This window comes from Rhinolophus sinicus, chromosome 16, assembly GCF_057876585.1.
Source record: "Rhinolophus sinicus isolate RSI-liver-muscle chromosome 16, RSI-T2T, whole genome shotgun sequence".
Lineage (NCBI taxonomy): Eukaryota > Metazoa > Chordata > Mammalia > Chiroptera > Rhinolophidae > Rhinolophus > Rhinolophus sinicus.
Genome location: NC_142516.1, coordinates 24235597 through 24307685, shown reverse-complemented (window position 1 = coordinate 24307685; position 72089 = coordinate 24235597). Strand labels below are relative to the sequence as shown.

At 36.7% G+C, this 72089-nt stretch overlaps 2 protein-coding genes and 1 long non-coding RNA gene across 10 annotated transcripts in view; 2 read left to right on the top strand and 1 right to left on the bottom strand.

The window, feature by feature from the left end:
• LOC141571164 (uncharacterized) overlaps positions 1–1028 on the bottom strand; it is a 1712-nt gene extending 684 nt beyond the window's left edge. Inside the window, exon 1 of the long non-coding RNA XR_012495874.2 lies at positions 1–1028. This exon is cut by the window's left edge and continues 213 nt beyond it. This is a non-coding gene — a long non-coding RNA (uncharacterized LOC141571164).
• Positions 1–5343, top strand: part of TAL2 (TAL bHLH transcription factor 2) — a 10158-nt gene extending 4815 nt beyond the window's left edge. For 3 of the 6 annotated variants that reach the window (XM_019734146.3, XM_019734150.3, XM_019734147.3), the window contains one exon: positions 2520–5343. In XM_019734146.3, the coding sequence (XP_019589705.1) occupies positions 2553–2870 (318 nt within the window). In that variant the 5' untranslated portion in view covers positions 2520–2552 and the 3' untranslated portion in view covers positions 2871–5343. The remainder of the gene's footprint in view (positions 1–2519) is intronic. The other 3 variants (XM_019734149.3, XM_019734148.3, XR_016019218.1) reach the window with 2 other exon arrangements.
• Positions 5344–23951: 18608 nt separating this feature from the next.
• Positions 23952–69893, top strand: TMEM38B (transmembrane protein 38B). Of its 3 annotated transcripts, XM_019734144.2 has the most exons (7): positions 23993–24173; positions 32330–32477; positions 36982–37138; positions 47933–48117; positions 48924–49011; positions 53172–53289; positions 68919–69893. In XM_019734144.2, the coding sequence occupies exons 3-7, from the start codon at positions 37032–37034 to the stop codon at positions 69129–69131; spliced, it is 711 nt and encodes a 236-aa protein (XP_019589703.1). In that variant the 5' UTR covers positions 23993–24173; positions 32330–32477; positions 36982–37031; the 3' UTR covers positions 69132–69893. The 3 variants fall into 3 exon arrangements, with proteins under 3 accessions (XP_019589702.1, XP_019589703.1, XP_074186891.1); XM_019734143.3 differs by lacking the exon at positions 32330–32477 and having other exon boundaries at positions 23952–24173; XM_074330790.2 differs by lacking the exons at positions 23993–24173; positions 32330–32477 and adding an exon at positions 36586–36697.
• The last annotated feature ends 2196 nt before the right edge of the window (positions 69894–72089 follow it).

The following is a 72089-nucleotide window of genomic DNA, read 5'->3' as shown; positions in this document are numbered from 1 at the left end:
AGAAAGAACTTGCAGTTCATTTGCAAGGAGAGCAGGCAGCTGACAGCCCTCAGCTGCAGTGCCTTCAGGATGGCACTTCCTTGGCAGTACCCAGCCAGTGACTGAGCATGGCGGGGCTACCAGGATCTGGCTATTTCTGCCCAGTGGGGTCTCCTCTAACAGGCAGTCTTTGCCCCAGAGCTCCTTGCTGGTGGACAGCCGCTTTTTCAAATCTGCATTGCAGGCTGAGGCCCTTCTGACCCATCCTGCTTCTTCCCTGCTTTCCTGTCATTGGTGTCAGAAGTACGTGGCAGTCTGGAGGCGTTCTTTGCCCAGTTCTGCTTTCTTCCCTTTTTATCTCTCACAGGCGTTTAACCCCCAGTAAACTGCTTGTGCACCCAACTCCAACTCAGCATCTGCTTCCTGGAGGACCCAGCTGATCTACCTAAAGCAGTTTTAAAAATTACCGATGTCCTCAGAGATTTTTCTTTAATTGGTCTGGGGTGCTACTTGGGTGCTTCCACTCAAACAGAACAGGAGAAGAGCTGATAGGCAGACTTTCCAAGTGTTTTAAGTTAGAAAAGGACCCGCTTTCTCACAATTCCCTGGGGCCTGAAGAAGTCATTTTTTTTTAGGTTCTTTTCACATAAAGTGGACCCACCTTTTCTTACCATACTTGCCAATTTTTAACCCTCCAACTCCTTCCTGCAATGTGGGCTGTTAGCATAAACAACAGGTGTAGAAGGAAGCTGGCATTTTGAGAGACCCCACTGAGTTCCTGACATTCTACACAATGCTTTATGTAACCTAGATATGCGAGGTATTTACCCACACACCATATTCTTGTGAAAATCCAAATAAAAATTAAAGGAAGGTAAATTTTCAGGACAAGTTCAGTGGCACCAAGCTGATCATTTTGGTCTTTTTTTTGTTTTGTTTTTTGATCATTTTGGTCTTGGTGTGATTCTTTTACACCTTTCTCTAGTCAGCAAGTGTTGTTCTGGCCCTTAGTGTGTGGGATTTTGTGCTGTGATTTTAAAGTGCTTCTGTCGGTGCCACCTCCTTCACCAGACCATCCAAGAAGCTCCTTGAGAACAAGTGCCCCGAGCAGCCATGTCCACAAACCCAGCTCATAGCACAGGGCCTGGCACAGAGTACGTCTACTGAAGGGTTAAAATAAAAGGACAAAATCACCAAGAACTGAGAGATTTTAGCAGGCGTGGTTATAGAAAAACAAGAAATCACCCTCTAGGTATTTTCCATGCCCTGAAAATTATTTTTATTTATAAATATACTTATTATCTTGTATTTATTCATCGATGCTTTTATAGCAATTACTATGTGTCAGGCAATGTTATAAGTGATTTAAAAATATTACCTTATTTATTTAATTATCCTAACAGCCTCCGTCTACCACCAAGGGCTGCAGAAGTTCAGTGAGGGGAGGTCATGCAGTTGGGGGGGTGGGGCCTCTGGGATGGCCTGGACAGCTTCACAGAAAAGGAGGCATTTGAGCTGCCTCCTAAAGAACGTGAAGAAATAGGCAAGTTGAGTGAGCAAGGAGCTCAAGGAACAGAGAATGGCGTGTGGAAAGGAATATATACTACGCTTTGGGGGAACAAGAAGGGGCCCACTGCCAGGGAGCTGAGACTGGAGCAGGAGGCAAGCTGACAGCAGTGAGTGAAAAGCACCAAATTGTTGGGTACTGTGTTTTGGCTCATTTGCTGATGCATCAAAAAATGTTCCCGTTGACACATGTCAATCCAAGCCACATGAGAAAAGGGGCTCATGCCTCTAAGAGTTAAATAAAATTTGAGCATATATTAGGATAATCACCTCTCCTAGGGTTGGAGAGGTCATCTAAATGGAGTCTTGGGGAGGCCTGGGTATCTTCCACAGTATCCAGGCCCAATTACCACCCCCATCTGTCCCTTGTCTTTCTTCTTGTGTCACACTAAATAGCCCCACTTCTGTTTTTCATACAGTAGTTTCAAGACTCTTCAGCATGCTGTTCATCCTCCTCTAAATGCGGTCCAGTGTGGGGGATTGTAGCTCTTCCACCCGGGCCCAATCCTCTAAGTGAGGTCTCCCAGCTAAGAGGAGCATTGTGCTATCATTTTCATTCCAAATATGGTCTCATTAATGCAACCTAGGATCACAGCTTTTCTCTTAAGAATCCATATTCAACTCTATTGGCTGAATATATATTTTGTTACTCGATCCTACATTTGTATTCAATCCTATCCTGTGCCTGAGTCTGAACAATTAGGAAAAGTTGATTATAAAAGAAGTAATGAGAGTTTTGGGATTAAATAACCCTATAACTGGAGGCTTCAAAACAGTCAGGGAGAAAAGGGCTGAAGGGTGTTGTTCTTACCTTGCCCTTTCTTCTGTCTCATCTTCTTCCCTTCCCAAAAGAAATATTCAAAAAACCTGAAAAATGAGGAAATGAATTTCCTAAAATCTGGGTCAAGGAGATCTCAAGTTTTGGGCAGGACACGTGCTACCCACCAGGCCTCTCACAAGGTGTTGGCCCTTAGGGCCTTTCTCTTTCCCATCCCAGGAACTCAGACATGACCAGGAAGATCGTCACAAATACCCGGGAACGGTGGAGGCAGCAAACTGTCAACAGTGCCTTTGCCAAGCTGAGGAAGCTCCTCCCCACTCACCCTCCAGACAAAAAACTGAGCAAAAATGAAACGCTTCGCCTGGCAATGAGGTACATCAACTTCTTGGTCAAGGTCTTGGGGGAGCAAAGCCTGCAGCAAACGGGAGTGGCTGCTCCAGGAAACATTCTGGGACTCTTCCCCCCAGGGCCCCACCTGCCAGACAGGACTCTCCTTGGTGACTACCAGGTTCCTTCCCCTGGCCCAAGCCACCACATTCCTTAGTGTGGCTCCAATTCTCGTCACCCAGGGCAGCACTTGTTCAGACGTCGCTGGCTATCAACCACCTTTTGCATGTTGCGGAGTCAACTTGATGAATAATTTGTGAGGCATGAGTTTAAGCTTCATTAGGCTGTGGCTCGGGGACAGCTGCAGGGAGCCGAAAGGAGGTCACGAGGAATGTGGCTTTGGAGTCCACCACCCTCTGGGCTTCAGCCAGAGCAGACTGTCTCTATTTTATATATCCAGGACCTCCATAAGATGTTGTTTGAAGAAAAAAACATGATAGGTTAAAAACAGGTTTGAAAATCACTGTTTCACTCAATATGTTTTCAGTTACAAGGAAGGAGTTTTCTAATGATGCATGTCGGATGAGTAGAAGGTGCTTCCCTCAGAACATATTTTAAAGTTTGTTTTGAAAAATGAGGCATATTTGGCCAAGGGTGAACAAAATAAGTTTGCAGGTCGACAAATGTAAAGATAGCCCTTACAGCAACCAACCGGGAGCCTTATGGGAAAATCTGTGGAGAAAAGACGCTCCCGACATGTGAACATTACAGGAACACAGCAGATACATGTGGAGGAACTCTGCATCCTTTATGGAAACGCAAGGTGTTAGTTGCGTCGAGCCATTTCTATATATGTTATCGCTAAAGCCAAATGGTGGATTATATCTGAAGAGGAAAGGACTTGATAATTTATAAATTAGAGTTCATAGTTTTCTTATGCAAAATGGTTAGCTAAAATAGGTTATCTAACCCCTCAGTGTCACATGTCAGGTATGAAAATTTCAAATTCAGCCTGAGTTCCTGCTGATTTAAGACCCGTAAAATTCAAATATGATTATGAAAATCCAAACATTACCATTTAACAACTCATTTAACAGAGAGCTTAGTTTCAACAAAAGGTTGAGAGCAGACAATAGGAATGTAATACCAGACTCTAATGAATTAATGAATTTGTAATTTGCTCAATCTTATGCTGGGAGGGGTGGTACCCCCACGTCAGTGGAACAGGGTGGACCTGGAGAAACCCTTCACCACATGCTCCCCTGATGATGCTTGTGTTCAAACCTGAATCCCATAGTTGAGCCCGAGATACAAATGTCATTTGAATGTCTTTGGGACATTTTATTTCCCCAAAGTTGTGGACTTAAGTTTGTTCCCAAATTACCAAAGCTTTGATGATAATTGTCAATTGAACAGCATTACTTACTCTCTCATCTGGCTCTCAGTCAAACCAACACTTTTCACAGTATTTGTACATTAGCTTCATTTTAACATGTTGCCAAGGAAGGCACAAAGGACCTCTTTGCCTGATACAGGATTTTATTGCTCTTCTCAGAATGAGTGCATTTTTCTGCTATTGGGGGTCATGTCTGTGTGCACAGAGGACCTTTCCACTGAAATGTAACAGAGAACTCCTGAAAAGTTGTGGGGAGATTGAGTTATCATTAAACTATATGGGGGGGGGTAATTATTTAAAGGAAACCTGCGGGAAATCCCTTTGATAATGAATAAACATTTAAAATATTACTTTATGTAATTCACCTCTTAAATGACTTCTGTTGCAAGCTTGGATTTTGGTATATCAAGTTGTGTTAAGTTAAAGTGGCTGTCAAAAGGAATTGTAGGTACATGTGGACCAAAGTCTTCGCAAGGTATCCTTGAGCCTAAGATATAGGGAAGGTGAGTGAGCAGGGAATGCAAGGAACAGAGAATGCCATGTGTAAAGGAATATATACCACTCTGGGTGGGGGGACAGGAAGGGGCCCACTGCCAGGGGGCCGAGACTGGAGACTTGAGCAGGTGGCAAGCTAACTGAAAAATCACTCTGTAGTCTTCCTTGATGTTCTATACTTAAGGCTTTGTGATTCTACTAGTAATCATTTGTGGTTCAAACGTATTAGGTAGTTTACTGATGGTATATCTCTTTATGGATCATTTGAACCCAACAGAAGAGTTTAGACAGATTATATCATCTGTGCTACTCTGTTACTTGAAACAAGTGTTTGGTCTGCTATGGACACCACTGGAAACTTCTGGAAACCAGGTATAAACAAGTTCATTTATTTATATAGATCACTAGATTGGCTAATTCTACTCCTCATATGACAGAGGAAAAAATAGGTCCAGAGGGTTTGGAAGTGACTTTCCGGAGGTCACATGGACAGTTAGTGGAAACCCAGGTCGGCGCCAGGTCTCCTGACCCAGAGCCCAGGCTCGGACAGCCCAATTCAGGCAGTAAGTATTTTAGGATTGAAAACGGACAAGCACATTATTATTAAGTTCATCTCTTTTCAATAGCACTCTGTCATTTTCTTCATCTGCCTTTTTATTGAAATTGAATGATTGTGCTTTGTAGAATGTAATTAGAGGTATCAACCAAAGATTTTATCTGTCATTTTGTGAGTTTTAACCATTGATTCTAATTTATTTCACTATTAACTTATTGAAAATAAATAAAGAAAAGAAACTGTTCTTTTGTTCTTTTTAAAAAGAATTTCGTGAATTAACTAAGCACATCCATCCATTCTCTCCATCCTCACAGCCACTCTTCTGGCTTTGAACCCTGTGACCTCCCGCCCACCACCACTGTCTTTAGCCTAGAAAATCAATGCCATATCCCAGCAAATCAGGCCCTCTGCAGCCTGACCCCCTCTACCCTTCCCCTTACCTTCCACAATCACCTAAATATATTATACATGCTAAGGAAACCAGTTCACTTGGTGGTCTCCACATGCCCCACTCTTTGATACCTCTGGCTTTACTCTTGTGATTCCATCTGCTTGCATGAATGTTCCCATTCTCACTTGTTCTACTCACCCCTCCTTCTGCACCAAATTCCATGTACTGAAATCTTTCAAGACTGATCTTAAATATCACTCCTTCAGGAAACTTGATTCATCTGAAACATCATCTCTTACATGAAGTCTAGATTCTCACCACTCAATCTAATCTCTCCTTTCTTAGAATCCCCTATGTACTTCACGACACTTATTTCTCTACCCTGTGTTACAAATACTGTGTGTATTCTGTCCCTATCCCCACCCCAAGCTAAGATCTCCTTGAGGACAGTGACAGTTTCTAACAATTCATACAACAGCCCTGCAAGTGACCTCACTTTCAAGTTGAGAAAACTGTATCAAGACTGGCTCTGTTGAGAATATTGCTCCTCTAGCCTTCCCTAACAGACGGCATCGAAGTGAAACTTAAACAGGCTGAATTTTCCTGAGAAACCCAAAGTCTAAAGCTCTTCTTAAAAGTTTGTTTCTCATAATATATATTCAGCACGGCCCCTGCAGCACCTGCCTTATGAGGTTGCATCACCTAAGAATGGCTTGAGATGACCAAAATCTGTGTAAGTTATGCAAAACAGGCTTTGTCCTTAAAAAGGCAAAAGATGAAAGGGGCCTGGGAGAAAGGATAGCTTAACTGCTGACCCACAGGCCAAAGGTTAGTTAAAAGTCACATCTTTAAATTAAAAGGTCAAAGATAAGGAGGGAATCTAGAGGTTCAATGGCAATGCAAAGTGAGGGATTAAAAGTGGCAGGTGTTACCAGATGCCCAGGAATGAATGTGAAGGATTATGGGAAGCCAGGGACACTCCTACACTGAACTTGCACGACTGGGACTCTTAAGAGTTTGCTATAAACAGGGAAGCTTTCCATTTTGTGTTCTCTTTCTTGCTAATGACCTCTCACAAACAGATTTAAAAGATCACTAGATTTGTGCATAAGCCTTAGTTAGGTTTGTAATTTACCAAATAGTTTACACTCTAAGAATTTAATTTCCAGAGCTCCAGAATTCTCTGATAGTCGAATGAAGCAAGCTGTTGAATAGCCGTTTCTGGATCACTTTAAAAAGCAGGATTACTCAATATGTGCATACGCTTGAGCCTAAGTAATTATCCTTCCAGGAACCTATCATAAAGAAATAATCAGAACTATGGTCAAGGAATTATGTATATGGATGCCTACTTCAGAATTATTTATAATGTAAGTACAATTAAAGTAAAATTGTAAGAATAAGAGTAACAGCCAAGGTTTGCTGAGAGCTTATCCGATGCCAGGCTCTGTGCCAAGATCTTCCGGTGTATCAGCTCACTTAGCGTTCGTAACAGTGTTCTGGTGTTAATATTATATAGATTATACGTATTGTTCTCACTTCCCAGATGAGGAAACTGAGTTGTAAGCGGTTATTTAACTTGCCCAAGTTTCCACTGCAGAGCCAGAATTTGTCCCTTAGTCATTTTTCACACAAAATCACTACTCTTCACAGACAGGTTTTTTGTTTTTTTCCCCCCACATCAGAGTTCTTAATTCTTTTTGATCCTAGCCACCTTAATGGAACCTCATGAACCCGGCATATTACCCAGTAACACTGTTGGGTAAACAAACACAACACTGAAAAGCCAAAGCCTCCTGTTCAGAAGCACCAAGCTGGGGGTAAGACGCTGATAAGACACCATGAGTGAGCTGTCCTGCAGCAGCAGGCCTGAAGGTGCACCTGCACGGGGTGGCTGGTTTGTTCTGTCATCTGGACTTGGACATGAGATTGCTGTATTTTTTTCCTGTCACTGCCTCATCTTCCTTTCCCAACCTACAATGGCATGTCAGGCAGAGCTCAGGCCTTTCCAGTCTCTGGGGAATAAAAAGACCAGTTTGGGCCCATTCAAAAGCCCATTTCATCTCCTTCCCACCTCCACCCCCTCCCTGGCTAAAGCATGATCTATGGCTCAGGACGCTGGCACTTGTATGTGCGTGTATGCGGGTGTGCATGTATGTGTGTGTGTGTGTTTACACACGAGGAGAGGAAATTTGCTCCTCCACGTTTCCCACCTTCTGGTTTTACCTCCCCTGGAGTCGAGGAGGAAGGCAGGTCTAAGGAAATGGACAAAGTGTTTTTCTTCACTGGGTGTGGGATTGCATTTTCTTCCTATATTCAGTTTAGACTGTTTATATTGATTCCTTTAACCTGGTGACACAAGTCTTAGGCTTAAGAACACTGAACAGCAGAGAATTAAGACTCTACTTTGAACATCGTCTTATGGCCACTGTGAGCCTCTTCCAACTTTGTGAGAAGTGGAACACTGGGCTGAGTATTTTGCATCTGCTCCAGACCACTTCAGTGTATTGTTTGTATCTCTCACTAAGTAAGTCAAGATTTAATTTTGCCATATGTGTGTGTGCAAATAAGTGTAGGGATGTGCACATAGTCCATTTCTACCAACTTATAATACACTTGAGAGTGTACACGTGTCAAAATTGGAGATGCATAGACCCCCTCACATCCTTATTTAGGCGCTGCACAAAGAATGGATTTAGAAAGATTTCAAAACTGAGACAATGTTGGTTAGAAAATACCTGGGAGGGGACGGGATAGGCTGTTTCATGAAATTGTTGGGTCTCTAAGAGAAGTACGGATGAGGGATGTCATATCCGTGAAATCTATCAGCATTCCCCTCACTCCTTTCAGTTTGGACCAGTGAGTAACTAGACAAGGTTAAAGCTGAGCAACAGCTGGCCTGAGATCCAGTTTCTTGGTTTCTCTTTAAGATTCTAGCCAAGGAGGTGAAAGTCATAGATCACAAGATAAATCCACAGAGAGTAGTCTGGGATGCGGGCTGTACCCAGATGTCCTGGGATGTCCCCAATCTTATCATGTGGTATGGTAATATTCTGGACGGCACAGTCCCTGGAAATGTCCCCTCTGCAGCCACTGTTAGACTGAGGATCAGTGACTTTCTGGGCAAAAATTGGATACATGTTCAGCTTTTAAGCAGTATGTGAGACTAGAGCCCCAAATGCTCTAACTCTGACTCCACTGTCCCTGGATGAGTAGATTTAAAAGGAGGAGGGGAGAGGGCTGCTGAGGACAAAACAATCAAGTAAACAAACAAACAAGTGTAATATTTGCCAAATTGGGATCTGTAGCCTCTAAAACACAGTTTATACCTTGGAGCCCCAATTTGGACAAATATATTGTAAAATACTTGGGTATAAAAATTAGTTTTCAGGAGACACATATATATATATATATTTGAAAAGAGGACTTTCGAAACAATACTACAAAAATATAAAATTTCCACAGTGTAAACATCTCTTTTTTTTCCCCCCTAAGTACTTCTGTTTAAAGAATAAATGTGTAAGTGTTACCTGGTCAGGTAAAACGTTTAAGTGGATGGCCTCAATGCATAAAATGTTAAAAAGCTATACATTTTATCATTTGTGGTTACAAGTATACTAAACTAAAATGGTCTCAATTCAATTTATAAGTTGATACTGTGTTTTAAAATCTATAGCTTTTCTATTTCAGAAATAATATTTTTAAATATATGCTTGAAATAAGGGGGTATGGTAATATGCCCAGAAAATGATTATCAAAAAGTTCTTTTCTAAGGCTATCTTTAAAGAAAAAAGTGGAGAGGGGTGTGGGGTTAGTAACAGTAATACTTTTTATTTTAAACATATTTTTGAGCTCTGTGAAAATGTCAACAGAATGAGGACAAGCCACAGACTAGGAGAAAATATTTGCAAAACACATATGTGATAAAGGACTGTTATCCAAAATAGAGAAAGAACTCTTAAAACTCAACAAGAAGAAAGCAAAAACCTGATTAAAAAATGGGCCAAAGATCTTAACAGCACGTTAAAGAAGATATACAGATGGTAAGTTAAGCATATGGAAAGATGCTCCATATCATATGCCATCAGGGAAACACAAATTAAAACATCAAGATGCCACTACACACCTATTAGAATGGCTGAAATCTGGAACACCGACAATATCAAATGCTGACGAGGACGTGGAGCAACAGGAACTCCCATTCATTACTAGCGGGAATGCACAGTGGCACAGCCACTTTGGAAGACAGTTTGGTGGTTTTTTACAAAACTAAACATATTCTACCATATGACACAGCAGTTGCACTCCTTGGTATTTCCCCAAAGGAGTTGAAAACTTATGTCCACAAAAACCTGAACATGGATGTTTATAGCAACTTTATTCATAATTGCCAAAACATGGAAGCAACCAAGATGTCCTTCAGTAGGTGAATGGATAAACTGTGGTACATCTAGACAATGGAATATTATTCAGCACTAAAAAGAAATGAGCTATTCATTCATGAAAAGGCATAGAGGAAACTGAAATGCATATTACTAAGTGAAAGAAGCCAAACTGAAAAGGCTACGTACTGTTTGATTCCAACTACTGGAAAAGGCAAAACTATGGAGACAGTAAAAAGAACAGTGTTGCCAGAGGTGGGAATGGGAGGCATGAATAGGCAGAGCACTGAGGCTTTGGGGGCAGTGAAAAATATCTGTGTGATATTATAATGATGGACACATGTCATTATACACTTATTGAAACCCTTAGAATGTATAGCACTGTTGGTACATGCAGACCCAGGGAAAACTCCCAGACTGAAAATTTACCTCCATAAACAGAGGGTAAGGAAAGACCGAAGAAAGAGGTAGGCCACTCCAGTCTGGCAATAAACCCTTATTAAAGAAAACTGGTGTATGAGTGGCACTTTGGGTTGCCGCAAGACAAAGTGAATATTCTCCGTGCCCCTTGGCAGGTGCCAAAGAATTACATAGAACAGGGCAGAATAGACAGGGGTACTAGTACATGACTGGTCCCAGGTATGAGAAAATGCCTTGACTGGGTCAGGACAACAGCCTGTTCCAAGAACCAGCCTGCCATGAGACACAGGGGAAAAGTATTGATTTATGTCAGAAGTACAGTGTCCATTTACGATCAGACAGTCTCTGAGGGGGTTTACAGGAAGCAGCTCCATTCTGGCCCTGGTCTAGCTTGTAGGCCCAGTAGCAGTCACATTATGGAAAAATCTCTCTTCCACAAACACACACTCCTGACCTGGAAGAAAAACAAACATCCAAAAGGCAGGAAGGAAAACACAAAAACAAGAAATAAAAATTCAGAACAACTTTCTCAAAAACTGGAGCACCAGAAAGGGATAGCTGGGTAAAAATGGGTTCAAATTCTCCTGCTACCCTCTGGTATCCCCGGTGTTAAAGGAACCCAGAAAAATGTGGCCGTGAAGAGGGGCTGCCTGACAAGAGCTGTGGTTGCAGAGGTAGGGGATGGGAGGATAAATACCTTGACCTCTTTTTTCTCCTTCCATCCTCTGTTCTGCCACTGCCTTCCCCTGGTGAACCCAACTAGAAGTCTGATTGCTGGGAGGCCAGAGTGATGGAGGCTGAGCTTTGTAGCCGTCTGCCACCTGGGGCAATGAGCAGGGCGGAGTTTTGACTGCCCTGTATCCAAAATAAGGACCAGGTAATAAATTTTAATGAAAGTTTTTTTTTGATATCTATTGAAATTGATATGGGATATGTAATATTAATATATTTTCTTGCATTGTTTGGATAAATCTTTACTTGGTCATGGTGTAATTGTAATTCATAAACTGTCAAATTATGTTCCCCATACATATCTTGACCATGATGTAAAATATCTCTGAAAAAGTCAGACTTTCTCAAAAGGAGCCTTTCTTAAAATGCAGAACGTCTTGTCTAAAGATACCTTGCAGTAACTTCCTTTTACGCCACTCAATCACTCTATGTAAGAGGACGGTTAAAACACAACTGTTTCAGTCCACAACCCTAGGGCGATATGGGCTGTCAGAGCTAATGAGCTTCTCAGGCCTTCCTCTGATGTGAGTTTTACCCTTTTCTCTGTAATCAGGCCTCCAGATCTTCTCATACTTAAAATATTCTACATACTGATTTTGTCTTCTAGCAGGTAGGAATTATTTTCCTAACTTCCTTCCCAGACTAAATTTCTCCCCTAAGCTCCCTAGCTTCTTTAAACAACCTTGCAGTGTTTCCTGTGTTCTTTCCTCTCTGAGAAGCTGAATGGCTCTAGGCTCCAGGAGGAAAGACGCTCCATCACAGAAACGGAGGATAGATATTCTGGTGAAAAGACAGAGGAGACAAAGAATAGGAAAGACAGCTCTTGTAACCAGTAAACTCTTTGCTCTGTGTTTGAGTATCATGACATACCTACTTGGACATACAATATGAATAGATTTGAATATGAGTTTACTGAAAGCCTATCATGTGCCAGGCATTTTATTGTTGCTATCTTTGATACATCTAACAACCATTTAATGGAGGTTGCTCCAGTGGAAGTTGGTGAAACAGTGGCTTAAAATAATTCGAAGGTAACTTTGAGATCAGGCAGTGAGCAAGTGACAAGGCTGGGCTCTGAACCCATGTCTACCTTTCAACATAGGCTAAATTTCTTCTACTATGTTCTTCTGCCTCATAGTAGAAACCTCCGGTGAAAGAAATGCTTACTATAGGTAGGCAATGATTAAAATATAGAACAACAACAACAACAAAAAAGAAAGCACAGAGTAATTTGGTTGGTGATCTGGGTTTTCTAACCAGAAGAATTCTTTGATGAAGGAAAAGTTACCTAAAGGAAGTAATGGGGGTTCCATTCCTCTCAGATATGAATGATGTTGAACGACTTTGCATATGACGTATCAACAAAAATGAGCCTTCTCTACCCAGCCTTAGATGTCAATCACGCCGTACGTCAGGTTTCCTTTTAGTTCCATAGAGTGCTACACATGTAGATGTTCTCTGAGAATCACGGAAGGTGGCACAGATGGTGCTCAGTCCTTAGCAAGTACAGGGACTTGGTCTCAGGACTCCTTCATCTTTGGGGGAAAAAATTTTTCTTCCACATAAGTGTAAAAGAAATCACTTGCCAGAAACTCAACATTTACTGCACACATAGGCTCCCTTGTTTAGTTTTCAAAATAATGAAAACTTCAGCTATACCCATAAACTGTCCATAGCAGAGAAAGGTACACTCTATCAGAAAATTCCCTGGCTTCGTCTATTACAAGTTGATTGTTGAGTTTTTCTTTTGATTTCTAAGCACACATTACCCAACGGCCTAAAACAACTGCCACCAACCACCTCACTTTGTATTTTTCTTTTCCAGAAATAAAGGAAAGAGACAGAAGTCCAATTCAGAAAGTACTGAGATCAAACATCCAATGAACTTTGTTCCCTACAAGTAAACCCCTTATCAGTCTCTGGCAGAGATTCTAAAACGCTTATCTCGATAGATCAGATTTTGGGGCTGACCCACTCTCAATGCTGAGTAGGAATCAAATGGGCATTCTCTCTGTCAGCAACCCCCGATTTGCCAATCCAGATAAATCAATTAATGGGATGCAGAGCTGCTGTCTTGCCTTTCTCTGCCCCATTCTTACCTCCCTGAGCTCCCCCCAACTCCTCAGCCCCCTGTTTAATACCATCTAAGAGTGCTTATTTACAAGAGGACTTGTGCAGGTGCAAGCTTTCAGGCCTGCAGCACCGGAGCAATTGTCGCCCCTCCTCTTCCAAGCTCCAGGCTCCTCTCTTTGTGAGACACTTTTCTTTTCTCTGCTTTTCAGACCAAAGACGCCCCTCAGCAGCTAATCTAATCGGATTATGCTAATTTGTACTTCATGAACCTAAACTGCAGAACTAGATCTGCAGAGGGCTAAGGCCAGGAGGAGGGGCACAACGACCGTTGGTAAACCTACCCCCCAAAAAGTGCAAGAAGACAGTCCATCCTGTGTTTAGCCACACAAAGCTGCTACTCTGGGAAGCACACAGAGCTCTGGACGATTTAGAGTGACCAGAGGCCGTCTGTGTTCAGAAGAGAAAAGACAGCGCTGCGAAAGCACAATAAGGACCACACTGGCAAGGCTGCTTTACCCTCTTATAAAGTAAGGTTCCTCTTCTTCCTTCTTCCCAACGGACTCATAGTCCCTCTCTTGGCTCATCAGCCTATGAATTTGGAAGCGGAAGCCAGGTGGTACAATTCCACAAATATTTATTGGCACCTACTACCCCTTCAGGATGATGCTTGTGCTATTGGGCTGCACAAAGGGGGCTAAGACTTTGTACTTGCCCTTCGGAATTGATATTCTAGGTACAAAAATGAGAAAACCGCGTGAGGCGGTTGCAGTTTCTCTGCTTAGTTGTCTCACGTTTGCTGACCCTGTTAGTCCTTTTCCACAGTCTTTCACAGATGATTTTAAAAATTACTTCTATTCATATAAAACTTCATGTTTATTCAAAATATATAACATTAAGTATAACTTGATCTTCCTAACAGACCGTGAGATAAATACAATTGATTTTTTTTAACCCCATTTTCAAGTGTTGAAATGGAGACTTAGAGACCTTATATGGCTCATCCAGGAGGAATCATCCAGTTAAGAATTGGGTTTCTGATTCCAAATGGAGTGTTTCCTGCCCCCACTCCCAGCATGTTGCCTCACAAAAGGCTGAGGGGACCCAGGAGGCTGACCCATTCTATCATGTATGAGTGGACTGTACACAAATGTTAGCGTTTTCCACTAATAGTTGTTTTTTTTAAAAAAACACCTTTATGCATTGTGAAATTATAAAAACCAATTTGAATTTTCCAATGGGTAAGTGAAATTGTTCCACGGGCGTAATCTAGACCAGTGTTTCAGGTAACCTTCAGCTCATTTTCAGCCCTTCACTTTCCTCTCCCTGTTCTTGTACTTACATCATTCAGCTTCCTCCTTTCTTGGTCAAGACATCTACAAATGTTCCCTGAATTGGTCTCTCCCACCCATTCTGGAGTCAGACCCTTTTGGGTACTAGGCCACTGGGTGGTCAGCACTCAGTACTTTTGCTAATCAGTTTCTAAGATGGTTATACCCTTGGGTGATGTAGCCCCAGCCGTTGCAGAAATCTTCCCTGGAGATAACCACATACCAGTTTCTGTCACAACTAGCAGAGGAATGTGTCTTATTTCCCAAGTCCTCATTCCTTCTGGGACCTCATGCTGAGTTCTGTATCTGATCTGAGAGTCTGTAATTCACAATTTACAGAGCTGAGAAGATTGACTATCCTGAAATTAATGAATGACTGATGCCTTCTCAATTCACATGCTCACCACATCTCCCGTTCCATCACCCCTAAAACAGCCTAAATATGCAGCCATAATCAGTTTCCATCAAGAGAAGGACACAAAGGCATATCTCATCTCTGCTATTCTCCCACACAGACTCTTAAAAAAAAAAAGCTTAAAAAAAGTTATTTTTATAATCCCATAGCCTTAGATCCTATTTAGGGTGGGGAGTGGAAGGGCAGAGGGTTAGAGATGGAAGATTTCAGATGTGTTTAAATAAATAATTTTTATCAGAAAAATGTTATTTTCAACTTCCAATTGATTTAAGATAGGTTTTTGTCTGAAAAGCTTCCACCACTGGTTTAAATTAATTCCTTATATGGTTGTATGTTATAGGCCAATTTCACCTTTTTTTTTTTAATTGTAGTCTAATATTGAGCAATCTAAACAATAATGAATATTTAAACATCTTGACCTTGGTGTTAATTTTGCTGCAAATGGCCTTCTTTTGCCACTATAATAATGCCCTATTGAATTTTTAGAGCTCCATCCACATTGTTTTGTCAAATTCGCATAAGGAACTAAGGGCTGGGGGTTAGAGTAAATGTGGGCTGAGGTCTTGGAACTTTGCCAAGCTAACTGCCTTGCCCTCATTCAGATCAAGTATCACAGACATAGCTCTGAAAAAGATGACTGCTTTATGAAAATTGTAGTGACACAGATTTTTTTTAAACAAAGAAGATTAAAAAATTTGGCTAACATTAAAAAAACTTGATGAACAGGAAATACTTGTATGGTATAAAGTTAAATATTTCATTATAGATATAAAATTATGCTAGAATATTTATTACTGAATTCATTCTGGCAGTGTTTTCTCTGTGTATTGTGCAGACACCAGGATTTCCCGAAGCCAGAGCCCAGCAAATCTTTGAGTGTAGAATACCATGTGAATAATTCTCCCCACCTCAGTTGTAAAGTGCAGTCTCTAAGAGGCGATACTGCTGAGGCAAGTGTACTAAAGACAAAACAAAGAATGGGAAAGGATCGCTTCTCGGCCTTTTGGCTAAGATCAAGTGTAAAGAATGGGAAAGGAGTTTTATAGCAGGTTAAACAGACAACCAAATCTAAGTCCAAATACCTTTGGGTTTTTTGCTCAAGATCAGTTTTGAGGGTAACACAATGGAAATTACAAATGCAACATATGAAATGAAAAAATGGAAACGCAAGTGCAACATAAGAATCAAAGTCCATTGTCATACCTGGGTTTACAGCCAGAGGAAGTTATCCAATAGAAAAGATCAGAGGAGTAACATCAGCAAGATGGCAGAATGGGAGGTTCCAGCCCTCATCACCCCCCTACCCCCTCACCCCAAATCAATTTAACCATCCATAGATAAAAATACACTCTCACCAACAATGTAAGAGAGTTCAAGTTGCCTAACATCCTCACCAGCACTTGGTATTGTCTCTCTTTTTCAGTTTAGCCATTCTAATAAGCATGTAGAAGTATCTTATTGTAGTTTTAATTTGCATTTCCAGGATGACTATTGAAGTTGAGCACCTCTTCATACATTTATTGGTCATTTGGATATCCTTATTTGTGAGTTACCTGTTGAAGTTTTTGCTCAGTTTTGCATTGAACTTTAAAAAACACTTAGTTGTCTTTGCTTATCAATTTATCTGAGTGCTTTATATTTTTCTGGGTAAGTCTCTTTTCTTGGAGATACATATGTCTGGCAAGTATCATCTTCCACTTTATGTTTGCCTTTTTATTCTCTTAATAGTGTCTTTTGTATTTGGAAGTGCTTAATTTTAGTGTAACCCTATTTATCAATATTTTTTTCTTTTATAGTTAGATCTTTTTGTGAGAAGGTGTCTTTAGGATAGCAAATCCTTTTTAGGTATAACTCTTCATCTGTGTGGGAAAACCCTTGTATGGCTCCTGTCAAATGTTAGCCTCAGTGGTTTTTCTATGGATAGTCATCCATACCTTGTCACTAAGGTGTTTCTTGCTTCATTAGCTTGACTTTTTTTACCTGACATTTTTGCTCTGGTAATGTTTTGACTTTGTTCCTGCTTAAGCTCGCTGACAAAACCTTCTCTGGTCCTCAGGTTGGATTTCTTAGTCATAGCTACGATCTGATTGACCAGACTCCCCAGTTACCCACTGGAATTAGCTAGTCTCAACAATCCTATCTAATTTTATCCTCAGCCTCTCTCCTGGTTATGAATTTACAACAGCTGTTGGCCCAGTTGTCCTAACTTCCATCTGGTAGGGAATGTTCTCAGCCCTTCTTTAGAGTATTCCCTGGCTAACTCTTTTTTTTTTTTTTTTTTTTTTTTTACTTTGGCACTTTAAACTTAGACAAATTTAGTGGGTTGGAGGCCCTGCCAAAGACTTCTCTGAACTGAACTAATAGATTTCAACGTAGATGACTTCTAGCTGAGAGAATGTAATAAGAAAGAACTCATAGAAAATCTCATGCCTTTTGTCAACACAATAGCATCATCTTCATGTAGTAAGGGAAGCATTATTATTTCTATTTAGGCACACATTATTATTACTAGATACAATGATAAAGAAAAGGAAATAAGAACAAAAGCCACAAAACAAAACCAAAAGGGAGACAATAAAGGAGAACTGCCTATACCTTTTCTTGGAATGCCAAAGCCAGTTTTACTGAACTTACTAAAGTCTGTGACCTCCACATCCTTTTTCATTGCACACTGATAATTCTGTTCACTATTTAGGCCAGTGTACGAGAGCACAAATTTGTGTGTTATCTTAATAATTTGTTACCAAAAAATTTATGTGGTAGGTGTTTTCTATGAAATTGGGTTTAAATTGAATTCTATTCATAAGAGAAAATTATGAAAGTTCTTATAATGTTGGGTAAGTTCTGAATAATAATGGACAAACGTCAGTTCTTGAGGGCTTTCTCTGTGCTAGCCACTGTTCTTTACACATATTTAATCCTCACAAAGCCCCATGAGCTCCCGAGTGTTATTTTCATCATTTTGAAAATGAGAAACCTGAGGCACAGAAAATTTTGCCAAGGTAATTCAGCTAGCAAGGGGCAGAGCCAGGATTTGACCCAGGACATCTGGCTTCATCACCTGCACTCTTAACCACAATGCCTCTAAAACATTATATAGAACTTTAGTAGGTAAAAAAGCAGCAGGAGAGGGATGTCAAAATCCCTTCTAAAAGATCTTAATATAATAGAAGAGTAATCGCTAAGATTTATCAAACAGCTACCCTGTTTCAGGTACTATACAAAGCAATTTATGTGCACGCTCTCTTAATTTTGAAAATGACACTGTGAAATACTGTTAATCCGAGGTTAAAAATGAAGACAACAGACTGAAGGGACATAGCAGCTACTTTCTATAAGGTTATGCAATAAGAAGAGTGTCTGACTCTAGAGACTATTCTGTTACCACTATGATACGCCCTCTTCCATAATGAGAGTTTCCCAAGTGAACTCCTTGGCACAAAGTCAAGAATGCAATTTGATATACTGCTCCTGGCTGGCTAAGCCTAACAGAGAGGTAGGTGAAAGGTGGAGGGGAAGGCTTTGCGCTTATGATCTGATGGGCCCCATCCGAAAGATGAGATCCATATGATAAATAACCTGATTGTCCAGCTGACTGTAGTGGACATAGGAAAAGCTTTATACAGGGTTCTCCATGCTGAATTTCTAGTTTCATGAGTTGCTTAGAGGGGGAAAAATAGATTTCCATGTTTAAATCACTTTGGGAAATTATCTCCTTCTTAGATCGTCATAATGCCTATAAGAAATTGTGCTGTTATTAAAAATATTCTCTTTAACTTTTTTCCAAACTAAGAAAACTAATTACTAATTTTTGTATGTAAAACTATAAGAATATCCAGCTTCGTAGATAATAAATACAAATAGATTTTTACATTTTACAGATTTTACACATATATGACTTACACAGATTTACGATATTTAAAGAACATACAGTGATTGGATCAATCCCTGGAATATATGTTCTATCCATACATACAGATACAATTCCACTAATTGAACATGGACTTTAAAAATAGGCCCAAGAACTATGTAATGTAGATACATTCTGTATGAAAGCTAGGCAACTTTAGGCTCCAGCAATGGAGAGTGTATTTATTGTCCATAGTCATATAAGGACAGCTTTACATTGGAATGACTCCTCCGTGAATGTTACAGGTCAGAACCTGTACCTGCAATTGCACTTGCCCTCTGTATTTGTACTTCTGTTGTCTGGACACATTTATGAATCTTTAGCTAGGATTCCTTTTGTTTGCCCGAGTATCAGCTGCACATTGTGTTCTTGTTGCTAAGTTTTGGTTTAGTCAACCCTTCTACACAGATCACTGACACTTTGTGTGTTCCTAGCCTTAGCTACGTGCATTTTCTTTCAAACCTCACCCATTGACCTCATTTTCTAATCTTTTTCCTTCATCTGCCTTCTGGTAATTGGGATTTATTATCTTGGAATTCAAGCTAAAGTTCCTAAGACAAAAGATGTTACTTCCACATTCTAAAAAGAGGCACTAGACCATCTAAGTGGGACTTAATTAAAGATAATAAATGGTCCAGAGACCTTCCCTCTCAGCAGCTCAAGAGGTAAACAATTTGAAAGAAAATTCATAGACAAGAACTCAAAGGGTTAGAGTGCTTCGCTTTTCTACTCCTGTCTATGAGAAAGGAGGTGCTTCTCTCCCCCAAGACAATTCAGACTTTATTTAAACAGATAAAGGATTATTTTTTCTCACATAACAGTAAGTCAGGGAGAGATAGGTGATACTTTCGGTTATCTGCTATTTTCTTTCTTCCATGGTCACAAGATGGCTACCCGAGCTCAATGCAAAAAATAAAAAATAAAAAAAAGGAGAATGGCCCACCTCGAAGGCATAGATCGTTTTTATAAAAGAGGCCACATTGTTTTCATTGATGTATTGTCTGTTCTTTTACCAATACCACATTGTCTTGATTACTGTAGTATAGTAAGTCTTGAGTTTGAGTAGTGTCAGTCTTCTACCTTTGTTTTCTTCACTTTGTTTTCAGAAGCATGTCAACAGACTTTCTCTTCTGTTTCATTTGCCAATATTCTAACACGTGACCACTCTTTGCTGAGAGGCTGGAAATACCGTAGTTAATATTTTAACTCAACAGGCAGAGTTGCATATGCCTGTTGGGTTAGCCATCTGCTGGTGTTCCGGAAGGGTAGGAGCTGGGAGACCTCGCTGTGTAGAAGTCCATGGCGTAATTGAGGAACCCACAAATGTACCCTGGGAATCAGTCAGCACTGGGAGCCTGCCATGAAGAAGAATATCAGTAGCCAAAATAAAAACAAAAACTATAACCCATACTTGTTAACTAGAAGGCCTTTTGTTCCTTTTTTATAATTTCCCTACCTACTACCTTGACCCTGAAAAACACAAAGGGTTTTGGAAGGGACCAAAGATGAGGAAAGGTAAAAAGATCACACTATGCCCTCTTTCCCCATTGCAAGCCTTTGGACCAGGCAGACCTGAGCTGATGAAATGGGAGAAGAATTCGATGCAAGATTGGCGTTTTAATTGGACTGGACATTTAATTTTTATTTAATTTTTTTAGTGTTTTAAATGACAAGGAAGCAATGGGATCTGCTGAGACTGTATAAAGGATGGAAAGGGGAGACCTGACTGTAGGACCATAGTTGGGGTTTGTCTGGAGAAAGATAAATCCACCTTGTGATTGTGTTCCCACTGAGTTCAGCCCCTTCAACAAACTGGGTATGCTGGAAACTACAAACTCCTTTAATCCTGGCTGTTCATCCAGAGCCCAGACTCCTAATAGGTTTTCCTGACTCTCATCTCGTGGTCTTTTCATTGCTGTAGGGGTGCTGGGTCTGTCAGTACAAGACAACTTTGGGAGAGTATTTTGGGTCTGTGGGACAGGACAGGAGAAAGCCCAGTAGGAATACTTAGAGGAGATTGATTGTAACAGGATAGTAACAAATCCTGGTCTGTCACTAACTGTCTTTGTGATCTCTCTCTAGCCCTGAGTTACTTACTCTGAAATAAATGGGCTAAAGAAAATGATTGTAATAGATACCTCTTGTGATGGCTTCCTGGCTCCCTCCATTCCCAGGACATTGTCCCTGATACCTAGGGATGCTGTGGGTCCATGTGACCAGCCTCCTTCCAGAGCTGTTTGACCAGGAGAGGACATCTGTCCCAGGCCAGGGCAGGCTCTCTTTCCTGGCAGTATTTAACAGGGGGACACAGAAACTAAACAATGTTGACATTGACTGTCAGTAACTGAGAGCAGCTCACACCCACCTGCTGTCGCTGGTCCCAGAAATGCCCAGCTTCTTGCTCTTTTTGGGGCCTGATGGCTCAACTCTTCCTTGGTTTTCATGAGGTTCCCTGGTAGCCTTTCAATAAATCCCTCACTCTTCTTAAGCTGCTCAGAACTGTTTTCTATGACTTGCAATCCAAGGTACTTTTTTTTTTTTTTTGGGGGGGCCATTTAACTTCCACAATTCTATTATTCTTTGATTTAATGGTACCTGTTACTCTTGATGAGAGATGGATTGAAACCGTCAGTGTTGATAATCATAGACAACTGGCAGCTTTGGCATTGGTGAGTGACTGCAGTTTTAGTAGTCCTTCACTGATGAATACTAGAGATACTCCTTTTAATAACGTCAGATTTTTTAATTAGGTAAATTTGCACTTGTTACACATGGAGAACATTTTTAGTTTAATTGTTCATGTAAGGGGTATTAGTGATGTTTATAGAAAAGGGTTTTATTTTTCAGTGCAAGAAATAAGTGAGCCAAGTCATATTTTCCAAGTCACCGTACCAAAGGTACTATTATTAGCTAGACACCGAGTCTGAAGAGTTGATTGTACAGTTGAATTGGATTGTCACTTAAATCTCAAGCATCAGTATCTCATTGTACTAACTGAAGTCAGTGGGTAGTTCTCCTTGAGGGCAATTCTCCTTGATGATGCTGAACGTTGAAAAAGTTGAATTCAAATTAAACATATTTTGTCTTAAATGTCATACATTATTACACTATAATTTGATAGGGCGCAGTTATCAAATACCTATTAAAATAACTTTAGAATGGAAAAGCTTAACCAGAATATAAAGTATCATTGTCCCCTTTAATGTGAAACTTCCTAATCATGGACTTTTTGTAGTTCTTTAAAAAGTTATTGTTATTGATTTCCCAAAGTGAAAGGCATGCCCCACTTAGTGGATAGAAGCAGTACTGCAGAGAAGGAAAAGCTCGGATTACGTTCGTGATTCTGGGTGTTGGGATGTTGCCAACTTGACCAGGGAAAGAGCTAAGCAAGCTGAGACTAAGAAGGGTTATGTGAGTTGTTCTAGAATTAACTTGATGATTAATATTAGTGGCATGGCCATAATATTATAGAAATAGATGCACATACTGCCCCCAAAATAATTTATTCATTTCTAACAAAGATAAAGGAATGTATAAAAAGCATAGGAAGAACCAACTAAAACATGAAAATATAAATAATCACAGGTGTTGCTTTTTTGCTAGAGACCTAAAACCTTTCCCTACAGGAATTGCTTGTTTGGAAAACCACATATGAAAACTATCGTAGCAAATTTATTCTTTCTTGATAAGTAATGAAATGTAGAGGTTTACGACAATTTTTCCACCTTTTTAACAGTTGGTGTTTAGGGCAGGGCCCCTGACATGCAGCAAAATGTCTGGTATCTAGCAGGCACGCAGAAAACATTTGTTAAGTGAATTAAAATGAACGGATAAATATTCAGATAAAAAAGATCAATGTAAGTCTCCCTTTGCAGTTCATACTCCCGTGTGGCTCTTACCTATCTAGCAGCTCATTATGTATTTCCAATTTCCTGGTGCCACGTCAAACAAAAAATGTACCAAAGTAAATTTGTGTTTTTCCTACCCAAACCTGCTCCTCCTTCTTGTTTCCTACTTCTCTGAATGCAACCATAATCCTCCTACTCACCCATTCCCCTTCTCTGACCAGTTGAGTTGACATCCAGCCTATTATTTCTACTGCTTTTTCCCTATCCCGGTCCCTGTTCCTATTGTCCTCAGCCTCCACTACCTTTTGCTTGGACCAGTGAATACCCTACCATCTTCCCTGTCTCTTCTTACTAATATGTTCCTAATTTTGTTGCTTGCTCACACCCCCCACACAAAAAAGAAAAATCCAGTTTAGCATAATGGTTATGAGTCTGGATTCTGGCTCTGATTTGCTTGAGTGTACGGTGGTGATCAAGGGCTTAGACTTTGGAGCCAAACCTCCTGATTTATGGTCTGCCTTTCAAGGACTTCTTTTCCAACCTCATTTCTCACTTCATGGTGTAGCCAAAATAACTCCTCCACCTCTCACCTAGTTTTTACAGGACAGCTTACCTTACCCCTTCCATGAAATAATCTTCCTCTCCTCCAAACTGCCCTAGCATGGCCTATATACTTCTTACTACCTGCTTTGTACAAATTATGTGCGTCCTTTAAAAAACTTTTAATTTCTCTTGGGAGAATACAAGTTTCTTGAGGGCAGGATATTAATAGTATTCTTTTTTATATTTCCAATAAGTCACGGTGTGACGAACACTGTAGTTGCTGGAGAAATATAGGCGAATGAAATCAATTCAGAAATAAATCCGACTCTGGGGGTCTCCCCTTTAGACTGCATATGTTTGTCCAAGATTATAGGACTTTATATGAAAACGGATGAATATAATGTATGTAAATTAAATCTTTAGAAAAGCTTACATAAAATTTCTTGACTCCACAAAGTTTTTATGTGGGTGACATGTATCGAGATTTAGCATATTAGAAATTGTAACAAAATTTAAAAATAGTTCTTTATTCATTTTAAAAGTAATCAATGCACTAAATGTTAACATTAATAATGTATTTTTATTCATTATTTATGTTTTCTTCATCTGCCCATTCTTCCAGGTCTGGCACAGATCCCAGCACCGAGATGTCAGACCCTTATTAGGAGAACAGGTCTAGCCGTGCGAAACAGCGGGAGCCCTCTAACCCCGCCCATCCGCCCACTACTCGCTCGCCTTTGGCTCCCGGGACTCGCGGTCCCGCCCCTCCGCGCCGGCGCGGATGCCAGGGCGCACGCGCAGGGCTCCTCGAGGGCGCGCAGAAAAGCGCGCGGCCGCGGCTGCCCCTCCTCCAACTCTCACCGCGCAAGCCGGGAACTCGTCGACCCGGCTGCTTTGGTCGCCGTGGTCGGTCGTAGTCATGGATTCTCCGTGGGATGATCTGACCCTTGCCTTTTCTCGCACGTCCATGTTCCCCTTTTTTGACATCGCCCACTACTTGGTATCAGTGATGGCGCTGAAGTGTCAGCCAGGTGAGTGCGGGGCGCTGCGGACTGGCCCCCTGAAGGTCTCCGCTTCATCGTCGGGACCGCTAGGACTGGGTGAGCGGCGGAGCTGCCTCTATCCTAGAAAGTCCTGTAATCGAGTTGAAGGAGCGCCTAGAGTCGGCTCCACCGACCACTCCAGTACAGATGGGGAAACTGAGGCGGGGAAAGGCGGTGGCTCAGCTACTCGTCAAAGGAGGCGCGACCTGGGGTCCGCAACTCGTGGGGTTGGCCTGACAATCACGGGAAGAACTCCCCGGACAGGTGACTGAGAGGTGCTGCCGCTTGCCCGCCCAGCATTATGCGTGGTCTCCTGGTGGTGCTACCACTTCCTTGGAAAGTATTTAAAAGTCACCTGGGGACAAAGCTGCCAGAGAAGCAAGTCTGACATAGTCACCTGGGATAATTAATAGTTACGGACTCCTCTCCAGTTATGAAAGTTCTATGAACACTTAAAAAGTCTCAAGTAGGCACACCAACCAGGCATAACCTCGGTTTACTGCGCTTTGCTTTACTTGGCTTTACAGCTGTGGGCTTTTTAAAAAAAACCCAAAACAAAACAAAAAACAAAATGAAGGCAGGACCTCCCCCCCAGCAAAAAGATTACCACTCTTTGTATTGCCATACTCGTTGTATTGTGTTGGTCTGAAACTGAATCAGCAATGCCTCCAACGTATACCTATATTCCCTTTAAGGCAGGGTGCTACTACCTTGCTGAGCGTGTTAGACAAAATGATTGTTGAGAAGAGACTGGGTTCCTGTTTTCGATATATGAGTGACCTTGTACAAGAGTGAGTCATTTGGCACAGTTTCACTACCTGTAGAATGGGGATGTAGTCTTAATACAACATTTGGAGTTAGGATCAAGGAGCAATATTTGTATTTTTCTTGTAGTTTACATTCATGATATGTTTGCTCCCATATTGCTTTACTTTTGCAGTTACTTTCCCTGTCTCTTTGTTTTATTGATGGTCTCTTTCTGTGAGCTCGGGCATTTATTTTGTCTACTTTCTATGTGTTCTTGCTGCCTTTAATCTGCCTTGTCCTACAGAGTCAATGAGTTGAGGGCTTGAGAATGATGCTGTACCTCTTATGGACTACTGGTTATTTAAACCCTTGTACCTCAGAAACAGTTTTCATTTACATTGAAGTTTGTAGCCCAGTCTAAATCACTGTTTGGCAGAAGTTTTGATTTGGATAAGGGGAATATTACTGTATTAAATCAGTACAGGCCATATACGTAAGATACTACTTCCTTGATTGGAAAAGAAGTACATTTTCTTATTATGCCATATTCAGTAGTTGATATTTTCTTGTGTAGACTAAATTAGAGGTTCTCAAAGTGTGGCCCGGAACCCCTGGGGTTCCTGACACTTATTTGCAGGTCAAAATTATTTTCATAATAATATGCAGATGTTATTTGTCTTTTTCACACTCATTTTCCTGCAAGTGGACAATGGAATTTTCCAGAGGCTACATGACCAGTGATGCTATAACAGATTGAATACAGAAGCAGATACAAGAATCCGGCTGTCTTCTATTTGAAGCCAGATCTTAAAGAGATTTATCGTGTTTCCCCAAAAATAAGACCTAGCTGGACAATCCCCTCTAATGCGTCTTTTGGAGCAAAAATTAATATAAGACCCGGTCTTATGTAATACAATATAATGTAATACATGGTCTTATATTAATATTTGCTCCAAAAGACGCATTAGAGCTGATTGGCTAGGTCTTATTTTCGGGGAAATAGTACTAAAATATAAAACTGTGCCTTTTCTCATTAAGTGGTTTTTGCTTTGGAAGATAGTTATTTTCATAATGAATACATTATTTGTGTTAACATTTAGTGCACTTATTTTCAAAATGAATACATAAAAAAACTTTAAAAATTTTCCCATTTATAATTTCTAATATTCTAAATGTTGATACATGAAACCCACATAAGCGAAAGATCTTTGGGGGTCTTTGAGACATCTTTTTTTTTTTTTTTTTTTTTTTTAAAGATTTTATTGGGGAAGGGGAACAGGACTTTATTGGGGAACAGTGTGTACTTCCAGGCCTTTTTTTTTTTTTTTTCCAAGTCAAGTTGTTGTCCTTTCAGTCTTAGTTGTGGAGGGCGCAGCTCAGCTCCAGGTCCAGTTGCCGGTTGCTAGTTGCAGGGGGCGGAGCCCACCATCCCTTGCCGGACTCCAGGAGTTGAACCGGCAACCTTGTGGTTGAGAGCCCACTGGCCCATGTGGGAATCGAATCAGCAGCCTTCAGAGTTAGCAGCATGGAACTCCAACCGCCTGAGCCACCGGGCCAGCCCGAGACCTCTTTTAAAGTCAGGCTTTTTAAAGGTTTAATTTACTTATATTCACCCTTTTTAATATAAAATTCTACTGTCTTGGACAAACACAGACAGTCATGTAACCACCACCACAATCAAGATACAGTTCAGTTCATCACCCATCCCAGATTCCCACCTGCCCTTTTGTAGTCAGCCCTCCCCCAGCCCCAGGCAACCATTCATCTGCTCACTAGTTTTTTATTTATTTATTTATTTATTTATTTATTTATTTATTTATTTATTTATTTATTTTATTTGTTTTTTAATTAGTTTCAGGTGCACAAGACAGAGCAAAACTTAGACATTTATCATTTACATCCCTCACACTGTGTGAACCCCCCTCCCCCCATCCATCATCCCCCCATACGTTCCCAAAACCTCTCACCTTCCCCTTATCTCACTAGTTTTTAAGGAGTCCTGACGAGAGAAGTCTTGAGACCAAAAAATTTGAGAACCACTGGACTAATTGAATGCTATTACAGTATTGTACATGGTGTGAACAATATTTTATATTCTAGTGCCAGTACTTATAGACAGGTACAAGTGATAGAGTTCACACCAAGGAGTAGATCTATTTAAGCTCTTAACAGAAGTGTGTTAGACTGCCTTCTGCAGTACTGGCTTTTTATCAGTCTTAAATATGGTCATTCTAATGATCAGCAAACATAGTTACTAATGAGTTTGTACTTCTTACATTTATAGGCCATTTGTATTTCCACTTCTGTAAATCTGTTGAGTTGATCATATTTTTCCTATTTAAAATGAAATGTAATACGTTTAAAAAAAGACTCAACCTTTACATTCTTGGAATAAACTCTACTTGTTTGATGTATTATTTTAATTCAATAGGGATTTTGATTTGCTAATACATTACATAAATTTTTAGTTAAAATTGGAAACTTTTATCTATCCCCTGTGACTGAGTCTATAAAACTCAGATCTACAGTACAATACAACTGCAGTTCACCTATGTGCTGCCACCAGGGTTCTTCGTATTTTAATCCTCTCAGGTATGTTACTACTTGAGATTGTAATTTTTGGAATGTACTCTACCACTGCCAATACCTTACTCCCCACTTTCCTACCATTTACATTTTATGCCTAGATCTTAAATGCTAGTGGAGGCAACGGGTATAGGTGGATTCACTCTCTCTGTGGTGTAGATAAGGATAGCATCCCTTTTTTGTTTGGTTCAGCTTGTAGGCCTTCACATCCCAGGAAAGCTGATGCTTCCTCCGCTTTCCTTTTCCACGTGACTTGTGCTTCGTAAGCAAAGATATCAGGGTGTTCAATAAATTGGATTGTTTTTTCTTAATTTACCTTCATTTATCTTATAATTAACTTTAATTTCTCCTGAACCTTGGTATCTGGTTTTCTTTAGTTTTCAGTTTTGGCTGGTAGTATATAGGTTTTTGTTTTATTTTGTTTGTTTTCTATTTTCCTGGGCTTTGGAAGCTATTAGAAACCATTTTAACAAAGGTTTACATTTTTCATCTGTTTTCTCTCTTTTTTTATTTAAATCGTCATTAAAATAAACACATTTCTTCAATCCCACATTCATATTCAACTGCTATTTTTTGTAATACTTCCTGAAAATTTAATCTACAATTATTTCTACTTGATTTTAACACATAGAATCTATTATTTTACTCTTAATTCTCCCATCACTATTTTGGTAGCCTCTCTCAAATCAAACACAGTTCAATTAAGCAAATATTCATTGAAACTATTGCATATCAAGCATTATATTAGACGCTGAGGATAGCAAGACGAAGGATACTGTTAGAGTCCTGAAGAAATTCAACTGGGCTGTTGTCGTCACCTTTTTTTTTGATTGTGTCACAAAAGGTTGCACTACCTTCTCTACACAATAATAATATTCATTCATTTCAGATACATGCAAAACATTTCAGTATCGTAATTCTAATCCTTACACATCCCTCTTAGGTAGCTATTACTGAACTCATTTTGTAAATGAGGAATAATCTTAGAGGAACAAAATAGCCTTCCTTAAGTTGTGTGGTTGTTATGGAGCTAATTTTTGGGCAGATTCCAAAGTTTTCAGCTATTCTGTGCTCTCTTTGCAGGTTCATTTAATGTTCCTGGTTTCTCAATATTTAGCAATTTCTCAATAAGTTGTCCTTTGACGTTTTCTGGTTATTGACTATTTTCTCCCAGAATTTCTGTCATTTCCATATCATCAATCAGTTTCTACTTTGCTTTCAGGAATTAAATCTAGTTGTAAAGTTTGGCATTGTCCTTCCTCTAATTTATGGGCGATGAAAGGATTAATAAATCAAAAATTTTTCAATAGTGGGGATTCCAGAAAAATGGCAACATAGTTTTGCTATCTTTATGAATATCCATATAAAAACATACAGAAAAGTCCAAAATCATAAATGTACAGCGCAGTGAATTTTCACAGTGAACATCTATCCAGATAAAAATAGAACATTCATGATATCCCCAAGGCCCCCTTTGTTATATGATGCTTTTAAAGGTTCTGCCCAGTGTGGGGGTGGAAAAGGATGCCTCAGAAATACAGTCCATAATTTATTTCTGTGTGTTTAGAAAATCTTACTTAAATTGTTTTTCATGTTTTTCCTTTGGAAGGAAAATTAGAATATTTGAGTGACCTGATATAAAATATTGGTCACAGAGTGTGGTGTGGTAGAAAGAGCTCATAAAGTTAGGAGACTAGTGTTTAGTTCAGACTCTCTTACTAACTGGGTAGCTTGGGATATGCAATGAGTGAGCTGAACTAGGACACCAGCTGATCAGTCTCCCCTCCTCAGTCAGGAGTTTCAGTTTTGGCTCTAAAGAGCTCTTCTTCCAGGCTTCTAACTTTTAATAATTTCAGCTTATCCTTCGTTCCCCCAGCAGTGGTAACTGCTTTCTGCAGTTGATACCTCTATTATACGATAGTAATTACTTTTTATCTTTTCAACAATTTCCTACCTACCGTAGTTACTTCTTTTTTAAATTTATTTTTTAACCTACTTCTTTATATTAAACTCTTTCTGTTAAAATAACTGTTTTCTGTGTCTTGACTGGACTCTGACTGGTACAGAAACCTGGAGTTGAACTTCCCACTTTTTGGTTTGCATACGTCATATTAAGATATCTAAAGTACTGGTCACTTCCTGCCGGTTGATATACAGTCAGTATAATGTTTCTGGTGTAGTGAGCCAATGTGGAGTCTCATGCTCAAAATCTCTGTGGACTTTGTTGGAGAGCAGAAGAGTTGACATAGACCTGAGGCAAGACTGATAGTATACTCTTAACCTTGCCAGGTAAAAGCAAAGTGTTTCTGGGCTTCTTTGCAAATTAGTGTGGAGAAAAAAGCATTTGCTTACCTGGTTACAGGGGTTATGTTGATTTGTTCCAATAAAAATAGTGCATCTGGAATATCAGCTGCAACTGGAGTCACTACCTGTCTACATTTATGATAATCACAGTCATTCTCTAAATCCATTTGCCTTATGTATAGACCAAATAGGCAAGTTACATGGCACGTGATAGCTATCACCATTGTTTCATCGTTTGTTTTTGGTTATGGCACCTGTTTCTGTGGTATTGCTTTTTAAAAATATCTTGGTGAGGGGGTGGCCGGTTAGCTCAGTTGGTAGAGCATGGTGGTAATAACACCAAGGTCACTGGTTCAATCCCCGTATGGACCACTGTGAGCTGCGCCCTCCTTAAAAAAAAAAAAAATCTCGGTGGGAAGAAACTCTAGGGGCTTGTCCTTGACCACTCCTACCATAATGATCCTCACTTCGTGGATTCAAGAATCAATATGGGGTTTGTGCCAGTTGCCAAATATGTCTATTCTGGTTATACATTAAGGAACTAGGGAAATAATCATAGATGGGTTGTGGATTTTCTTGGCCCACTATGATTCAAATCTAATCCCAAAACTCCTTGAATCTATTGTGTCATGGATAATCTCTAAGACTCTGTTGCTTACATGATTCTTTTTTAAATTGTTTTGATGAGAAGCATACTTGAGGTATATCAGATTTTGTTGTTAATTTTTCTCTTCTTTTTAAGGAGATAAATCTATAAAGGGGAAAAACTAGGGCAAAAGTTCACTAATACGCAATTTAAAAATATTTAACATCTGGAGTTCGAGCTTTAACTCAAGGTAGGACAGATAATTTTTTTTTCCTCTTTTAAATGTCAGTGTGTTAAAAATAAAATAATGCATCCTAATTAACACATCTTGTTCCTTAACTAAAGAATACATCTTTTTAAAAAATTGAGTAGAAATTAAAAATATCATATAAACTACTTTTTCCTACCAAGTATTATTTATATGCTCTAAAGATATACAAGCTGTTCTGGTTAACTTTCTATATTTTCATAGATCAGTTTCACATTAAACTAATTCTGGTACCAGTATGATACATACAAAGGAATATAAGAATTGGAGAACTTTGTCGTAAGATTGCCTTATAAGATAACACTGTAAAATGTGTTACCGTAGTGTGTGTTCTGAAGAGAGTGTTATAGAAAGGCTTATTTGAGTTAGAGAAATTTTTCCGGGGGACATAATTTTGATAATTAGGCAAAAGGACTGATGTGAGGGCGACTCTTCTTTCAACTCTGTTCTTTTCCTTTTTTTAAAATCTAATAAAATCTTAGTTTCATGATTTAAGACTGTTGGGGTTATGAGTACTTTTTCAGTGCCATGATGTGCTGTTCTCATCCCAGCCTTGCAATAAGAACTCAGAAGTATCATATCTTGGGCTCAGAGAATTGAGTCAGAAGCAGCCCAAGGGTTGCATTTTGCCTACCTCTTTTCTCTGCTGTCAATGATCAATCCATTCAGCAGATAAATAGAGTGTCTGCCATGTACTAGGTACTAATATATGTTTTTATGTGTATTCTCTCATCTTAAACCCTATAAGTTATGTATTATTCCCATTTTATGAAAGTTGAAATTTAAGCCAAGAGAGATTAGAGAGCCTACAAAAAGGTCACAAAACTGATATGCAATCACAGTAGCCTCTCTCACTTGTAATATTGTAAAACTAGTAAAATTGTAATACAATGTGTTTGTGTGTGTGTGTGTGTGTGTGCGTGCATGCGCGCATGTATGTGTATGTATATATATGTGTATATATATGTGTGTGTATATATATATATATATATGTGTGTGTGTATATATATATATGACAGTGCAATTAAAGACACTCACTACAGAAAGTGACAAGAATGATGGGATAAGTGTTCGAAGCAAGGGGGCGTATTTTGATGGGGATTAATGGCAATGTGTCTTTTACTGTAATAAATTTTTTTTTAATTTAAACACCGTATTTTTTGATATGTGAAACCCTTATGTGCTCCTTTAAATCATGAAACCCTTGTGTGATATGGGACACCAAACAGTTAAGTTGTTGAGTTGACACCAAGATTAGTACTGGAGCCAGGATTTACACCTGTGCAGTTAAGCTCTGCAGTGCATACTCTGTATTGCCTTTCAACATCAGGATGACTCTATGTGGCTGCTGGTGTCCACTGACCAAAAGAAAAGATCGTGATCATCTACTGTGCTGACTGATCAGTGTTGTAATCAGTCACCACTCTGGGGCAGTCCTGAGCGGTGCCTATACATGCCTATGCTTAGATAGATAACAATATATGTGTATTAGAGATATGGTATGACATCTCACTAGAGGTTTGGCTCTCAAGACAGCATGACCATATATCATCAAAATAACTCTTGAAAATTCTTAGGTATAGGGGGAATTGCGACACTGGAGATTGACATCCTGTGTTTTAGTAAGTTTTTCATAACTAATTTGTCTTCCAGATTGGAACAGGTCACCATTTCTTGAGTTGTCACCAGATGTATGTCATTAAACCTTGACATCACTTCACTTGACAGGATGTGTACACCACAGAAAATTCACATCTGCCAACTCATGTTCACTCCTGGGCACATTTTCTTGTGTGGAATGGTGGGTTGCGCTATTTAAATTTTTATCTCTCTTTTTTCCCCCAAGCACGTATAGATGAATTCCCATGTTAATACAAGTATGATGATGTTAGTCTCCTGAATTCACACACACATTTGCATAGTTTTTGTTGTTGTTGTGTATAAGTAGTCCTTTCCCTAAGAGGTAACAACAGTTAACAGCTGGGGCGTGTATTATTGCAGACCTAGTTTTGTGCAGTGCCTGCATGTGTATCTGCCTGTAGAAATACGTAGTTTTCTGATTTCCACCCCCAAATGATTCTTACTGTATATCTTGTTGAAATACATATGGTTTTCTTTTTTGTCATGCCAATGCATGTACAGCTGCTACATTCTTCTGAATAAATGCATTGTATTCATCAGATTGGATGTGACATAATTTGTTAAATTTTTATTTAATGATACAATTAATAAATGAACATTTTATTTTGAAGAACCCAAATATAATTAAATAATATGATTAAATAAATTTAAAGCCCATTTGATCATTTTCGCTAATTCCAAGCTTTTCTCAAGAGATAATAAAGAGTTAATATTTTGGTGTATTACAGACCCTTTTTGGGCATTTCATGTTTATGTATATACCTGTAGAAATATACAGTGTTTGTATTTTTGCGCATAAGTGATTCCATACTGTAATATTATTGTTCAACATGATTGTACTGTGTTTCCCCGAAAATAAGACCTAGCCGGACAATCAGCTCTGATGCGTCTTTTGGAGCAAAAATTAGTATTAGACCTGGTATTATATTATGTTATGTTATGTTATGTTATGTTATGTTATGTTATGTTATGTTATGTTATTTTATGTTATAGTATAGTATATGTGCCCAGGTCTTATAGTAAAATAAGACCAGGTCTTATATTAATTTTTGCTTCAAAAGATGTATTAGAGCTGATTGTCAGGCTAGGTCTTATTTTTGGAGAAACACGGTATTTGGTTCTTTGTTTTTAATAACAGCATGTCTTGGGGATCTTCCCATGTTGACATTGATCTACCCCACTCTTGAATTGCTCCTGTATAGTATTGCATAGTACAAGTGATCATGGTTTGTTAACTGTTTCTCTGATGATTGTCATTTAGATGTATTTCATTTTTTCCACAGCATTATAAACAATACTGCTTTAATATTCTTGCATGAAGCTCCTTGGACACCTGAGTCAGTTTTAAATTTAAAATTTTAATTGATATTGCTAAATTGTTCTTCCAAATAGTTTTACTTGTTCACACTTTCACAAGAGTATATGAATTTCTTCACACTTTTGCCCATTTTATGTTTTTTACCCTTGCCGATTTATTAATATAATCTGTAATTTTTTAATTTTTATTTTGCTAAATGAATGTGTGTGAAATAACATCTTGTTTTATTTTGTTTTTCCTAGATTACTGAGTGGAGGACTTTTTTTTTTTTTTGGTATGTTTATTAGTCATTTATAGTTCCTGCTTTGTGACTTGCCCATTTTTCTATTCTCTTTGTTGTCTTTTTCTGTTGATTTGTTGGAATTTGCCTTATGTAGATCGAAAAACATTTTATCCCAGTCTTGTCATAGAGAAGGTTTAAATTTTCATGAAATCACATTTGTAAATCTTTTTCCTTCATGGCTTTATTCAGGTTAAGTACTTTTCTTTCTGTTGATAAATTGCTGGATTTTTTTTTTTTTTTTAAGGAGTGTTGAATTTTATCAAGTGATTTTTACTGTCTGACTAAAGGAGTGATCATAATAATTTGTTAATATAGTGAATGATTTTAATGAATTTTTGAAGCGTGAACCTTCCTTAAATTCTTTGGATAAAATGTATTTGGTCATGATTTATTATCCTTTCAGAAAACTACTGATTTCAATTTGTTATTAATGTATTTGTGCATTGTACTATATAAGTTATATAGAATTTTTCTTAATATATCTCTTTAATGTATTGACTAGATTGGGCATGAACGGAAACAGTAGGTGGGGAGATTGTTTATAATAACCATCTACTAGGAAAACTGGTACTAAGAGCCTGAACAGAGTATTTTAAAGGTGCCCCAAATCACCCATGTCTTAACAAAATGTTTCTAATCTTGACTTATATAAAGAACGAAAGATATGGTTTATGATGATCGTGATTGAGTATGAGTAATGATAAATTATAGAAAATTATGAAATTATTAACTCATAAGAATTGTAGTATCTTTTTCCTTTTTTTCTTTCTTCCTCTCTCCCTCCCTCTTTTCCTTCCTTCCTATCACTTTCCCTTCCTCCTTCCTCTCTCATTCTCTGCTTTTTCTTCTCTTTTCTTTCTTTCTTTTTTTTTTTTTTTTTTTTTAAGATTTTATTGGGGAAGGGGAACAGGACTTTATTGGGGAACAGTGTGTACTTCCAGGACTTTTTTCCAAGTTAAGTTGTTGTCTTTTCAATCTTAGTTATGGAGGGTGTCATTCAGCCTCAAGTTGTTGTCCTTTCAGTCTTAGTTGTGGAGGGCGCAGCTCAGCTCCAGGTGCAGTTGCTGTTGCTAGTTGCAGGGGGCACAGCCCACCATCCCTTGCGGGAGTCGAAACCGGCAACCTTGTGGTTGAGAGGACGCCCTCCAACCAACTGAGCCATCTGGCAGCTCACAGCTCAGCCCAAGGTGCCGTGTTCAATCTTAGTTGCAGGGGGCAGAGCCCACCATCCCTTGAGGGACTCGAGGAATTTAACCAGCAACCTTGTGGTTGAGAGCCCACTGGCCCATGTGGGAATCGAACCGGCAGCCTTCAGAATTAGGAGCATGGAGCTCTAACTGCCTGAGCCACTAGGCTGGCCCTGCTTTTTCTTTTCTTTATAATTTTTGATGTTGGTGTTATGTTGTCTCATAGAATGATTTAAGTTTTTCTCCTTTGCTAAACTCTGTAATGGTTATAATAGCATAAAAATGAGCGATCCAAAATTATTTGGTGAATGTTTCTTGGTGAATGTTTTCCAATTAATTTATCTGAGTCTAGCAGTTTTTTTTTTTTTAAAGCTGCTGTTGTGTTTTTTTTTTTTAAGATTTATTGGGGAATATTGGAGAACAGTGTGTTTCTCCAGGGCCTATCAGCTCCAAGTCGTTGTCCTTCAATCTAGTTGTGGAGGGCGCAGCTCAACTCCAGGTCCAGTTGCCATTTTCAATCTTTAGTTGCAGGGGGCGCAGCCCACCACCATGTGGCAATTGAACTGGCAACCTTGTTGTTGAGAGTTTGCTCTCTAACCAACTGAGTCATTCGGCTGCCCCTCTGGCAGGCAGCTCAGCGGCAGGTTGTTGTCTTCAATCTAGTTGTGGAGGGCGAGCTCACTGGCCCATGTGGGAATCGAACCGGCAACCCTGTTGTTCAGAGCTTGCACTCTAACCAACTGAGCCATCTGGCCACCCCTAGCAGTTTTCTTAAGATAGATGTTTGACTGCCTTGTAATTTTTTCCATAGTTATTTGTATGTTTAGATTTCTATCTGTTCTTAAGGGAATTTTGCTAATTTATGGTTTCTTAGAAAATTGCCCATTTCAACTACATGTTCACCTTTTTCAGATTAAATATATGCTGTTTTCCTATAATTAAAAACTCTAAAATTATTATTTTTTCTTCTGATGTTATGCATTATTTTCATTTTCCACTTCTCCACCCTTTTCTCAGACTTGCTGAGCAATGGTCTGTTTTATTGGTCTTTTCCATTCGAGGATATGATCTAGGATGTGCATTGCATTTAGTTGTTTTCTTTTTAATGTCGTTTAATCTGGAACATTTTATCAATCTTTTTTGTGTTTCTTGACTTTGACATTAAAGTATAGACCAGGTATTTTTTTTCTTTCTCAGAATAGCCCTCAATTTAGGTGTATCTGATTAGATTAGTTCAAGTTATACATTTTTGGTAGAAATAGCCAGAAGTAATGATGTGTTCTTAGCGCATTGTATCAGGAGTCATCTGATGTTTGTTTACAGTGATGTCTGCAAGGCCTTCTGCACTTTAAAGTATTATTTCCCTCTGTAATTAATAAGTAATTTGTTAGGAGGCATTTTGAGATGATGTGAGTATCTGTTCCTCATCAACTTTCCACCTTTGGTTTTATTTTTTTATTCTGTTTCTAGTCTGTTTTGTTGAAAGATTAGTTTATTTCAGCTTTTATTTTTAAAAGTACTTAAGATTATAAATTTTTCTTAGTATGTCTTTTTAACATATCGACTGGGTTAGGAATGAAACGAAACAGTAGGTGGGGAGATTGTTTATAATAATCAACTTCTAGGAAAACTGGCAATAAGAGCCTGAACAGAGTGTTTTAAAGGGGCCCCAAATCACCCATGTCTTAACAAAATGTTTCTAGTCTTGTCTTCAATAAAGAACAAAAGATACCGTTTATAATCATTGTGACCAAGATGAGTAATGATAGGTTACAGAAAATTACGAAACTAAGTTTATTTCTTTAGTGCCAGTGGTATCTTGGGACTTGTTTAATATACAGCTATCTCAGACTGTATTTTTATTTTATCATTTCAGGAGCAGCGGCAGAGGCATGGAAGAATCCTTTTTCAAGTTGGTTTACTGCTATGCTCCACTGCTTTGGTGGGGGAATTTTATCCTGTGTACTGCTTGCGGAGCCTCCATTGAGGTTTCTTGCAAACAACACTAATGTATTACTGGCATCTTCAATCTGGTAAGCTGACATTATGATGAATGTTTTAACAATTGTTTTATAAATTATTAGTAAGTGAAATGTTTTTCTTTAAAAAAACATTTTATGTCCTTTAAAAGTTAATGCATGTGCAAGGGAAGGGACCCAAATAATCCCAAAGGTTTTAAGTGTGAAGTCTGTCTCTTTCCACTCTTCTCCCTCATCCTCTCACAGAGGCAATCATTCTTACCATTGTCTTCTGTATCTTTAGTGGAAGCATTTCAAAGTATGAAAGGGCATCAAATATTTGGCCGCAAACAGTTTATCTTGTGAACCTAACCCATACACGCAGATACACTACAGGATAAAATCCAGAATGTGAGCAACTACACAAAAAGTCCAAGTGATTATGATTCACGTACAGTAATTGTTCTTGTCATACTCTTTGTGGGATTTTTCAGCGCCTTGTGAGATTTAACCTTAATTTGTTTTGAATTTAGTTTTCAAGAACACAAGAAATGTTATTAGAAATTGCTTTGAATTCTTGCAAATCAAATGTAGTTATCCTTGAGAGGATAGATTCATCAAATTTTAAATAAGTGTAATACAGATCGGAGTGCTTTGTTATATATAAAGCGAACACTGGTTTGATTAAAAGCCATATCAATGAAATTTATAACGTGTTAGAAACATGTTATATTTAAAATTCATTTTTATTGTGATACCTTTTAAATTAATGTGTAACTAATCATAAAAGGGAATGTTATAAATAGTAGTAGCAATGGAAAAAAGTAATAATAGTGAGAACCTATAGCAGTGAAAACGAGTAGGAGTAGAAGAATAAATTTGATAGCTAATATTTATTGAGTTGTTACCATATGTTCTCTAAATTCTTTATATTCATTTTTTATATTTAATCACAGGAGTTCTATGAGGTAGCTATAATAATTAAATTATTCCCATCTGACAAATGATAAAATTGAGGCATAGAAAAACTTGGCTGAAATTTTCATTTTTAGTAAGTGTTTAACCAGGATCAAAACCAGAAAGTTTGACTTTAGAGGCTTGACACTTAATAGCCACTGTCTCTCCAATGGTTAGAGATTTGTTTAACCATTAATTACAGTAGTTTGACCATTAAGCATATATTCTTCCAGTTGCTATGTGTTTTGAAAGACTTCCTCAAGGACTCTTATTTCTGTAACAATATTTTAAAAAAATATTAGCATTTTGGAGAAGTTTTAAATGTGTTTCAGATGCTGAAACTGTATAAAAAGTAGGATATCCAGAATCTGACACTTTCCATCACTTCCACTTCGACTCCTACATACTAATTACCACTGTTTCTTGCATGGACAGTTGCAGTAGCTTCCTAAGTGGTCTAGCTGGTTTTTTCATTATCCCCTGAGTCTGTTCTTCATATAGCAGACAAAGTGATTATTTTAAAAGTAAGTTAGAACATACTAGTCCTATGCTCAATAGTTTATCTTAGCTAAGAACAAAATCCAAAACACTTAACGTGGCCTATAATGTGGCAGAATCTTCCCTCCCACTCTCTTTGATGTGATGTCTTCCCACTCTTCTCCTGCACGGTCTGCGCAGCCACATTGGCTTTGCCGTTTCTTGAACACTTGAGATGTCCTCCTACCTCAGTGCCTTTGTGCTTGCTGTCTTCTTTCTATAATGGTTTTTGCCCAGAAGGGCCATATTTTTTCAGAGAGGTTGTCCCTGACTGAAATAACACCTCCTCTGCCGTGACTCTCCCATCATCGTTCTTCATTCTTCTCAGACTGATTACTACCTGACATATTATCTGTTCATTTCTTTTCATGTTGGTTTGTCTCACTCCGCTAGCATAACAGCCCATCAGAGCAGGGGCTTTGTTTTATTAACCATGTACCAAGAACTTTCTAGGTTCAGTAAATACATTGCTAAAGGAATGGGGCTGCTGTGTATTGTTATCTAAGGGATTTCTGTACATTTGAGTCGCAATGAATTTCAGGTGTTCATTAGTTGATCCCTTAAATGAAATAAACTTGTTTTTCTATAAATATATGCTTTCTTGGCTTAAACTAAAAGGTATGTTAGAAATGGAAAATGAGAAATGCATTTTTATAGAGGTTTAGTAGTATAGTATTTAATTATTTGTTAACCTCAGATCTTTTATTATCCCCCTTTTATATACCATGTTTCCCTGAAAATAAGACCTAGCCGGACCATCAGCCCTAATGTGTCTTTTGGAGCAAAAATTAGTATAAGACCTGGTCTTATTTTAATATAGTATAAGACCAGTCTTATATAGTATAATGTAATATAATACCGGGTATAATATAATATCTAATCTAATCTAATATAATATAGTATAATACTGGGTCTTATATTAATATTGCTCCAAAAGATGCATTAGAGCTGATGGTCCAGTGAGGTCTTATTTTCGGGGAAACATGGTAATAGGAAATTGAGTCTGAGAGGGTTAGTAAATGGCAGAATATGGATTTCAACTCAGCACTGTGAGCTTATTAAGAGGAATTTTCACTATAAACAATATGTATTTTTAAATTAAAACATTTCAATTAATACTGACTGGGTACAAAAGAATGTAAAATACGTGAAAAGTATAAAGAGTTGTGATATAATAAAAACTTGTGTATCCATCATTCAAATTAAGAAAAAATTTCCATTTAAAACATCTTTAAATTATAAAGTGAAAATTCAGAAAACCAAAAAAAACAAATACATCGTCTAATGAATTATTGTAAGGTATGTCATTGTAACCACTGCTGAAGTCGACAGAGCGTTGCCCTCCATTCTAAAAGAGCCTTCTGTTGTGTCTCATTCCAATCACAACCCCCTTCCCACCTTAAATAACCATTACAGTAGCACACCATTATCCTAACTTCTATGATAATCACTTCCTTCTTTCTTTATTTATTTTTTTATTGTGGAACAGTGTGTACTTCCAGGACTTTTTTCCAAGTCAAGTTTTGTCCTTTCAATCTTAGTTGTGGAGGGTGCCGTTCAGCTTCAAGTTGTTGTCCTTTCAGTCTTAGTTGTGGAGGGTGTAGTTCAGCTCCAGGTCCAGTTGTTAATTGCAGGGGGCGCAGCCCACCATCCCTTGCGGGACTCGAGGAGTTGAACTGGCAACCTTGTGGTTGAGAGCCCACTGGCCCATGTGGGAATCGAACTGGCAGCCTTCGGAGTTAGGAGCACGGAGCTCCAACCGCCTGAGCCACCAGGCCAGCCCTCCTTCTTTTTTTTTAATTTTTTTTTTCTTATTGGGGAATACTGGGGAACAGTGTGTTTTTCCAGGGCCCATCAGATCCAAGTCATTGTCCTTCAATCTAGTTGTGGAGGACACAGCTCCCTGGCCCATGTGACAATCGAACTGGCAACCCTGTTAAGAGTTCACATTCTAACCAACTGAGCCCTCCGGCCGCCTTGATAATCACTTCCTTGCATATTTTTATTTTGTCATCCATGTGTTCATCCATAGACACTATAATTTAGTCATGCCCATAACAAAATTTGATGTCTCTTAAATCTCTTTTATTTTATAGGTTCCACCTCCATTCCTTTCTTTCCCTTATAATTTATCTCTTGAAGAACCAGAGCCATTTGCCATGTAGAGTTTTCCATAGTCTGGAGGTTGCTAATTGCATACTCATGGTGTGTATCATTATGTTCCTCTGTTCTTTGTATTTCCTGAAAATTGGCAGATGGATCCAGAATCCAATTCAAATTCAGGTTAGATCCGTTTAGTAAGACCGTAAGAGGCCCAAAATGTCTGATTAGTTTTCTGTTTATTGACATTAGCACTCTTTTACACTTACTGACTAAATTAATTGGGAATTGTAAAATTTTAATAGTCTAATATTATCTTTTCTTCTTTTGTATTAGTTGGGATAGTATTATAAATTATAATTCCCACTAATCATCTATTATTTGGTTACCCATTTGTACAGTTCATCTAGGAAAGGCAGGATAAATACCTGATATTTTTCCCTTTATTTACTGGTTTTCAGGATAATGAATTGGTCCTCTGCCATTCTCCAAAGGTGACCCCCTTTTTTTTTTATATGAACCCATGGATTTAAGCATATTTCATGGTTTCAATAAATTGCAGTTATTGTTTTCATTGAAGCTCAAATTGTTCCATTTTTGGCTAGTAGAAACTTCTTCAGATTGCTCCTGAGGCTTTGATTAGCTTCCTTGATACTTACTATAAGATTAATCTCACATTTTTCTTATGGAATCACTCATTTCTCTAGTAGGTTTTTTTTTTGTGTGTGTGTGTGAGAAGTAGCATTTCGAGACTGCAGTCTGAGATGTTTATTATTACTGGATTGATTGTTGTTTCTAAGCCTTTTCAGTGTACAGAGCTAGGAAACAATAAGGATGAAATAACTCATGAGTTCATACTGGAATGTCTAAATCAAATACAAGACCATAGAGCTTTCTTTGTTACATATGTATCTCTTTTCTTCCACATTAAGAATTTTGGTTCTGAAGGGCATAAGATATGATAGCATTAGAATATTCCAACATTACTCACTTATTTTTTTCCTCTTTTATGCACACAATACACAATAATTTTGGTTTAATGGTACTAGTACTACCACTCATATGATTACTGAAAACATCAATTTTTTTTGTATGTACACTTTTTATTTTCTTCCCATTTTTAAAATAGATGTACTGCACTGTCATAGTGACAGCTATTACATACTATACACTCTTCTTAATCCTCATTCAGTCTTAATTTTATAGCTAACTGTATAGTTACTGCTTATCATCAATCCTTATGTCTTTGTCCTGCTAGTAATTTGGGTTGTCTGAAGCTTATTCTGTAGTAGATTCTTCAGTAACTGAATTCTCACATGCTGATAAGTTTGTCTGTGTCTTTTGTACTTGAAAGTGAGTTTTACTGTCTACATATATAAAATCGATTGGATCATACTTTTCTATCTTTGAGTATTTTAAGTATGTTACTCCATTTTCTTGTGCCATAAAGCATTCCTGTGAAAAGTCTGACGATCATTTAATTTTCTTCCCCTTATAAGTCACATAATTCTTTTTTTCTATGTGCCCAAAACATTTTTTTCCATTAAAATCTAATACTTTAAATTAAATATACCTTGATGGTATTCATTCTGGGTCAGTATTCTTAGGTATGTGGTATGTTCTTTTTAGTAGCTACACATTTTTTTTTTTTTTTTTAGTTTCAGGTGTACATTAGTAACTATTACTAACGTAATAGTTAGACATTTATCATTTATAGCCCTCACACAGTGATAACCCTCCTCCCTCATCTACTACCCCTCTGACATCGCATACAGCCATTACATTTCCACTGTCTATTCCTAATGCTGTGTTCCACTTGTATCTATATGTAAAATTATAGTTGACATTCATTATTGTTCAGCTTCAGCTTCAGGTGTACAGTGCAGTGATCAGGCATCTACATCATCCCTGAGGTGGTCTCCCTAATGGGACAAGTGTCCATCGGATACCCTACAAAATCTTTATGACGTTATTGATTACATTCCCCAAATTGACTTTTGTCAGTTCCCCGTGGCAATCTTGTGGTTACCAATTGTGCTTTCTAATCCCCTCACCTTCCCCTTATCTGCCCCCATCTAGCAACCCTCAGTTTTTCCTCTATGTTTCTGATTAGTTCATTCATTTATTCTTTTCTTTAGATTCCACATATAAGTGAGATCATATGTATTTGTCTTTCTCTGTCTGATTTACACACATTTTTTTTAATTGATAAAGTTATTTTACTATTTGTGTTCTTTCCTTTCTTCAGGAACTCCTATTATTGGTATATTGTCTCTTTGCCTTTCTCCAATGAACCTTTTTATCTTTTTTAAAATTTTAAATGTTTTTTCGGTTCACATTCTATTTTTTGAAGGCACTGTTGTATTTATTTCTCTTTGTTTTCCTTCTAGTTTGGTCTTCATTAGTGAATTTTTTCTTTCTTATTTTTAACCTGCATATTTTATCCTTAGTTCTCAGTTTTTCTAATTCTGATGTATTTTTTTTTTTTTAGTGTGTTGTTCTTACTTTTTTAATGACTTAGCTTGTTTTGAAATAGTAGTTGTAGTTTGGGTCTGTTTTATGGATATACTTTCCTGAGTGCTTTCACTGTCTGTAGGGATTTATTCTGTTTTTTTTTCTTATAATGAATTCATATGGGATTTGACCTTGATACTTTTCTATAAAGTTATTAATTTTTATGGGGAATTAAGTTTCTTTAACTTCTAGCATAAGGTGGAATTCAGGAAAGATTTTATGACTTCATAGAGCTCCACCTCTGTTGTTTTTATATAGTGTTCAAAAGATGATGGCCTGGATTCTGATATTTCCTAGGTCTTTTCCTTTGTACAAGTTTGTTCTAGAGTTTGTCTTTTTTCTGTTGTTCTACTATATTCGGTGTTGATTCTATATGCTGTTTCTTCTCATTATGGGGCTTGTTCTAGAAGACAGGCCAGACGGATCAGTTTTGAAAGTTCTTGGGGACTAAATTGATCCAACCCCTTCAGACCTTCTTATCATGGACCTCCCAGTTTCAGCTATTGTTTTCCAAATTGGCCTGCTGTGCTTTCTAGTGAATACCCATCAGCTGTTCTGGAGTTGTTTTGTTCCTGGGTCCATTAAGTGGCCCCTTGTTGTTTTGTTTTCTTTTTCCTGCCAAGCAGTGTAGGTCTTGTAGGTCTTGGTGAATTGTCTCTGCCCACCTCCATTTTGGGATTTGAAGGGATACCTTGTCACATAGTTCTGTTGTAAGTGTTGTGAATGGGATTTTGGTTTTGCTATCTAGGTGCCTTGTCTGCTTTACGTGGGGATTTGAAGAGATCAAAATCTTTGCAGCCACTGCTGCTATCATCCTCCCAGAACCCTTGCCATTAGTTTTGACGTCCCCTGTGAGTGCACTCTATGTTCACATGACAAAATTGCCTAATGACAGTTCTCAGACTGTATCCCCATCGTTGAGTGACACATGACTGTATGTAGTTCTCTGGGACTTGTCTTTTTCACTCAATATTATGATACTAAGATTTATCTGTGTTTTTGTATGTAGTACATTCCCTCTCACTGCTATATAATTCATTATTTATAGTATCTATTTTTGTTTATTCTTCTGATGAGCATTTTTACTGGTTCGAGTTTTCTTGGTCTTTACAAAACAATGGAAACCACTGATGTAGTATTTACTATGTCCCAGACACTTTTCTAGGTACATATATTATCTCACAAGAACCCTGTAAAGTAGGTACTATTTTATTCTCATTTAGTAGATGATGTAACTGAGGCCAGAAGAGTTAAATAACGCCCAAGGTATCAACAGATATCTGGTGGTTGGAGCCAGACTTCAAACCTAGGATATCTAGTCCTTTAGTCTACACTTATGTTGTAGATTGTTTTGGACTCTGGAAATACAAATGTCATCTCTGTTCTCATAGACAATATAAAAAAATGATACTTGCTTAAAACAGCATATTTTACTATTTTCTTTTTTAAAGTTTAAATGTTGAGAATGTATTTGTAATCTTTGCTCATCTGATTTTAATTTGAAAGAAAAAATTATCTTTGGAACATATGTTAAACTCGAACAAGCTAAACTAAGGGATTCTGTGAGTGCACTTACTAGAAAGGTCATTTTTAGTACAATCACTGGAAATGCTCACATCTGGAGATTAGCACCATCTACTGGCAAAGGGAGACAACTGTTTGGAAGGCAGTGTACACTTTTGTAGGATTTTTCTTTTTGAAAACTTTCTGGAGGAAATACATATTTTGTAATTTTTCTTTGTATTGATTTTTGTATCCCAGTTTGTTTTCCTTAAATTTCCACATATCTGTTATATAATGCATATTTGTATAATTGAGTGCATTTTTATGAGGAAAAATACAATAATAGGTATAGTTTTACAGATCTGTCATCTTGCAATAGTTTTTTTCAAAGCATATAAAGTTATTAATTTGTTAGAGTAGTAAGAGCAAAGCTGTCATATTGGACTAATGTGAACTGTATTTAGTGAATAGTTCTGTTTTGGCTTAGGTAAGTAATACTGTCTTTGATAGTCAGAGCGGTGGAATTAATAGAGTGAAAACAGTTCTCAGTGACTAACCATAGGAAACTTCTTTCTGCTCAACTCTTAGTATTAACCTAATTTCTACTTTTATCTTTCCTAACTAAACTGGTTTAGCTTTCATTTGTCAGTGGCTTAGCATCCTGTTTGTATCCTATTTTAGACTAACTTCTGTTATTTAGCACTATTCTTTGTCATTTTTTTCCTCTTCATTAACCTAAGTGACTTAAAAATGTATGAGAAGTCAATTGACTTCTCATTCAATTTCTTGTCTAATAGATTCCATTTCTTCTTCTTTTCTGATATGTTTTCTTTAGGTGCTTTACAAGTTAAGATTCCTTACATGTAACAATTTTAGTTAAAGGGGAAATGATAATTTTTACAGAAGGAGGGACATGAAGATTGCTTAATGAGTGTTGGTTGAGTGATTCATTAAAGGAATTTTAAAAAGCTAATTTGTGGCACAGCCGGATGGTTCGGTTAGAGCACGAGGTCTCAACAACAAGGTTGCCGGTTCAATTCCCGCATGGGATGGTAGGCTGTGTCCCCTGCAACTAAAGATTGAAAACGGCGACTGGACTTGGAGCTGAGCTGTGCCCTCCACAACTAGACTGAAGGACAATGACTTGGAGTTGATGGGCCCTGGAGAAACACACTGTTCCCCAATATTTCCCAATAAAATTTATTTAAAGAAAAAAAAGCTAAACTTGTGTTATAGAGAAGGAATGGTTGGTTAGGGAGTCATTGGTCTGATATATTTACTTGTAAGTCTACTGAGCACCATGAAGAATTGTTCTTTTCCCCTGTGACTATTTAATACTTGAAACAAAAACTGTTTTAAAATATTAGCTTATTATAGGTCTACTTTAGAAATAGCTTATTAAATAGAATATTTATTAAAAAATAGGAATAGTTACAACTTTTAGATCGTATGCCATAATGTCACATAGTTGAATATAAAAAGTCCAAGATTGCTTTTGTAATACTATAGGTTTTTAACTATTGTTGAAGATAGTCTCAGTGTAGAGAATGAAAATGGGATCATTTGTGTTTTTTGTTTTTGTTGTTTTACTTTTGAAACCAAATCCCCCTTTCTTAATCTGATTTACAGTGGATACCAAAATATTTTTATTTTATTTAAAAATACATTTTAAAATTGTTTATTTAAGTGAAACTCATTCTCCCTCGCCCCCCCCCCCCCCCCCCAGTACCCAACCGACTTCCTGGAAATCTGTTACTTAAAGAAAAAATTTTATAGAGGCTTTGAAAATATTATAATGAACATGTAAAATTTTTAAATCTACCAGTCATTTTCAGAAAGCTTTTTGCTATGAGATAATTTATTCCTTTTTCTCAAGCTCTTTTAATTATCAACTGATTCTTTGATAAATATTTTGTATTTTGCCTCCAGATTAATTGTAAATAAATGATTTAATTCAGGACTACTTTTCACCATACTGAGTGAAGGGATAAGACGAATGATTCTTGCCATCTAAGGACTATTATAATTTATTATGAGCATTGCAGCCTTTATATGTTATAAAGAAAAACGTATAATAAAGAACTATGTTGAGGCATAGGAACCAATTGTTTTAGTTGTACAGAGCCATTAGAATTTTTTCTGAACTGAGAATATTAAATAAAACAAAACTCTCAGAGTCAGTGTATACTAGTATTTGAGTGGGACCTTAAATAATAGGAAGGAATTGGTAAGTGGAGACAAAGAGGAAAGAGTACCTCAGGCTGAACAAACCATTGCCTCTTGTAATGGATCTCTGAAGCAGTATTTTGGCAAATAGATTTCATATTCCATGAATACTTTTGGGAATTACTACTTTATGAATCATGAATTGCAGTAAGATTAACAACTTCTTTTAGAAGAAACATAATACTTCTTTTCAGGCAGTATATGCCACATCACTCCATTAGAAAGAAGATACGTTCTGCTTTAAGCACAAAATTATCTGCCAGAGAGTATTTTAGGGATGGGGGTGGGGGGAAGTAGTGTGTTTTCCAATTTAACACTACTGCTAAACTGTTTGAACAGATGCTTAGAACAAGTGAAGCTTCAAAAAAAAAATAATTCACCTGAGGATGAGTGAATTATTTTCAAACTAATATCACAATTTAATTGGTTAAAACTTAAGCTTACTCAACTAAATGGAAGAACAAGCTTTATATTCTTTCAGCTGTATGAAAATATGTGTTTCCTTAATACAAATCTCTCTCCTTGAGAACTTTGTATAGGTTACAGTTTATGTACTGCACAAAGGAGCACGGGTGAAGATGTTAGTGGGGTTGAAATAGAGCCCTTGCTCAGCTACCGAAGGCCCTTTTCTCATTCCTTTTTCCAGAGGAAAAAGTCTATCTTGAGAAGTCTTTTCCCTAGAAGTGATTATGTATTTGCTTTATTTTGTTAGTGGATTCAGCACTTGACTTCTCGAGAGTATCAACACAAATTAGATTAGTATAATAAATACTTTTCGCATATTTAGAGTATTCAGAAGTCTAAACAAGATGAAATTCTTCTCTGATTATGACTTTTGTGATTCATGTGATTAAAAAAATCTACTTCACCCAATTTGTGATTTTGAAGTCAAATTTTGTGTTTATATGGATTTTATGTTCATGTTTATATGTCTGTTGTATTTTGCCAGATAGTTATTGCTAATATGCTGGATTTTTATTTCTAGTCTTCTGATTCCATTTATGTATTAAGATATTTAAATTTTAATTGCAGGTATATTATTTTTTTTTGCCCATGTGACCTCGTTTCCCAGGGCTATTCTTTCCTACCTGTTCAACTCTTGGCTGCAGGAATGAAGGAAGTGACCAGAACTTGGAAAATAGTAGGTGGTGTCACACATGCTGATAGCTATTACAAAGATGGCTGGATAGTCATGATAGCTATTGGATGGGCCCGAGGTAATACTACAGTATGTGTTCATATAAATATTCTGTTATTGGTATATTATGACTACTGAACATTTCTCTAGTTACATTAATGGTGACTATATACTTTAATGACAGTCTTTTTGGAGGATGGTAGCCTTACTTCTGTTGGCTAGTAAAGTTAATTCAAAACTAGCGCTTTTCACTACTATTAGCCATCAACCATTATTTTGAGCCTGACTGTCATAAAACTTTTATGATTGGTTTGATTAGCAGCGCCAGAACCAGAGGGATTCATAATTAAGGTGTAATGCCACCATAAATAAAATTAGATTACATACGAAATTATGTGGTGTATGGGGGGAAAAATTTGCTCTGGTTTTTTCTTTTTTTTTCCATCCTAAATAACTGGAAATGATAAATATGATTGAATATGGATTCATGTTTACTTTGCATCACTTACTTTTATTGTTGAGTTCTTTTATATGTAGGACTTGAGTAAATTTCTCCACTCTCTTGTTATAATAAATTGCACCTAAAACTAATATGAAGGAAGGAAATGATAAAGCAGAGGTTTTTATTTTTCAGGTCTGAAACAAACCTCTAACCATTTTTACCTTAATTACGATACAATAGACAGTTGCCATGCTGGTGAAAGGGAAGAATTACAGTAATGTCAGTGCTATAAATGTACAAAGCAACTTTTTTTCTTGTTCCCCAAAATTATATTTGGGGGATCCTCTTGGAATTTAAGTCAGGAGATAAAATTATGGCTTTGTTGCAAATATTTTCTCTAGAACATTTGGCTAAATATTCTTGTTTTATTTTCTTATTTTTAGGTGCAGGTGGTAGCATTATTACAAATTTTGAGCAGTTGGTAAAAGGACGGTGGAAACCACAAGCTGATGAATGGCTGAAGATGTCCTAGTGAGTTGGTATAAATTATACTGAGCCCTGGATTTTTATCCTTAGATTTTATCAAATTTCTTTTTGAAAACATTTTGGGGACTCTAAATATGTATTAAATATAGGTGAAAAGATAAAATAATGGGAAGAAAACCAGGAATCTTTATTCTTTCACAAAGTTTGCTCTCTCAAATATACTTTGTAAAATAAATATTGATGCCTTTCTCTGTGGGTTCCCCCGCTTAGAAAATAAAACCAAATAAAAACTTCCGAATTATTGTAGATTTGTGGGAAGAGTGTGTATTTATGGAGAGGGAATTACATAGGGACAGACTTCTCTGGATGGAAATGAATCAATTGCAGGCTCTTGGCATTTTCATTAATGAAATCACCCAGATTTCAAATTATGCGTAGTTCTGTTGCTGAAATGTCAAGCTATGGGAACAAATCAATACAGTGTCATAAAGCTCTATTACGTAGTTGCTTTAAAAATGAAAGTTGAGCTTAATTGCATCTAAAAATAAGAAAAAGATGAGAAGAAATAACCCACTCTACACTTGTAAGATGCAAATTATCTTTTATGTCCACTTAAGAGAATCTAACTGTTAGGTGTTTTCTAAAGACACTGACCCAATCTTAAGTCACAAATGTATCCCTGATTCACCTGAAAATGAATAGAGAAATACAGTTACTGTTCCCACAATTCAAGAAGGAAAAGACTTAAGGAATAGTGGCCATAATTAGCCAAGGGAGGAAAGACTTCATGTGACAATAAGCTCATTAGAATGGATTAAAAATCAAGGTTGAGAAGCAGTATGGATGAGGAAGTATATGTTTGAGTGAACCAACAAACTCCAGGACGTTTAGCTTGGAAAGTACTCCTTAAAGCTTGAATGAGGTCGTTTGGAACCAGAACAGAGGAGGCTTTGGTTGATAATAAGTTATAAATAAGGTGTTAGTGTAATTAAGGGGAAATATTTCTCATTTTGAGTTCATGCCTTGAAAATGACTTTTATAAACCATTTCTTGGGACTTTAACACTGAAATCAAATTTGTTTTTCCTCTGTTCAAAACCTTGCAGTGACTCGCCCAAGTGGCTTATAACACCCTCCATGAGCTGCCTCTCTCCCACATCCAATTTGCTTTGATTTCATCTCTTATTATTCTCTCCCTGTTCACTGCCCTCTAGTCTTGAAAAAGCCAGGTGTGGTCTGGTTTAACACCAGCTTTTCTCTTTGCCTAGAATCTTTTTTCTCAGGTGGTTAACTCACTTACCTGCTTTGATCAAAGTATTTTCTCAAAGTTCACCTTCTCATTGAGGACTGCTGTGTTCAGAATTGGAATGTTTCCCTCTGTTTTTCTTTTGTCTCCCACAACATTTATTGTAGCCTATAATTATTCATTGTATTTATTCTCCCCTTGGCTTACCCTCATGCATCAAAGAATACAAGACGCCAAGGACAGGGAATTTTGTCTTCTGATTGTTGTTGTATCCCAAGCACCAATCACATAGACATGTAATAAATATTAGATGAATGAATGATCAACAATTTGTCAGGCAAGATACTTAGATCATTGGTCCATTATGATATTTTGTATATGTTTGTATATATTTAAGTTTTCATATATCTGTTACCAAATGCTGTTGTATAGTAGGGAAAACCTATTTGGTCTTAGAGGATTTATATATTATCATAAACAGGATATTGGTACAAATATGAATGTAAGAGGTGCTGGTGAAGGAGGGCCTAGAAGGAAATGAGGAACATAATATTGAAAACTGGAGGAGAGACGATATAGTTATATAGTGGAAGAAAACTTAGCTGAATTGTGGAAAGCATAACTTGTAAGCAATGAACTTGGATATTTAGCTGAGGAGATTTTGAAGCAAAGTGTTGAAAGCCTGGACTAGTTTCTCCTTGCTGCGTAAAATAAAGTCTGGGAGGAAAGAGTTGAATTGATGGAATACCTGCTAAACAAAGGAACCAAGACTTGATGATTTGGGAAATGCTCAGCCTATCCAGATGATATCTTTTTATCAAAAGATGATGAAATTAGATGATTTGTTGTTAAGAAAGCCTGCTGTGGAGAGAAAGTCAAGGGTGTGGCTGGAAATTTTTGCTAGTCTTAAAAAGAGCTTAGGCAGGTGACTCATGGATCTATTCGTCTATCACAGCAGAAACCAGGAATAGAGATGAGAGTATCCAGGAAAGATCTTGAGTAATGGCATGGATCCCTGTGCCATACACAGGAGACCCACAAAGTCTTTGAAAATGTTCTATCAGCAGAAACACTGCCAGCTTGGACTGAGAGGGATAGAGACAAGATGAAATAAAAGAGGGCTGTCAGACTCCCAAAATTCTACAGGCAGGAAACAGGCTTATAAAACTGCTCAGCTGCAAACATGTGCTCCCCTTCAAGGGAAAGGAAGAATGACTTTAAGGTGGGAGCTCTGGACCTAGAGACCTGAAGCCAGGTTCACAGGCTGGCGTCAACAGGCACAGAGGCCAGAGCCATGAGTGCAGAGGTTGAAACTACGTTTAGAGGACAGGGCCGCGAGCCACAGGATTATCCCAGACCTTACAGCCTAATGGAGTTGCCCTGCTGGATTTTGAAATTGCGTGGGACCAGTGACCACGTTCTTCCTTCATTTTCTCCCTTTTGGAATGGGAATGCCTAGAACTGTTATCCTATGCCTATTCCACCACTGTATTTTGGAAGCAGATAGCTTATTTACCAGTTTCACAGGAAACTATCGTAATAAGTGTAAGGATTTTCTAAATGCTTCTTGATCTTCCTAACCAGTCTCACTGACTTTTTCCTAAATCCCAGCCCTTCTCCAATACCCTACCCCAACTTATTGTCTACAGTCCCTGTCCTTCAGATTCAGTGCTTCAGAATTTATGCTCTGAAAGAACACAACCCCAGATGGAATGTGTGTGTGCTAAGGGGCTGCCCATGACGAGGGGCTGCGGTGCAGAAACCAAACTATTAGAAACGAAGAGCAGCAAAATGACATTAAAACAAGCCTAATTTCATTTGTTTGTTATCTTCTCCTGTTAAAATGTCATTTGGTGTACATATTATATTACAGTTGTACATGTATGTAATTTATAAATTAATTGATAAAATATATTAGGGAGTGTCTTAAGATGCTTTTTTACCAATAGGGACGTACAGTCAAAAAGTTTAGAGACCACTTTTCCAAAACGGGTGCTGCCCAATCATTGTTAAAGCAAGGTCCAAACTCCTGTTACCTAAACCAAACCCCATTTTGAACTCAATCCTTAGCTTGTAATAATTAAATAAATAACTTGTTTTTCATAAAATGGCTTTAGGGATTTTTAAGTATGTCATATTTTGTGGTGTGGCATTCTAAGGGTTTGTTCTTTATCCTTTTCTAGTTGTAATCATAAAGAGCTAGATAATCTGTTACTGAGATATACTTTAAGTGGGGTAAATATATGACATGAAAGTTGTGCTTCTTATTTGTAGATTGACATTGTATTGTAGACTTGAAACATTCAGCACTTATTTGTAGATTGACATCGTATTGTAGACTTTAAACATTCAGCATTAATTTATTAAGATATTAGCTAATGGTAATATTCTGTGCTGAAGTTAGTTAGCTAAGTAATGTATTGGAGTTGACTGTTTTATGAGAGCCATTTGTGTGTATCTCTTCATTCTATATAGCAGCCTGAAGTTGGTCAGGATGGGAGTATTTACACAGTGGAAATGAGAAAATGTTACAAGTCAGGGCTTTATTTTCCTTCCTGGACCCCACCCAAGGAGGCTGTTTAGCATTGTAAGGTTTTTCAGGACTAATCTGCTTTTCCCAAACCATGCTGTGGAACATGGGACTTTCAGATCCTTTGTGAAAAGGTGTTATATGGTCAAAGTATTTTAGAAATATTGCATATAGAGATGTACTCTCTTTATCAGAGTGTCACAGTGTGTGTAAACATTCTCAAATCTCTGCTACTTTATCCTGTGAAGAAAGGCATTTAATTTTATATGACTTAGCATTTCCAAAACTTTGTAAGTATATTCATAGAACTCATTTTTGTGTTATATCTATTAATAACTCATTAAATTAATATTTTGCAGAGTCCTCTCTGAGAAATATAGACATAGATCATGTTTATTACATACTAACTTAAAGTGTGTTTTATTTTCAGCCCTGCCAAGGTAACCCTGCTGGGATCAGTTATCTTCACGTTTCAGCACACCAATCATCTGGCAATATCCAGGCATAATCTTATGTTCCTCTATACCATGTTTCTTGTGGCCACAAAGGTAAGACTTCAAAGTAGCAATGGAATCAGTATTACAAGTTCTGTGTAACCAGTGTTCTGTGTATGAGGCAAATAACAGGAACATTTATTTTTTATTGTTATTACAGTCTAAAAAGATGAGTTTGGGGGAGTTTATTCAGCACATCCATGACTTTCTGAAACATAGCTCTCCTATGATTCCTCCTTTGGTTTATGCTGAGGCTATCAGGAAAGACTAGCAGATACCTTAATAGTATATTGGAGGCCAGAGAGTAGGAGAAATAGCCAAGGCGGATCAGGTACTGCGGATGGTGTTGTCTCTTTTGTAAAATTAGGTATAGGTACTTGGGTGGATGTTCTCTGAAGTTCCTTTAAGCTTTAAAATTTTGAAATTTAATATTAGGACATATTTGTGGTCAATCTCTTCTATTATTTTTGTCTAGTTGGAAGCTTTATTTCTTCTTGAAGATAGAAGATAGTATGACATAAGAGCTCAGGTTTTAGAGACGCGTAGTCTTAAGTTCAAACCGAGTTTTGCTCTCTAATCCCTGAACAGGCAAGTCACTCAGTGTCTCTGAATTCCTATTTCCTCATCTTCATTGTATGATTGTTGAGAGGACTGGAGATGACATATGTCATTGTATCACTGTGTCTGACACATCTTATGAATTTTATTTGCAGCTGTATCATGAGGCTAATTCTGATAATTGCTATTCTTACCATTACTAGATATTGTTCCCTATTCACAGCTAGACAATTGATTTTAAAATAAGATTATTTAAGCCTAGAGAAATGTTATAGCTAACTCTATCTTAGTCTAGATACTTTTGGCTAAAATCTTACCTACAGGATTCTTAAAAGGAAACAGTATATATGTTATATACATTTATATTTTAGAAAGAACCAAGTCACTGTAGGGACCATTTATTTGTGTTTCAGTAGTCTCTGCAGTGGAGGTGACCTGTGGCAGTGATTGAAGTAATGCAAATATCTGAGGCAGAATCTCTTCACATGTGCCCTCCTCCCAGTCCTCACATTTTGAGCTGTATGTATTTCTTTGTACTGGCTTTACTGAGATACAGTTTACAACCATACAATTCATCCATTTAAAGTGTACAATTCAGTGGTTTTCAGTATAGTCAAAGAATTGTACAACCATCACCACAATCAATGTTAAAACATTTTCATCACCCCCAAAAGAAACCTCGTACCCATTAGCAGTCACTGCACATTTTCCCTCTATCTTCCTAACTGTAGGCAATTATTTTGCCTATTCTGACATTTCATGTAAATGGAATCCTAACAATATGTGGTCTTTTGACTGTTTTCTTTTCACTTAGCATAATGTTTTTGAGGTCCATCCATGTTGTGTGTACGTGTATCAGTATGTTATTCCTTTTTATTACCAAATAATATTCCATTGAATGGATATACTACATTGTATTTATCAAGTGATGGATATTTGGGTTGTTTTACATTTTGGCTAATACAAATAATGAGCTGTGAACATTCATTTGCAAGTTTTTATGTGGACATGTGTTGCATTTCTCTTGGGTATATCATATAGGAATGGAATTACTACATTATATAGTAATTCGTTGTTTAACCTTTTGAGGAGCTTTTGAGAAATTAACCAAGTGGCTTCGTCATTTTACATTTCCAGCGACAATATATGAGAGTTCTAATTTCACCACATCTTTACCAATGCTTGTCTTTTTTATTAGAGCGATCCTAGTGGGTGTGAAGTGGCATCTCATTGTTATTTTGATTTACATTTCTCTGATGGCTAATGATGTTGATCAACTTTTCATGTGCTTGTTGGTCATTTGTATATCTTCTTTGGAAAAATGTCTATTCAGATCATTTGCCCATTTTTAATTTTGTCATTTATCTTTTTAATGTTGAGTGTAAGATTTCTTCATATATTCTGGGTATTAGACCCTTATTAGATTTCTGATTCTCAAATGTTTTCTTCTTCTCTGTGGGTTGACACTATTATTTTTTTTTATATATAAATTTTATTGGAGAATATTGGGGTATAGTGTGTTAGCTCCAAGTCATTGTCCTTCAATCTAGATGTAGCGGGTGCAGTTCACTGGCCCATGTGGGAATCGAACTGGCAACCCTGTTGTTCAGAGCTCGTGCTCTTACCAACTGAGCCACCTGGGCGCCCCAACACTATCACTTTTTTGATAGTGTCCTGGGAAGCACAAATTTTTGATTTTGATGAAGTCCAATTTACCTGTTTTTTTGTTGTTTGTGCTTTTGATGTCACATCTAAGAAACCATTGCCAAATCCATGGTAAAAAAAAGATTTACCTCTATGTTTTATTCTAAAGAGTTTTGTAGTTTTAACCCTCATGTTTAGCTCTGTGGTCTATTTGGAGTCAATTTTTGTATATGAGAATATGGTATCTCCATTCTTTTGCATGTGGCTATCTAGTTGTCCCAGCGTTTTTTTAATTGGAAAGACTATTCTTTCCCTCATTGAGTTGTTTTGGCAACCTTGTTGAAAATCAGTTGACTATAAATGTACGTAAGGGTTTATTTTTGGACTCTCACTTTTATTCCATTTACCTATGTACCGATCCACATGGTCTTAATTATTTTAGCTTTGTGGTCAGTTTTGAAATTGAAAAAATGTTAGTCCTCCAAGTTTGTTCGTCTTTCTCAGGATTGTTTTGACCATTCTGGGTCACTTAAATTTCCATACGAGTTTTAGAATTTAACTTGACAATTTCTGCAAAGAAGGCCAGCTCATAGTTTCGTAGGGATTGCATTGAATCTTTTTCCATGGAATCAATTTGGGGATTATTGTCATCTTAACAATATTAAATCTTTGAATCCATTAACACAGGTGTCTTTCCATTTATTTAGGTCTTCTTTAAATATTTTTCAATGATATTTTTAGTGTCCAAATTTTATGTATCTCTTGTTAAATTTATTCTTAAGAATTTTATTTGATGCAATAGTAAATAGAATTGTTTTTTATAATACTGTCATTTTTATATTGCAAATGTATAGAAATAAAAGTGGTTTTTGTATATCAGTCTTGTATCCTGTAACCCTGCTGAACTCCTTCATTAGCGATAATAAGGTTTTGTGTGTGTGTGTGTGTGTATGGAGTCCTTAAGGTTTTCTATAGTCAAGGTCATGTCATCTGCCAATAGAGATGGGTTTACTTCTTCCTTTCCGATCCACATATCTTTTATCTCATTTTCTTGCCCAGTTGCCCTGGCTGGAACCTGCAGTACGTGTTGAGTAGAAGTAGAGAAAATGAACACCCTTGTCTTCTTCCTGACCTCAGGGAGAACGTGTTCAGTCTTGCACTATTAAGAATGGTATTAGCTGTAGGGCTTTTGTAGATGCCCTGTCAGGTTGAGGAAGATAGTTCTCTTCTACTCCGAGTTTGTAGAGTGTTTTTATCATGGAGCGTTGGGAGGTGCATAATATTTTATAACTTTGATCTTTAAAGAAAATGAACATATGTTGTGAGTTTGGTAAGAATAAGTAGTACTAGTATCTATTAAATTTTTAGAATTGCAAGGGTCAATTTTCATTGAAGGCCTAATTTGTGGAATAACAATGAGTTTTTCTTCCAGTTATTGCCCGATATATAGTTCTTTATTATAACATCTAAATTTAAATACCACATTACAAAGTGGTAATGAAAGAGATACTTTAAAATAGAATAACATAATAGAATAATATTGAACTTTTCTCATAATATTCCTCAACATTTTCCTAATTAGAATATTATTCCCCTAATTAGAATAATGTTCCCCAACATTTTTCTAAATATCCACCAACTTCTAAATAGAATATTCATTTCTGACTCATCCATTTGCCCAAATTCCCTTTAGATTTATACTGATTTTTAAATGGCTTGTCATTTGTTTCTGAGTAGCTACAGTGGTTTTTCATTTCTTAGATATGAAAAACTGAATTGACAGAATGTGCAGAGAAAAACTTGGCAGTAATTATTTTTCTTTGCTCTTTCTTGTATTATTTATATAGTCAGAAAATTTGCGTTTTGTGTTTGTTTTGGGTAATAATCCAGCGTGTTGGCATATACACAGATGCTAAAAATACAAGAATAAAAATAGTGAGATTTATGAGAAACAGAAAGTCAGTGGCCCCAGCATTGCTTATCCTCTAGTGTCTCTGTAGTCATCTCAACTGGCTGGAGAAGCCACTCTGCGGTAAACCTTAGGCAGTCTCCCTTTTGACTTGTGCAGCCTAGCCCTAAGCCAAGGACTGGTGGCACCATCCCATACACACATCAGGACTCTCCTTTCCTGCCTGCTGTGCCTGCCGAGCTCCCTACTCTCGGATCCCCTCCCCTGCAGATGGCAGGCAGTTTAGCTTCCCATCTCTGCCACCTCAGTTTCAGTTCTAGCTCTCTGCTCTCTCTTTGAAAAGTTGTCCCGAGGCAGAAGTGAGGGTAAGTGTGGGGATCACTTCATCAGTTCCCCTTTTTCTCATGGGTCCTCAGTCTTACATTGTCTGTTGCCCATTGTATTTTGTCAGATTTATGGTTTCCATGCCTGGAAGGATCATCTGGAACCAGTTATTTCTGTCATAGCCAAGGAGAAAGTTCCTCTATTCTTTCTTGATCAGTTTTGTCAGAGGTTTATCGGTGTATAATTTTGTCAGAGGACCAACTTTTGATTTTCTTGTTCCCCTCAATCATACTGTTTTACATTTCTGTGCCTTACATCACATGTTTTGATGTGTATGCTTTTATTGTCATTCAGTTTAAATTTCTCCTAATTTACATTATAATTTTTTTGACAGAAATATTTACAAAGGTGTTTTGAAATTTCAAGCATTTAAAAAACTTTTTGAAAAATGGTTTGTACTGAAACTGCATTTTGGACAGTGTATTGCAGTCTGTGTTATTCTTTGGTATTTGCTGAGACTTCATTTCTCTACTACTACTGTTGATGAGATTTTGTAGTTCTGATTTGTGTGTGTGAAAAATAAGTATGTTTTCATTTTGGAGGTGTAGGGAGTCTACATATATCTATATGTATGCTTGTTCATTATGTTTCAAATATAGCATATAGTTACTAATTTTTTCCCTGCCTGATCTGTTAATTTTCTTCCTTCCTGAGAGAAGTATGTTAAATTTCTCCTTCCTTGTCTTCTTGTCTCTTTCCCTCTTTTCCTCCCTCCTATTTTTTTTTTATAGTCCTTTCCTTTCTTCCTTTTTTCTAGAGTTCAAGTTATTGTGGGGTCCCAGTTTCATTCAAGGAGGACTCAATTCTACTTTTCCAACTTCCATAAGTCCTTTGTGATTGTTAAAATCCAAGTCTCAGAGGAAAGAAATGTGAAGAAAATCTAGGCTTCAGAATTTTAAACAAGTCATTTGTGTTTCTCAAACTATAATTACACACATCCCAAGGGATATATAGCTTCTGGTCCTGCCTGAACAGTCACATTATAAATGTGATGCATTATGTACCATTGGTTGATCTCAATGTAAATTTTAAACATTTTAAAGTTAAACAGGAATATATTATGGGATGGAATTCAAAATTCACATAAAGTTTTAAGATAAGATGAAAAAATGACATTCTGTATTTGCCGAGTCTTTGGCTATTTTGGGCTATGCCACGTTCACTTTCTCCCATCAGAGATGTTTCAGAAGCACAGGTACTATTTTGGTGCCTCAGTGTAAGAAAGTATTGTAACGTAGTGTTATAGTGAAATAAAGCAGAGGGAGACCTGAGTGGTCAAGAATGATTAAAACTGAAAACAGGTTGTTGGACTTTGAAGTGAAGAAGTATTTTGGTGACTTTGGTAAAAGCAGTTTCATTGGACTGGTAGAGAATAGAAAAATGATTGTAATAGACTAAGGTGAATAAGAGGAAGTGAAGACAAAATATAAACTTTTAAAGGAATTTGGAGAGAGTAGAAACAGAAACAACTTGGGAGAGCAGTTCGGCAGTGCCTAATAATACCCATCTTGTGACCTCATAATTCCATTTCTAGGTATAACCTGTGGTAGTCTCCCAAGCTGTGGTATGGAGCTCAACTTCATCAGGATCTCTTTAAAAAATGTTTTAGCAAAGTAGCCTTTAATATTTATATAAAAAAACTTAGGAACGATTCCCTTAAATTTTTTTTAAATCAACTTTATTGAAATATAATTTACATACTATAAAATATACTCATTTTAAGAGTACATTTTAATGAGTTTTCACAAATTTGTGTATGTGTGTAACTACCACCACAATCAAGATAGGGACATTTCTATTCGAAAAGTTTCTTTTGTGCTATCCCGGTAAATTCCAACCACTGCATAGCCTATTGCTATAGCTTAATCTTTTTTCAAATTTCTTATCAATGCAATCATATCGTACGTATCTTTTATGTCTGGCTTCTTCTGCTCAGCATAATGTTTTTGAGATTTATCTATGATGTTGCATATTCCCTTTTATTGCTAAATAGCATCATATATCACAATTTGTTTATCTGATTACCTACTGATGGATTTTGGATTGTTTCCAGGTTTTGATTGTTTGAATAAAGTTGTTATGAACAAAGTGCTATGAACACATGTATTTTGTGTGGACATGTATTTTCATTTCTCTTGGTTAAATAACTAGGATTGGAATTGCTGGGTCATATGGAAAGCATATGTTTAACTTTTTAGGAAACTGACATGCTCGCTGTTTACCAAAATGGTTGTACCCACCAGCATTCCTACCAGCAATGTATGAACGTTCTAGTTGTCCTACGTTCTTGCTAATATTTGATATTTTAGCTTTAGCCATTTTATAGTATGTAATAGTGTCTTATTATAGTTATATTTTGCATTTCTCTGATGACTAAGGATTTGAGCTTCTTTTATGTGCTTACTGGCCATTTATATATTGTCTTTTGGGCAGTGTCTGTTCAAATGTTTTGCCTCTTTTAAAAATTAGATTGTTTTTCTTATTACTGAGTTCTCTATATATTTAGGATACCAATGCTTTATGTGATAATACATATTGCCAATATTTTCCCCCCGTGTGTGGCTTTCCTTTTTATTTCCTTAACATTGTTTTTAGAAGAGCTCAGTTTTTTATTTTGATGAAGTTAGGTTTATCAGATTTTCCTTTTATGTCCCTGTTTTTATTGTCCTATCTAAGAAATTCTTCCATATGCCGAGGTTGTGAAGATTTTTTTTACCTCTATTTTCTTCTTAACAGTTTTACAGCTTTTGCTTTTATGTTTAGGTCTGTGATCCATTTCAAATTAAGTTTTATGATTAGCATAAGGAAAGGGTCAGGTATATTTTTTCCATATGAATATGACGATTCAGCAGCATTTGTTGAGAAGACTGTCCTTTCCCTGATTGAATTCTCTCAACACCTTTGTTGAAAATCAGTTGCCCTTACATGTGTGGGTCTTTGTCTGGACTATGTTCTCTTCCATTGATTTATGTCTATGCTTAGCCAATACCAAACTGTTTTAATAACCATAACTTTATAGTAAGTTTTGAAATTAGGTAGTATAAGTATTTCACCTTTGTTCGTTCTCAAGATTTCTTTGTATATTCTAGGTCTTTTACATTTACTTAGAAATATTATAATGGTGTCACTTTCTACTAAAAATAAGCCTTCTGGGATTGTGATGGAGATTGTGTTGTAGCTATAGATCCATTTGGGAGAAATAACATCTTAAAAATATGAAAACTACCAATCCATGAATAGATATCTCTCTCCATTTAATTAGTTCTTAAATTTCTCACAACAGTATTTTGTGGTTTTAATTATTTTACATACATTATTTTACATACATTATATTTACATACATTGCTGAAGTAGTTCATAGTTTCAGATGCCTTTATAAATAGTAATTTTTAAATTTTCAGTTTTGAATTTTACATTGCTTATATGTATATTTACAGTTGGTTCTTGTATCCTGTGACCTTACTAAATTTACCTATTGGTTCTAGTATCTTTTGTGTTGATTTCTTAGCATTGTCTTTATATCATTGATCTTGTTGTCTATAATGAAGACAGTTTTACCTTTTCCTTATTAACCTGGATGATGCTTATTTCTGTTTCTTACCTTATTGTTCTGGTTAGAACCTCTAGTTCAGTCGTGAAAAGAAATGGTGATAGTGGGCATCTTTGTCTTGTTTCTGACCTTAGTGAGAAAACAGTCATCCTTTTACCATTAAGTATGATGTTAGCTGTAAGTGTCTTAGAGATGCCGTTTATCAGGTTGAGGAAATTAACTTCTATTCTTAGTTTGCTGAGAATTTTTATGGGGAATGGGTGTGGAATTTTGTGAAATGTTTTGTTCTGCATTGGTTAAGATAATTATATGGTTTTTCTCCTATATTCTGTTAATATAGTGGATTACACTGATTAATTTTTTTCAAATGGTTATATCAACCTTTCATTTCTGTGATGAACCCAACTGTCATGATGTATCCTTTTTGTATATTGTTGGATTCTGTTTGCCAATATATTTCAAGGATTTTGTTGTTGTTGTTGTTAAATGTGTTCATGAATGATATTTTCTTTGTAATTTCTTTGTCTGGTTTTCGTATCAGCATATAACACTAGACTCATTAAATAGGTTGAGAAGTATTCAGTTCACAACTCTCTGAAAGGGTTTATATTTGTTTGCTATCATTTCTTAATTAAATGTTTGATATAGGACTATTCAGATTTTCTATTTTATTTGTTCATTTCAGTAAATTGCATTTTTTTCAAAATACTTACCATTTCACTTAAGTTTTCAATTTTGTTGGCATGAAATTGTTAATAGCAGTTCTTTGCTACTGTTTGTTTAATGTCTATAGAATTTGTAGTAATATCACCACTTTCATTCCTGTCCTAAAGATTTATTGTCTAAAAAGGAATATAAAACATGTACACTATACTTTTAAACTTTGTGGGGATAGGGACTAGTTTTGTTTTATTCTCACTGCATCCCTAGCACTGTATCTGGTGCACATAGTAGATTTTTAATATGTATTTGTTGACTGATAAATGACCAAAATGCTTTTCCATAGGTCTCTCTGTATTTAATTCTCTCATAATTATTTATTTAAGGCTATGCTATCAGATGAACAATTCATTTACCTAGCTTACTGAAAATAACATTTTCAAAAATGGAAATCTTAAGATTTTAGTTTGACAGTCATTTAGATTAATAATTATTGATGTCTAAATGAATGACATCACCAATGAAGAAAACAAAGTGACCAGAAAACTTGGTTGAATATGCCTTCTGTCGTCAGGCATTTGTAATTGAGCAAGGTGACTATCACTGGAGGTCTTAAGGAGTAGATACTTGAGTTACACTGCAAAGGATTGTTTGGATTTGGGCAAGTGGAGACAGGAAGAAGTATGTTCTGGGTGGAGATAAGGATTAATTATGCAAATTTTGCTTATGTAGATATATTGTAATAGTCTTTGAATTATTCATGTGAAGTAGAAGTTGTGTTTATTCATTGTACTATCAGTGCTAGGCACCATGGAGGATATAAAAGTACATAAGTACTATTTGTGTTCTTAAAGAACTTACATCGTACGTCACATTTTTCTGGGCATTTTTAAAAGAATGTGGCAAAGCTTTAAACAATTTCTTTACCTGAATTATTTATATTTTATGATGTGTTGTAAGTATGAGATTATCTTTAGGACTTCTACTTTCTTTTGTTTTCTTTACTTTTTAACCAAGAGACCATGAAGTCAAATGCTATCTAATTTAGGTAATGGTGCTTTTTCTTTTAATAGTTTACTAAATACGGAGATAGTTTTATATTTCGTTTATAAAAGAATAAGGTTTGATTCCATTTGTCACCAGTTTATTTGTATTACCTTGCTGAATCAAGACCTGATAAGAGGCTGAATTCACAGAAGTCTGTCCTTGAACCTCCTAAGTCTATCTCAGCAATAATTTCTGATGCCGGCAATACTTCTCAGCTGAGTGATGACTCTACTGGGAGAAAAGATTATATTAAAACACTCAACTTTGAAAAATACTTACTATAGTTCACGTTCTCAGGAAATAACTTTAGATCCTGACACTCTTCTATTTAGGATTTTGTAAAAAAAACACCCTCTTTTTCTGATAGTAGACCATTGTTTATATCTGAATTCTTTTGTCTTTTATTGGCAGCTCATGAAGTCAAGCGATGACCAAAATAATTATGTTAGTACATTTCATTGTAACTATTTATTCTAAAGAATAATGGAATATAAAGAAGTTCTTCTTAGATCTTACTCAATAATGGCATGTATTTGGAGGTTAGCATTATATTTAGATTCTCCTCGCTCTGTACTCTTTCCGGGTAACCACATTCATATTTGTGCTTTTACCTTCTGCTTGTATGGTAATGACTCCCAAATCTACATTCTGTACTTAAATGTTTCATTACTGTACTTACTCTTTACTATTCTGTAATTACTGATTTACTTGCTTGACCCTAAGAGTCTGTAAGGTCCTTGAGGTCAGGGACTACATTCTGGCAGCCTGGTGTGATGCACAAGCAGAGTATTTAAATCCTCTTGATAGTTTTAGGCTTTGTTAGTGCTGTTCTATTTCTGATTTGCCCTTCTAGAATGTGACCCTTTTGGGGGTCTCAGTTTAAGCCTGAGGTGTATCCCTGGTGTATCAAGCAGTTCCACCATGAACTTCAACCTGTCTTCCCGGCACAAAGCAGCTGGCTGCTGAAGTGTCTCCTCAGCAAATTGGTGTCCCAGCTGTTGCTCTCTGCAAGGTGTTTCAAAATCACTTTCTATGTTCTCACAGTTTAGGGTTGATAACCTCCTGTTGGACAGATTAATCATGGTTTTTGGGCTCATTGCCCTCTAGTCCTAGGTGCTTTGGCTTCTCAGACTCCAGCCTCTGTCTTCTTAGCCGATTTGAGACTTCTGCTTATTCTTCCTCTATGCTGTCAATGGACAACCATACTTAAAAACCAGGGCGAATGTGGAGTTCACCTTGTTCAGCTGCCTTTGTTTTAGGGATCATACCGCCATCGGGGTCTGCTTGTACTAGTTGCTCTCCAGTGCCTTTTAACAGTTGTTTTATGTATTTCTGTCTTTTGTATTGATTTTGGTGAAAGACTGAGTCTGATATAAACTGTTTAGTAATGGCTGGCCTGAAGTCCATGTGCATGCCTTCAAAAATGTTATTTTGTTTGTTTAGTTTTTTTGAAGTCAAAGTCACATAACAAAATCAACTTTCAAAGTATATATGGTTCAGTGGCATTTAGTACCTTTACAGTGTTGTGTGTGCATGCATTTTTAGTGTATATAATGATAGTCGTACATTACACCTCTTGTTCTTTGTCTCATTGTCACCTAACAATATGTTTTAAGAATTTTTCCATATTAGTTTTTTATTTATTTATTACTATAACTGTTGCATAGTATGCATTTCATGTATCCATTCTCCTTGTGATGGAAACATACTTTGTCTCCAAATCTCCATTACCTAGACTACATTGCAGTTAATTAGAATTTATTCTTGATTCCATTGTCCTCAAGCAAGTGGATTATGTAAGGACCTCTTATAGAAAATGATTCCAAAAATTTCTAGTTTGATTCATTATCTGAGATCTGCTGGAGGAATTGACCCTTGGAAATTCATGGGCTTTTTTGAACCTTAAAATTTCCCCTTCAGAACCATTTTGACACCAGTGTAATTTCTTCAGCAAATCTGAACATCTCTGAGCACTGTGTATTCTGTCAGATAAAGTATTGGTAGCACTCTCCGTTCTACCTCTCAATGTCTTGGTTGCTTCTCTATATAAATACATATGGAAAAGAATTGAATGATTAGAAATTTTCTAGTCTTTCCTAGAGGCAATGTTCTGCAATTCACTGAAAGTCTTTGACTTCAGATTATGATAGAATGCAGTGTATTTAATGATTGAACTCAAAATATATGGTGACGGAAGGAGAACTGACTCAGCCGGGTGAACATCCAATGCAATATATAGATGATGTAGTATAGAAATGTACACTTGAAACCTGTATAATTTTACTAATCAATGTCACCCCAATAAATTTAATAAAAATTTTTAAAAGGACAAGAGTGACTGAATGGATTAAAAAAATAAGACTCACCTATATGCTACCTACAAGAAATTCATTTCAGATATGAGGATGCACACAGAGTAAAAGTGAGGGATGGAAAAATATATTCCATAGGAATGAAAACCAAAGAAAGCTGAGGTAGACGAAATAGACTTTAAAACAAAGACTGTAATAAGTGACAGAGAAGAGCATGACGTAATGATAAAGGGTTCAATCCAACAAGAGTATGTAACATTTGCAAACATTTATGCACCTAACTAGGAGCACCTATAAAGCAAATGTTAACACATCTAAAGAGAGAAATAGATAGCAATACAATAATGGTAGGGGACTTTAAGCCCCATTTTCATCAATGGATAGTTCATTGAGACAGAAAATCAAAAGGAAAAGTTCGCCTCAAGTGACATGTTAGCCTGTATGGACTTAACAGAGATAGAGAGAGCAATCCATCCAAAAGCAGCAGAATACACATTCTTCTCAAATACACATGGAACATTCTCCAGAATAGATCATATGTTAGGTCACAAAACAAGTCTTAATAAATTTAAGAAGAATGAAATCATAATAGATCTCTTTTGACCACAATTGTATGAAACTAGAAATCAATTATAAGAAGAAAACTGGAAAATGCATAAATATGTGGAGGTTAAATCACATGCTACTGAATAAACAATGTATCAAAGAAGAATTCAAAAGAGAAATCATAAAACATTTTGAGACAAATGAAAATGGAAATACAACAAACATACCAAAACTTACAGGATGCTGCAAAAGCAGTTCTAAGAGAGGAATTTATAGCGATAAATGCCTACTTCCAGAAGCAAGCACAATCTCAAACAACCTAACTTGACACCTCAAGGAGCTAGAGAAAAAAGAACAAATGAAGCTCAAAGTTAGTAGAAGAAAGGAAATAACAAAGGTCAGAGCAGAAATATGCATAAGTGAAATAAATTGAAAACCATTAAAACAGATAAGTGAAACAGAGCTGGTTCTTTGAAAAGATAAGCAAAATTAGTAAACCTTTAGCTGAACTCACCAAGAGAAGAAGAGGACTCAAATAAATAAAATCAGAAATGAAAGAGGAGACATTACAACTGATACAAAGAATCATAAGAGACCACTATGAATACTTAAACAGCAACAAATTTAACAACCTGGAAAAAAATGGGTAAATTTCTAGAAACATACAGCCTATCAAAATAAGTCATGAAGAAATAGAAAAATCTGAACAGACCAATTACTAGTAAGAAGATTTTTGAATCAGTAATCGAAAACCTCCCAGTAAACAAAAGTCTTGGACCAGGTGGCTTCAGTGCTGAAGTCTACCAAACATTAAAAAGAGAATTAATACCAATCCTTCTCAGAATCTTCCAAATAATAGGAGAGAAGGGAATGCTCCAAACTCATTTTATGATGCCAATATTACCCTGATACCAAACCAGATAAAGCTTTTCCTCTAAGATCAAAAACAAAACAAGGATGCCTACTCTTGCCGGTTTTATTCACTTTTATTCTTGGAAAGAGAAATAGTATTGGAAGCCCTAGCAAGAGCGACTAGGCAAGAAAAAGAAATAAAGGCATCCATATTGGGAAGGAAGAAGTAAAACTGTCTCTATTTGAAGATAATATGGTGTTATATATAGAAAACCATAAAGACTTCACCACAAAATTGTTAGAACTAATAAATGAACCCAGTACAGTTGCAAGATACATAATCAACATAAAAATTGAAGAAGACAAAAATAAATGGAAACATAGTTTGTGGATTAGAAGAATTAATATCAGTGGAATGTCCATACTACCCAAAGTGATTTACAGATTCAATGCAATACCTATCAAAATTCCAACAGCATTTTTACAGAAATAGACCAAACAATCCTAAAATTTGTACAAAACCACAAAAAGACGCCAGATAGCAAAAGCACTCTTGAGGGAAAAACAGCTCGAGGCACGACACTCCTTGACTTCAAACTATATTACAAAGCTATAGTAATCAAAACTGCATGGTACTGGCATAAAAACAGCCACATAGAACAATGGAACAGTAGAGAACCCAGATAAAACCACACACATATGATTAATTTATGCCAAAGGAGCCAAGAATATACAATGGGGAAAAGACAGTCTCTTTAATAAATGGTGTTGGGAAGACTGGACAGCCACATGCAAAAGAATGAAAGTAAAGTAGACCCCTATCTTACACCGTACACAAAAATCAACTCAAAATGGATTAAAGACTTGAATTGAAGACCTGAAACCATAAAACTCCTTGAAGAAAATATAGGCAGTAAGCTCTTGGCATTGGTCTTGGCAATGATTTTTTGAATCTGATACCAAAAGCAAAGGTCGCCAAAGGTAAAAATAAAAAAGTGGGACTATATCAAACTAAAAAGCTACTGCACAGCAAAGGAAACCATCAACAAAATGAAAAGACAACCTACTGAATGGGAGAAAATATTTTCATATCACGTTTGATGAGAGGTTAATATCCAAAAATTTATGAATAATTCATGCAATTCAGAAAATCAAATAACCCCATTAAAAAATGGGCAAAGGACCCGAATATATATATTTTTTTTCCGGAAGAAGACATAAATATAGCCAACAGTTACATGAAAAGGTGCTTAACATTACTAATCATCAGGGAAATGCAAATCAAAACCACAAGGAGATATCACCTCATACCTGTTAGAATGGCTATTATCAGAAAGAGAAGAAATAACAAATCTTGGTAAGGATATGGAGAAAAGGGAACCCTTGTTCACTGTTGGTGGGAATATAAATTGGTGTAGCTACTATGGAAAACTGGAGGTTCCTCAGAAAATATAAATAGAATTCTTGTATGACCCAGCAATTCCACTCCTGGGTGTTTATTCAAAGGAAATGAAAATGCTAATAAAAAAGATACATGCATTCCCATGTTTGTTGTAGCATTATTTACAATAACCAAGATAGGGAAACAACCTAAGTTTCCATCAATGGATGAATGAAGAAAATATGGTGTAGATGTATACATTGGAATATTCAGCCATAAAAAGGAACGAAATCTTGACATTTGTGACAACGTGCATGGACCTTCAGGGCATTATGCTAAGTGAAATAAGTCAGACAGAGAAAGGTAAGAATAGTATGAGCTTAGTTATATATGGAAGAGATTACTGGTTGCCAGAGGCAGGGGTTGGTGGTGGGCCAAATAGAGGAAGGGGATCAAAAGATGAACAGACTTCCAGTTAAAAATTAAGTAAGTCATTGGGATATAATGTTCAATTAATAATACTGACTATAGTTAATAATACTGTTTTGCATATTTGAAAGTTGCCAAGAGTAGATATTAAAAATTCTCATCACAAGAAAAAAAAATTTTTAAACTATGGTGATGGATGTTAGACTTATTGTGATCATTTTGCAGTATTTATAAGTATTGAATCATATGTTGTACACCTGAAACTAACATAATGTTATATGTCAGTTATACCGCAATAAAAAAGCACATTTTGAACTTGGTCTTCTTTTTATAATTTACTTTCTCAATTATCTCAGTTATGAGAAAGAAAACATTTGAATTTAAATTCAAAGTTGAACTTTTTTTTTCCAGATAACCATGATGATTACACAGACTGCTTTTATGCCTTTTGCTCCTTTTGAGGATACACTGAGTCGGATGCTGTTTGGCTGGCAGCAGCAGTTCTCGTGTGAAAAGAAAAGTAAAACAAAATCGTCTTTCAATGGTACTGGTTCATCGACCTCAAAGCCTATAGCTGATGCTTCAGATAACGTTAAAAAGAAGCATGCTAAGAAGACTGAATAAATTTACTTGATGAGTTTTAGAAGCCAAAAAAATATTTTTTCTTATCTACCTGTCAGATTGTGGTAAATATTTATATATAAATGATGTAAAATAAAGACTATATATAAGGAATGGAGGTGACAAAAAGAAAGAACTTCTTTCTGTTTCTGGGAAACTATCCCTTTGTGGATTGTAATTCTTGTGTTATGAGTGTTTCATGTGAAATTGTTTTTCTAAGTTATATAAAAATATTCTATTGTGATTATTTTATAGTTTTATATCGATAAAAGAAGGCTAGATTTTTTTAATGTTAGATAAAGGAAGCCTACTATCATTGCAAAATTACAAAATTTAAAGCCTTTTTGTTTTATGTGGGTATTTTCATACAGGTTTTTAATTTGAATCTATTTGAGCTTTAGTACAGCAAAATTAAAATTTTATTTCACATTACCATTATAATTCCTAGCTATTAAAAACAATTCCTGTTTAATTTTGAGCACTTCCTAGGAAGAGTAAACTTTACCTAAATTACTTTATATTATGAGTGAAAATAAATGACTAGTTTATATTTCAGATGTAAACATTGTATTCTTTTTGTCTACATTAAATGGAAATACCAGAAATTTTATTAATTTTTTTGTAGTAGTATTTATTGTTCAGTGAGAACAGGGTGTGAGTATGAGTTCTGAAGTCTGTTTCATGCACTTGTTTGTACTATCTTTTTTCTCAAAATCAGGGGTGTAATTTTTAATAAATTACTAGTCCCATGTTTTGTAAGTTTCATTTGCGGATCTTATATTTTTTTCTCTCTCCTTAAAACACATTTGTTTTGACTGTAGGAGAAATTATTCTTTTCAGCGTTCACATATTCTTCTTTCTGGTCTTAGTTGGTTTGAATGCATTGATGGTAGTATCTTAATGATTCGACAAAAATTTAAAAATTTCCTTTTTATGTCTCTAATGGGAACTTTTCAGTTTTCCAGTTGAAATGTCTCTCTCTAGATTGCATATATTTGTGTTATATTTTAATCTATATGTACATACATTATTCATTTTATTTTAAATTAATACTAATTATCCTTATGTGAACATTCTCAGCTCTAATGAGAATCGTCCTTGGGTCTTTGGTAGTAACCAGCTAACCAAGAGGAAACAGACTCATGGTAGTCCATTTTAGTGAAGAATGGTGATGTTAAATCTGGTTCCTGTTAGATTTTCTTGCTTTATTTCATAGTTTAAAATTCCACTTGTAACGTTAAAACTCTGTGACTGACATTTCTTATATCCAGACCATGAATCTGCTACCTGCAAAGAGTTAGTACGTATCTGGCATTTTGGATGACTAAGTATTCAAATCACATTTAAGTTAGAAGTCTTTTATTTTAAAACATTTTTAACAAATATAAACAGGGGTTATACTTTTACTTGTTAAAAATTTTTTTCGGGGAGTAAAGACCTTTGAGGATACTAAGATGTTTATTTTTAATATTGTGACAGAAGGCATTAAATATTTAAGAGTTCTTTATTACAGTTGGTTTTCTTGTAGTTAACTTGTTAAAATTAACATGTTACTAGTTGTTGACTTAGTTTTGAAGTTTGGGTTTAACTGTAGTTGAAATGGCAGGAATCTTGTTTTACACTTGTTATTAAAGACAAATTTATTAAAATAAGTTTTTTAGCACCAATGGAGTATGACATTATTTTATGTTTTTTTCTTTTATATTTTATTTGAGTTAGGACTTCAGAACTCCTCTGGCATTTCGACTGATAGTGTATATGAGGTGTGATCAACAAATACAGTGAATGTTTAAATTAAAAAACAATTATTATTGTAAAAACACATTGCCGTCAATCCTCCTCAAAATACCCTCCACCCTTATCCCATTGTTCTTGCCACTTTCTGAAGCAGTTCTGGAAGTCCTCTTTGGTGAGTGTCTAGTTGCGCTGCCGTGGCTGCCTTGATGTCCGGAATTGATTCCAAACTTTTCCTTTCATGGTCATTTTGACTTCGGGGAAGTCAGAAGTCGGATGGTGCCAGATCCAGTGAATAAAGTGGAAGAGGACACACTGTAATATTATTTGACAGAAATTGCCATATACCAGAAGTGATGTGTGACATGGAGCCTTTCCATTGTGATCACAAAATACAGTGAATGCTGCTGCCGAGTGCCATCCAACGGAAAGACAGAGATCTTCAATGCAGGAAATGGTGTGTCAAACCTTAGTAACAGAGCGTGACAAGGTTCAACTTGTTCGGTGCAGTCAGTTGGGTGTGAGCTACAGTTAAGAAAAGGTGTGTTTTAGGGGTTTTTAGAGCGTGGTGCTGATAATTCCAAGGTTGCCGGTTCAATTCCCACATGGACCACCGTGAACTGCGCCCTCCTTTAAAAAAAAAAAAAAAGAAAGAAAGAAAAGAGACAAGATGTGTTTTAAAGTGTGCCGTAAATCATCCTCCAGGACAAGGCTTCGTGGGACGAATTGCTTCTGATTTATGGCAATTTCTGTCAAAAACATTTTTGTACAAATCTTTTGGTGAAGGTATGTTTTTATTTCTTTTGGGGAAATACCTAGAAATAGAATTATGTTTAGTTTTTATAAAAAACTGCTAGGCCTTTTTTCCAAAGTTATACTATTTTATATTCCACAACAATGGATGAATATTTTAGTAGCTCTCCATCCTTACCTAGGATTAGTATTGTCAAACATTTTAATTTTGTCTGTTTACAATGGGTTGTTTGTAAATTTTGTGGTTTTAATTTACATTTCCCTGCTGATTAATGATGCAGAGGACTTTTATGTGTGCTTATTGGCCATTTGTATATGTCCCTCTCTGAAGTGGCTCTTCAGATCTTTTGCCATATTTTATTGGATTTGTGTTTTTGTTAAGTTTTAAGAGTTCTTTATATATATTGGCTATTGATCCTTTGTCAAACAGTTATTTTGCACATATTTTCTTTCTGGTCTGGCTGATTTTTATCA

What these genes read in the sequence shown, in the direction of transcription:
- TMEM38B (XM_019734143.3), top strand. Translation starts at nt 24,062, where the DNA reads ATGGATTCTCCGTGGGATGATCTGACCCTTGCCTTTTCTCGCACGTCC. An exon ending in GGCGCTGAAGTGTCAGCCAG is followed by an intron (nt 24,174 to 36,981) that starts GTGAGTGCGGGG and finishes TTATCATTTCAG; the next exon opens with GAGCAGCGGCAGAGGCATGG. An exon ending in AGCTATTGGATGGGCCCGAG is followed by an intron (nt 48,118 to 48,923) that starts GTAATACTACAG and finishes TCTTATTTTTAG; the next exon opens with GTGCAGGTGGTAGCATTATT.